Source organism: Bos indicus x Bos taurus, chromosome 5 (genome assembly GCF_003369695.1).
Source record: "Bos indicus x Bos taurus breed Angus x Brahman F1 hybrid chromosome 5, Bos_hybrid_MaternalHap_v2.0, whole genome shotgun sequence".
In the NCBI taxonomy this organism is placed as follows: Eukaryota; Metazoa; Chordata; class Mammalia; order Artiodactyla; family Bovidae; genus Bos; species Bos indicus x Bos taurus.
This window is the reverse complement of record NC_040080.1, coordinates 18,637,708-18,709,336: the sequence shown is the minus strand read 5'-3', so window position 1 is coordinate 18,709,336 and position 71,629 is coordinate 18,637,708. Positions and strand designations below refer to the sequence as shown.

At 44.1% G+C, this 71,629-nt stretch overlaps 2 protein-coding genes and 1 pseudogene across 2 annotated transcripts; 1 reads left to right on the top strand and 2 right to left on the bottom strand.

Annotated features, from left to right (window-relative positions):
* Positions 1-29,058: 29,058 nt before the first annotated feature.
* Positions 29,059-31,751, bottom strand: LOC113893618 (annotated as a pseudogene).
* A 6,098-nt stretch (positions 31,752-37,849) lies between these two features.
* FOXJ2 (forkhead box J2) lies at positions 37,850-59,640 on the top strand. Its single transcript, XM_027541237.1, has 11 exons — positions 37,850-38,940; positions 46,062-46,408; positions 48,515-48,589; positions 49,558-49,626; positions 49,798-49,938; positions 50,413-50,608; positions 51,687-52,055; positions 52,611-52,712; positions 54,503-54,712; positions 55,549-55,650; positions 56,668-59,640. Exons 2-11 carry the CDS (start codon positions 46,076-46,078, stop codon positions 56,754-56,756), a joined length of 1,686 nt encoding a protein of 561 aa, XP_027397038.1. The 5' UTR covers positions 37,850-38,940; positions 46,062-46,075; the 3' UTR covers positions 56,757-59,640.
* A 724-nt stretch (positions 59,641-60,364) lies between these two features.
* On the bottom strand, positions 60,365-69,900 carry C3AR1 (complement C3a receptor 1). The gene is made up of 2 exons (XM_027541238.1): positions 69,652-69,900; positions 60,365-63,765 (listed from the first exon to the last, which is right to left on the bottom strand). The coding sequence occupies exon 2, from the start codon at positions 63,752-63,754 to the stop codon at positions 62,309-62,311; it is 1,446 nt and encodes a 481-aa protein (XP_027397039.1). The 5' UTR covers positions 63,755-63,765; positions 69,652-69,900; the 3' UTR covers positions 60,365-62,308.
* Positions 69,901-71,629: the final 1,729 nt, after the last annotated feature.

Below are 71,629 nucleotides of genomic sequence, written 5' to 3'. Positions count from 1 at the left end.
AAAACTGACCTTTTCCAGTCCTGTGGCTACTGCTGAATTTTCCAAATTTGCTTGCATATTGAGTGCAGCACTTTCACAGCATCATCTTTCAGGATTTGAACTAGCTCAACTGGAATTCCATCACCTCCACTAGCTTTGTTTGTAGTGATGCTTTCTAAGGCTCACTTGACTTCACATTCCAGGATGTCTGGCTCTAGGTGAGTGATCACACCATCATGATTATCTGGGTCGTGAAGATCTTTTTTGTACAGTTCTTCTGTGTATTCTTGCCACCTCTTCTTAATATCTTCTGCTTCTGTTAGATCCCTACCATTTCTGTCCTTTATTGAGCCTATCTTTGCATGAAATATTCCCTTGGTATCTCTAATTTTCTTGAAGAGAACTCTAGTCTTTCCCATTCTACTGTTTTCCTCTGTTTCTTTGCACTGATCATTGAGGAAGACTTTATCTCTCCTTGCTATTCTTTGGAACTCTGCATTCAGATGGATATATCTTTCCTTTTCTCCTTTGCTTTTGGCTTCTCTTATTTTCACAGCTATTTATAAGGCCTTCTCAGACAGCCATTTTGCTTTTTTGCGTTTCTTTTGCTTGGGGATGGTGTTGACCCTTGCCTCCTGTACAGTGTCATGAACCTCGGTCCATAGTTCTTCAGGCATTCTGTCTATCAGATCTAATCCCTTGTATCTATTTCTCATTTCCACTGTATAATTGTAAGGGATTTGATTTAGGTCATACCTGAATGGTCTAGTGGTTTTCCCTACTTTCTTCAATTTAAGTCTGAATTTGGTAATAAGGAGTTCATGATCTGAGTCACAGTCAGCTCCCAGTCTTGTTTTTGTTGACTCTATAGAGCTTCTCCATCTTAGGCTGTAAAGAATATAATCAGTCTGATTTCAGTATTGACCATCTGGTGATGTCCAAGTGGAGAGGTGTCTCTTGTGTTGTTGGAAGCAGGTGTTTGCTATGACCAATCCGTTCTCTTGGCAAAACTCTGTTAGCCTTTGCCCTGCTTCATTCTGTACTCCAAAGCCAAATTTGCCTGTTACTCCAGGTATTTCTTGACTTCCTACTTTTGCATTCCAGTCCCTTATAATGAAAAGGACATCTTTTTGGGGTGTTAGTTCTAGAAGGTCTTGAAGGTCTTCATAGCACCATTCAACTTCAGCTTCTTCAGCATTACGGGTTGGGGCATAGACTTGAATTACTGTAATATTGAATGGTTGGCTTGGAAACAAACAGAGATCATTTTGTTGTTTTTGAGATTGCATCCAAGTACTGCATTTCAGACTCTTTTGTTGACTGTGATGGCTACTCCATTTCTTCTAAGGGATTCTTGCCCACAGTAGTAGATATAATGGTCACATATACTCCCACGGTGACACTACAGAAGACTGTGCTCATGGTGTCTGTAGACCCAGATGACCACTCATATCACAGTTCATGCTATCGTTGCCTCCCCTCCCCCAACCCGGTAGTGCCTGACTTCTGGTCTTGGGTGGAGGACCTGGGGGAGAAATACAAAAGTCAGGCTGGAGGAAGGGGTGTGGTGGTGTCCGGAAGGCTTCCCCTTTGAGAAGGTAGGTTGAGAAAGACCTGAAGACTCCGTGGCAGTTCCCCTGCAAAGTAGGAGGGAGGGAGATAAGAGAATGAGGGTACAGAGTGAGAAAGGGCTGGAGAGTTAGACTATGGTGTGTTTGTGGTCTTGCAAAAATGTCCACATGGCTGAGGTGCAGTGGGCCAAGGGCAGAGAATAAAGTGGAAGTGAGCAGGGATTGTATTACAAATGTCCTGATGCCAGGTGAAGGTGTCTGGACTATGAACTTTATTCTGAGGATCACAGAGAGGCAGTAGGTTAAATACGGTAAGAACGTGAACAAAAATTTTAGAAAGATGATTGCCTGACTGTACTAAAACTAATTAGGAGCCTTCTATAATAGATGACAATGGCTTGAACCGAGGTACTGGTAGGAGACTCAGAATATTAGGCATCAGAAAGACAGAAAAAGTACACTGAATGCAAACCTTTGTTTTCGAGGAAATTTCTTTAAGAGGCAGATCTTTATATCTTTCTATTTGATTTTGCTTTTCCAAAACTACAGATGGGAAAATACAACAAAGAAATAGTTGTAACAAAGCAGGAAAAAATACAGAACCCGACCTTGGGGAAATCATTCAATAAACATCTACTGATCAACCACCATTGATACATACTGCTCCTTGGAACAATTCTCTGTATACCCTAGAAAGTTACAGAAAGGCTTAAATTCTTTGCTAAGCTTCAGGATATGTGCTATCTGATGGAAAAGGGCATTTCTGAGCGCTGGGGGCCCTTCTTATAGGATAAAATCTTTTAGAAAATATTTCAGCTATTTCTCAGTTTGCTTCACCAGAACAGAGGCAAGCTTACATACTCATGAGAGATTGGGAGCTCCTCTTTAACATTCTGGATCTCGAACTGGATTTGGAAGGATAACCTTATGTTTATTCACTGCAAGAAGCCTGAGTGAGTTGACCTTCCCTTCTCTTTCTCCTGTGTTGGAAAGAGCTATTCCTCCTCCAACTTGCCACAGTTTTCACCAAGGGGACTTGTCTGGGGCAGGTTTATTTTCATCTTGAATTGTTCCATGTCACTTTCTCTTTCCTGCTTATCACCGACCCAGTGGAGCCATAGATAACACTTTATAATTTAAGAACAACAACAAAAAAAGAAGAGCAAAAGATATTTGGAATGTTAGGTACTGAGACAAGGAGAGATGTCTGGGATGGATAGTAGGCAAGAAAAAGGGAAAGGTGAGGTAGGCTGACATCTCCTGGCCGTAGGTGCAGGAATCCCTATCTACAAAGTCCTCCTTCTCCTTGCCGGGAGACACTGGTTCTTGCTTAAAGGTCTGGAAACTTTAAGAATTAGATGATCTCTAAGGTCCTTCCCAGTTTAAAAATTTTACAACTCTCGTTGGAAGATTTCAGCAACATACATTTTTACAGGGATGACTTGTAAAGAAAGCTAAATGATTCTTCATTAAAATTAGGCCTGAGGACCTGAGACTCATAGATAAACCTGGAAATAGAAGTTAAATCTCTGGGATCTCCTACAGTCCCTTCAGTCGATTTTTATAAAAGTTACCCCAAACATCAACAACATTTTGCTTCTAAATTTTGGCCTCTCTTACTAAACCAAACACCAGTAGGACAAAAGAGTATGAGGGAAGGGAACTGAAGTTGTGCAATGTGTTTTGAAGAAAGTAAATTATTTTTAATATGTAGGATAAAAGAAACTGGCAGAGCTGTCAGATCTAGCAAAAAAAATAAATGCTATTAAATTTGGATTTCAGATAAACAACGAATACTTCTTTTAGTATAAATGTGCATTTATATTAAGTCACTTTAGTTGTGTCCGACTCTTTGCGATGCTATGGACCGAAACCCACCAAGGCTCTTCTGTCCATGGGATTCTCCAGGCAAAACAAGAATACTGGAGTAGACTGAAACTTCTTTTTCCAATATGTCCCATGAAATGTTTGGAACATATCTATGCACAGAACTTGGAGAAGTATTTTATGTCACAACTCTAAAAAAGTAGCTAAAGTTCTGTTCCATCTCACAGGTTGTTAGAAGGATTAAATCGGATCAAGTGGAAGAAGTGCTTAGCACCATATCAATAATTAAAAGTTCTTTTTGCTTTCTCCTTAAGCTGAGGAATATATTGGTCATTTTCAATTGTCCATGTATAGACTCGCTGTTAAAAAAGTCAAACACCAGTCACCCTGCATACATCTGCTTCATTTTCCCCTGCTGTTCATCTGTCTCAGCTACAGAAATGGAAAAAAAAAAAAAAAATACTAAGCATTGGATGAAACATATTTAGAAAGGGAAATCTGCTAGTGGATATTAAAAAGTCATAAATTATTATAGTTTAGTCACGCAATGGGGCTTCCCTGTGGTTCAGCAGTAAAGAATCTGCCTGCAATGCAGAAGACGCAGGAGACCTGGGTTCAATTCCTGGGTGGGGAAGATCCCCTAGAGGAGGACATGGCAATCCACTCCAGTATTCTTGCCTGGAGGATCCCATGGACAGAGGAGCCTGGAGGGCTACAGTCCATAGGGTCGCAAAGAGTAGGACACAACTGAAGCGACTGAGCACATATGCATGCAATACTTCCACAAAGTATTTCACAAAGCACAAAGAACTGGCTTTATATGGGGGCAGTTTCAGATGTTAAAAACATTTATGGTGTAAAGCAAAAGGCCCATTCCCAACTGCATGACCTTGGCTGATCAGTAGAATGGTGACAGGCATGGAGTTATTGGGAAGATTAAATAATATAGATTCAAGTTCTTTGAAAACTGTAAAGCAGTAAGTTGTCACCGTGCTGAATCCCACACAGTACAGGAAGTCAGGATCCCTTGAACCAGAGGTCATGCAACGACTGATCCCACAGGCAGACTTTCCTCAAAGGCACTTTTCTCTATATGTAGCTTGGGAAGTCAGTCAGCGTCATTTGCCCAGTAAGTAGCATGACTTCATCACTCTATCACTTCCCAGAATAACCTCTTAACTACCACTCTTTACATTAGGCAACCTATCTTTACATCCTGTGAAGACAGTTGTGTCAACTCCAGTTCCTGCTTGTTTTCTGATGACTACCCACCCACCCTTGTTCCCCAGATGGTTGATCGGCAATGCTGGGACCATAAGAAGAAATCTAAATAGGTCACGGGATATACCCACAGCTTCATATTCTTGATCTGGCTGTGAGGCCTTTTTACCTTAAACATTTACCACTGTTCCTTCTAGTCCGTAAATGCTCTTTGTTAAGACATCAGCCTAATAACATGAAATACACAGACTTTTAAAAAAGTTGTAATTAATTTGTCGTATTTCACACACAATTTTACTACAGTAGGCTTCAAACTGGGCTTTTTAAAAAATACATTATCAACACCCCCACCAGAATGGTACACTGCTACAGTGGATAAGCCTGCATAGTTTCCATTAGCGTTTACTCTTGGTGGTGTACAGTCTATGTGCTGGGACAAACGTGGAACGACTCAGATCTAGCATGCTGGTGTCACACAGTGTACTTTCACTGCCTCAAAAATCCTCTATGCTCCACCTAGTCATCGCTCCCTGTCTTCTCCACCCATTTTTGATAAAAATAATTTTCCAAGACTTCAGCTTTCATGAGTTTTCTAAAATTGTTTTTCTTAAGAATATGCCTGGTTGACCCTTTTTTCTTTCTCATCTTCCTTTCCACTGCTTTCTCCTACTTTGTAAAAAAAAATAGGATATCTCTAACCCATCTTAAGTTTTTACTACGGTGCAACAGGCACAATTTAAGAGTGCATAGTTACTGAGAGATAGAGATCTGACAGTCAATATGGTATTGATGGGAATAATTAAAGGGGGAAGAGTCTTCCCAGTGATAGTCAGAGGGTGACCATCCATGGAAGGGTGACATTAGCATCTCCTGGGGGCTTGTTAGATGTGAAAACTGACAGTTCCACTCCAGACTTGCTGGGTCAGACTCTCTGAAAGGTAGGGACCAAAAAACTCGTAGTAACAACACCAAGCCTTCCAAGTGACTCCTAAACATGCCAAAGTTTTAGAAGCATCAACTGGTAAAAAAAAAAAAAAAACCCTCAGCAAAGTTCCGGAACATCTGTCTGAGTTGAGAAGTAAGACGGTTGGTACAGGGACAGAAGTTAACATTTTCATTTGAAATAAGAAAGTCAGAATTTTTCTGACACAAACCAAGTATGATTTGGCTTACTGGCTTGCCCATGGACAATGGCTTTGTCATGCAGTTGATAATTCTACATATGCAATGAGTTATGTTTGTAATCAAAGGTTTTTTAAAAACAAACAAAACTCTACAGGAACCCACGTATATGGTTGTAATTTCTTATTTTTAAAATCTTTATTTTTAAAGGATTATTTTTTATCTAATTTTGTCTCTGCCGGGTCTTCATTGCTGTGCGGGCTTTTCTCTAGTTGCAGCGAGTGGAGGCCACTCTCTAGTTGGTGCACAAGCTCTATGGTTTGTCGGCTTCAGCGGTTGCAGTTTTCTGGCTCTAGAGCACAAGCGTAGTAGTTGTGGCACATCGGGAACTTCAGCATTGGCAGGCTGATTCTTTACCACTGAGCCACCAGGGAAGCTCTTAAAGGTGGTGTTTTTTTGTTTTTTTTTTCCTCTTGGATGTGGACCATTTTTAAAATCGTTACTGAATGTGTTACAATATTGCTTCTATTTTATGTTTTGGTTTTTTGACCACAAGGCATGTGGATCTTCGTTCCCTAACCAGGGATCAAACCCACAGCCCCTACATTGGAAGGTGAAGTCTTAACCACTGGACCACCAGGGAAGTCCCATGTACGGTTGTAGTTTAGGGGCAAGTGGAACCTGAAATGCAGCCGCAATTACAGGCTAGCTCTGCTCCTCAACCAGAGGGAGGGGCACGTTTTCTCTGCACAGAGGGAGGGTCCCTAGAAAACTGTCCATTCCGCTTTTCCCCCGAGGCACCTTTTCCTAATCTGCACAAAGGTACCAGAAAGGCTAACAATAACCCTGAAACCCATCAAGACAGCAGAAACTAATCCCGGAAAGTAATTAAAGCATTTTAGATATCAACTTAAAAATGTGTGTGTGTGTGTGTGTGTGTATGTGTTGGGGGTGGGGGGGGGGGAAGGTGGGGGCGGCGGGGGCAGGTTGCATAGTTTTTCAAAATTATTTTCTGAGTAAACAAGCCAAAAGGGAGATCACTGTATCTGTCTCTCCTTCCATGTTGCTCAGGCACACACACCCCTGCCCAAGTCTCTTCCTTTCTCTGGTTGTTATGCCACATCAAAGCCCATCCTTTCCTTTAACCTTCTGCCTGATCTTTCACCTAAGCGTTCTCAAGTTTATTCTTTTCTTTTGCGGGCGCTGCCAATTCACTTCTAGGACCACACACTCGAGCCTAACTAAATACACCAACCCATCATTAGCTCATCTCGGCTGGATTCTCATTTCCAACTCCTGTAAATCCACAAGAGCAGGGAGGGTGCCCCAAAGGCACACACTGCCGCCTAGCGGCCGACGGTTTACCAGGCGACTGGGGCGACGCCGGGACAGGCCAGCAGGGGCGTTTGGCAGGGGCACCAGCGGGGAACCGCCAGGGTTAGCTCCCTCCGCTAGGGTCATGGCCTTATCTCTGGAAACATCTTTCCAAGTCTATTTCTCTCAAAATTTATTTCATCTTTCAAAGTCCAGCGTAAACGCCATGATTTCTTTTTTCTGATCTTCCAAGGAAGAGGACCCCACTCCTCTACAAGTCTCAGAGTGGGTTCAGCTGTTTCACTGTAAGGCCTGGAGAGCCACACTGCCTAATCCCAACTCTTTCTCCTCCTCTAGTCCCTCAAAGACTCAGGGCCTCTGAAGTACGTGCCATCAGGATATTGCAGTCTGCTGATCCCCTGGGCCACTTCCCTTCATTCCCTGGAAATCTGAAAACCTGACTCATTCTCCTGGTTACACAACTCCTGCTGTCATCATTCCTAGTGGCTTCGTCATCCTTGGAAACAATTCAGCCCTGTATTGGCCTCAGTTCCTTATCCGCTCATTTCCAATCATCCTATTTTCCAGTCCACCTCGCACTCATTTTCATGGTGACACCCTAGCCTGAGTCATTCATAATAAATGCTTTTCTTCCAAAACCTCTGTTTCTTACATCTCACACTGATCACGGCCTCTCCAACAATTTTTTTCTTTTTAATGTGGACCATTTTTAAAGTCTTTATTGAAATTGATAGTGCTTCTGTTGTTTATGTTCTCATTTTTTGGCCATGAGGCATGTGGGATCTCATTAGCTCCCCGATCAAACCCGCACCCCCTGCATTGAAAGGCAGTTTTAACCACTAGATAGTCAGGGAATTCTCCTTTAACCATTTCCTAATAGGAGCAGGATCTCTAAGTTATTAACTCTATTAATTTTCACTTCATCACCCTTCTATTTTTACTTTCCATATCCCCCAACTTAAATGGTTAGATTCATCACTATAAGCACTCCTTTGCAAAAACTTGGAACTCCTTAACACTTCTCTCCTTCCTGTTTCTGGGTAAAACCTCAACCCTTGGTTAAATCCAACTCTAGTTACTCTGCTTGCTTGCATTCACTAGCTAAATAAATATAACTGGAGAAAAACCTGCAACCATGCTAACTGGTATCACATTGAATTAGATGATAATCTCAAGTGAGCTCTCAAACTGCTCTGCAAAGCTTTATTTTCCCAAATCATTCACTCCCTATTGTCTAAGAAAACAATTTCACACCTTTTCCTCTCACCTCAAATTTCCAAGATGTCTTTGTCCTTTTTCACACTGAGTTGATAATCTCATTTCTTATTTCTTTGAAAAACGAAAGAAATTTCTCACCATTCTACTTCACTATCAAATCTACTGAATCAGTATCCACACTCTCAGCTTGCTTCTTGTTAAAATGGATGAACTGTTTCCTGCTCCCCGGGTCAAGAAGATGCCCTGGAGAAGGAAATGGTAACCCACTCCAGTATTCTTGCCTGGAGAATCCCATGGTCAGAGGAGCCTGGTGGGCTACAGTCTGTGGAGTCGCACAGAGTAGGACACGACTGAGCGACTGGACAACAACAACCCATCTGCTAAGGCTGGTCCCTCCACCACAGAACTGGACTCCTTTTCCTCTCACCTTACTCAAGAATTTCGTCTTAAACACATTTCCCTTATATCTTCACATTTCCCTTTCTACTAGATCAATACCATCATATCCCTTAACAACACTCTCCTTTAGATAGACAGACTTCAGAAAAGTAGATGCTTCTGAGAAGGTGAGAAGTTGGCAGGCTATCACAATACATACAAGATTCTATTTCTCAAGCAGGGTGGGTATCAGGGTGTCCATTTTAAAGATTCTTGCCTTTTTCATAAAGATGGTGCTGAAAGTGAAGGAAGTGGTGCTGAAGACATCTACATCTGCCTCTGAAGGCAGCCCAACACCCCTGGAAGAGCACTCCCAGGACGAGCGAGCTTGACCACTGTGCCACCATCAAGGCCTGCTGACCTGGGTGAGCCATGAAGAAGACAGAAGACAACCATATACTTGTGTTCACTGTAAGGGTCAAGGCCAACAAGCACCAGATCAAACAGGCATGTCAGGGCCCTGGTCAACTTTGTCATCAGGTGTGATGGAGAGAAGTCCAACTGGCTCTTGACTGTGATGCTTTGGAGGGTGCTAACAAAATTAGGATCATCTGAACCCGACTCCAGCTGGTTAATTCTCAATATAAATTGACCATATAAAATTCTTATCATACATTCCTTCATAGTAGTGAAAGAAATAATTATTTTCTGGACCTTAAGTTCCTTCTCAAGACAAGCGCCCTGCATCTGTGCTCCCTTTAAAGTAAATTCCACCGATTCCTTAAACCATTTTCTATTAAAAGTGACTTTTATGTAATATTATGTTAGTGATGACTTTTAAAATACTATTATGTGAGTGAAGTCAAAGTGTTAGTTGCTTAGCTGTGTCCAACTCTTTGCGACTCCATAGACTGCAGCCCACCAATTCCTCTGTCCATGGGATTCTCCAGGCAAGAATACTGGAGAGGATTGCCATGCCCTCCTACAGGGGATCTTCCCCACCCAGGTTTCCTGCATTGCAGGCAGATTCTTTACCATCTGAGTCACCAGGGAAGCCCATTCGCCATGTTTTTGTCCCTCCTGCTGTTTGAACTACTCCTGTCAAGGTCATCAGCAAACTCTGTCTTATCAAATCCAAGGCTTAATTCTCTATCCTGACTTGACCGCTCAAAAACATGACAACACTCATCACTCTCTTTTAAAAAAAATTTTGACTGCATCCTGAGGCATGTGGAACCTTAGTGTCCCAACCAGGGATTGAACCCTTGTGCCTTGCATTGGAAAGTGGAGTCTTAACCACTAGAACACCAGAGGTCCTTTAAAAAAAAAAAAAAAATTATCACTCTGTTCTTCTTGGAATAAGTTTCTTCCCTTGGCTTTTCATACACCAATCTGTTCTGGTTTCTCATTTATCTTACTGCCTTTTCTCAGTATTTCTAAATACTGGAATGTTCCCAAGGTTGACTCCTTAAAACTCTTTCCTACACACTCTCACTCCTTGGGTTTTCTCCTCCAGGGCCATGGCTTTAAATAGCATTTACATCAAATCTCAGTCTCCAATTTGGGACCTGGTCTTTAGGCTGCAGACTTGGGTGTTTCCACATGGAGGGCTAACATAAGCCTGCTCTTATTTCTCCCTGGTCAAAACCCTTCAGCGGTGTTTCATCAGATTTAGAAAAAAAGGTGAGAGCTGCCTCCCTAACCTCACTTCCTGCCCCTCTTCTCTCTGATACATCACCCTCCGGCCCGCTGTTCTTTGAAGGCAGCAGGCCAGATGCTGCCTACCCCATTTTTGTTGTTGTTAGTTTCGTTTCCTTAAGCTTTTCAGATAATTGTAGATCCCCATGTAGTTATAAGAAATAACACGGAAACCCCATATGCTCCTTACCCAGTTTCCCTTTCACAGCAACATCTTGCATCATACTCACAATATCACAGCCAGGGAACTGATAAATCTACTCACTTTATTCAGATTTTACCAGTTTTACATACGCTCATGTATGTGTGTGTGTGTTTAGTTTTATGTCACTTTATCACTTGTGTAAATTGTTATGACCACCATCGCAGTCAAGATACAAAATAGTTCTATAAGAAGGATACCCCTGAAGAAGGAGAAGGCGAGGAGGAAGTGGATATTTTGCTTCTTTTTATAGCCAGTATCTCTTCTACAATCCCAATCAGTGGCAAACATTAATCTGTCCTCCATCTCTATAATTTTGTAATTTAAAAATGTAAATGGGACCTCTTTTAGCTTGGGTTGCCATAACAGAGTAGTATAGATGGTGTGACTTAAACAACAATCATTTATTGCCTACAGTTCCAAAGGCTGGAAGTCCAGGCTCTGGGTACTAGTATCGTTGGTTCTAGTTACAGTCCTTTTCCTAGTTTCTAGACAGGCATCTTCTCACCATGTCCTTTCAAAACAGAGGGAGACTGAGCTAGTTCTCTGACTTCTTTTAATCTATGATATTTTTAAAAAATAATTTTTATTGATTTATTTGTGTGTGTGTCTGTGTTTAGGCACAAAGTCACGTCCGACTCTTTTCAACCCCATGGACTGTAGCCCGCCAGGCTCCTCTGTCCATGGGATTTCCCAGGCAGAAATACTGGAGTGGGCTGCCATTTCCTCTTCAGGGGATCTTTCTGATCCAGGGATCGAACTGGCATCTCCTGCACTGGCAGGTGGATCTGCACCGCTGAGCCACCAGGGAAGCCCGTTTATTGACTGACTGATGGCTGTGATGGGTCTTCATTGTTTCACTAGTGGGGGCTACTCTCTATTTGTGGTGTGAGGGCTTCTCAAAATGGTGGCATCTCTTGTTGCAGAGCATAGGCTCGAGGGTGTGCAGGCTCTAGTAGCTGTGGCACACGGGCTTTAGTTCTTCCTCCACATATGAAGGAACACATCTTTTTGGACCAGGGATCAAACCCATGCCCCTTGCACTGGCAGATGGATTCTCATCCACCATACCAGGGAAGTCCTCAGCATATAAATTTTGAGGGAACACAGACATTAAGATCATAACAAGATCATATAACATATAACATTTTGAGGTTGCTTCTTTTCACTTGGCATAATTCCCTGGGATCCATCCAAGTTGCTATATATATCACTAGTTTGTTCCTTTTTATTGCTGAGTAGTATTACATGATATGAATGTACTATAGCTTATTGCTTAATCATTCATCTGTTAAAGGACAATCAGGTTGTTTCTAGTTTTTGGCTATGACAGATAAAGCTGCTGTAAACCCTCAAGTACAGGATTTTTATGATTATGTTTTTATTTCTTTGGGATAAGTGCCCAAGAGAGCAATTGATATGCTAAGAGCACGTTAAGTTTCAGAAGAAACTGTCATATTCCATACCAGAGTCATTGCACCCTTTTACGCTTTCACCAGTAATGTGTGAAGGAGCCAGCTTTTCTGCATGTGCACCAGAAAATGCTGTTATTATTTTTCACTTTAGTCATCCTGAAAGGCATGTGGTTATTTCTTACCGTGGTTTTAATTTGCACTGCCCTAGCTAATGCTGCTGAGTATCTTTTCCACGTGCTTACTCATCATTTGTATGTCTTCTTCACTGAAACATCTGCTGCATGTCTTTTGACCTTTTTTTTAACTGTTGGGGTTTTTTTTTTTTTTAAATAACAGCTTTATTGAGATATAACTCACATACTATGCAATTCACTATTTAAAGCATATAATTTAGTGGTTTCTAGCATATTCACAGGGTTTGCAACCACCACCACAATTAATTGTGGAATACTTTCATCACCCCCATAAAGAAACTCCATACCCATTAGTGGTCTTTCACCGATTTCCACCATCTACTCCCTTACTTTTTCTTCATAGGATTTATCACTTCCTGCACAAGAATAAGATCCATGAGGGGCAGTCTCAGGCTCCAATAGTGCCTGTCATATAATATCACTTAAAGATTTAAATAAACAAATGAGTCACAGAGAACAATGTGGAAATTACATCTCTCCAGGAAAAATAATTCTACTTTTTGCTCTATTACTATTTTGTTAGAGGAACGATACTTAAAAGAACAATAGGTCTTATTCCCCTTGTGAACTGTATAATCATGTCCATGTGTCCTTCTGCCTCCATAGCTTTCCCTGATAATATGGAACTGAAGCACTACATAAGTCTTTACATTTGTTTTTTAACCCTGTACTCCTTCCTGATCTCCTTTTGAGCCTGAACTGAAATTCAACGAGTGGATGATAATTCGAAGTGAAGTGAAAGTCCTCAGTCGTGTCCGACTCTTTGCAACTTCATGGACTGTAGCCTGCAGGCTCCTCTGTCCGTGGAGTTCTCCAGGCAAGAATACTGGAGTGGGTAGCCGTTCCCTTCTCCAGGGGATCTTCCCAAGCCAGGGATCAAACCCAGGTTTCCCACATTGCAGGTGGATCCTTTACAGTCGGAGCCACCAGGGAAGCCCAAGAATACTGGAGTGGGTACCTCATCCTTTCTCCAGGGGATCTTCCTAACACAAAGTTACCTTTTTCACTCTATACTTGATTTCTCTTTTTGGCTCTTGAATTCTGAATCTCTTGATCTGTCTATAGCTTTCCTGGTGGCTCAGATGGTAAAGAATCTGCCTGCAATGCAGGAGACCTGGGTTCGATCCCTGGGTTGGGAAGATCCCCTGGAGGAGGGTATGGCAACTCATTCCAGTATTCTTGCCCAGAGAATCCCCATGGAGACCTGTTTACAGGGGAATAATGTAGATCTGTCTATAGCAGAATAATGTAGAACAGAAGAAAGAGAGTTTTCATGTAAAGATATTGGTCACAGGACACTCTCTTAGTGAAGCTAAGTTGTGTGACCTGAAAAATTTATCTCACGATCTTAAACCTGGTTTTCAGAGTAACATCTGCCTCACAAATCAATGCATGTAAATAATAATAAATTCTCAAGTACTTAACATCTTCTATATGCCAATGTGAGATAACAGAATATGAATATTGGTCTCTGTCCTTGGTTCCTGGCACAGAACTTCTAAAATCTTTGTAATTTCCTAAGCGATAAGAACACTGGGAACATCTGTTTAATCATTGTCTTTGACCAGGTCCCAGGCTCCTAAAAGCCTTGTAAATTCCTCAGTGACAAGAGCACTAGGAGCATCTTTTGTTCTAGTGAAGTGGCTCAGGGTGGGCCCCTGGATAGGGCCAGTCCCCAGCAAGACCAAACCCTGATTAGAAGCTTGGGATTATCAGTTCACCCCTCATCCTCCAGAGAGGGGAGAGGGGCTAGAAACAGGAGTTACTGATTGACGGTGCCTGTGTGGGGAAGCCTCCATAAAACCCCAGTGGTAGGGGCTTTAGAGAGCTTTCAGGTTGGTAAACACATACAAGGGGAGGGAGACACACCTCAACTTCCTGGGGACGAAAGTGCCTACGCTTGCGACTGCTAGAACTTGCCCGAAATATTTCTTTCTCTGGCTGTTCATCCGTGTCCTTTATCTCATTTAATCAACTGGTAAACATAAGTGTTTCTTTGAGTTCTGTGATCCATTTCAGCAAATTAATTGAACCCAAGGAAGCCCTCCCAATCTACAGCTGGTTGGTCAGAAGCACAGGTAATCTTGCAACTAGCATCTGAAGTATGTGTGTGTGTGTATGTGTATGCATACAGGGGAGCAGGGAGGACAGTGTCAGAATTGAGTTACACTGTAGGACATCCAGTTGCAGCCACAGAACATTGCTTGGTATGCGGAAAAACTGAGCTTTTCCCTTTGCAGCGAGATTCTTTGATAAGTGCTTAGACTATAGTATTAATTTAATTGTCAGCAAAGATTGATGTCATCCAAAGAGTAAATTACAGTGTCTGGCTAATAAGTATGAAATGGGACCAACTTTCATAGCTATTTGCATCTGGCTATGTCAAAATGGCCTTGTCAAAACTACAGTTACTTTTGTTGTTGTTGTTGTTGTTGTTGCTGTTGGGGTGGAGCTGACATCAAATCACTGTTTTTAATGCCAGTAACAACAGCAACAACCACCTTAAACCTTTGCCTTTACCATTAATTCCCACTAAAATACAGGGGGCTTTGTCCTTTAATTTCTCTATTATTTGAGATGTTTCACAAGCATGTACTTCTTTTTAAATAAAATAACCACAACAATGATATATCTTAATAATGGTAAGGTTGGCATAATTAGGAAGCCCACAAATAACAGAGATAAACTACTCTTGAGTTTTGAAATGGCAAAAACAGTAGCTCCCAATCTTAAATAGTCATATCTAATTATTAGATTAAATACACATGCAGCAGTGGGGCTTAGTGGGGAGCTGGGGTGGGCAGAAGGCACAGGGGCTTTGCTCACCATTGGCAGAGGAATGAACACATTTTTAAGAAAGAATGGCTCTTTGCTTTCTGTCTCACACCTCGTTCTCACAGTGTTTCCGACCAGTCTTTCCAAAATAGCCTTAATGACTATCATGTAAACGTACCATCCTTAAAAATGTGTTGAGTTTTTAGATTTTCCAAAAGATGCACTTTTTTTTTTTTTTGAAAATGTGCTAAGGAAGAGCAATTACTCCTCCTGTTCTTTCCCCCCAGCTCTGCTTTCCTTGGTCTGGCCATTAAAAAGACTGGAAAAGAATCTGGTCTGAGAAGACTGCCATTCAAGATCCCAGTAAATTCCGTGAGAGCAAAGCTTTTTAAAACCTTTCTAGATAATCACAAGGGGTCAACCCTTGACTTTAGGCAATAGGTCATAGTTTAGCTACCAGATAAGGCCTACCCTGCCCCCATCCCAGTCCAAAGAGTCATAAATTCTTTACTGTCTTTTTGTGAATCTTCATCACAAGGCTTTGTAAGTAATATGACTCAGTTACACTCTAGAGTCTGCTCTGTAAGAAGTCTTCTGTCTATCTGCTCATGGTATATGATTCTTCACCCCTCAAAAGTCATGGCAATTTTCAATGAAATTCCCTCTCATCCAGTTGTGTAGAATTTTACTGAGGCCTGTTTGCAATTACAGTGCTGAACATGGATAGTTTATCATGCAGATACTAATTGTGAATAAAAAGAATATGGGAAGGTACCAAGTCTATTGGCTCCAGTAGTCTCTCCCATCACCACTTATGTGAGTCCACATTAATAAGACAACAAACATTTAAGGAGATGATAGGTACTCAGATTATTAACATATTCATGACAAAACAAGCTGATACTAATCTGACATAAATTCTTAATACTCACATCCTGTTTGCTGCTCTCCATCTCTCTGTTATACTAAGAACTGACTCGCCCTCCAATTCTTCTTCAAGGTACTGCTTCCTGTAAATTGTAATTGGTGAGTTATTTATTCGCTTTATCTACTTAAGCTCCTTAAGGGTGAGGCTGTAACTTAGCTCCCCAACCCACTGGCACACCAATAAAAAATACTTGTGGAAGAAGCTAAGACCTCATATAATTCTAATGTCTTAGATTAACTCAATTCTGGGGTCCTCCACAAAGCTGTTTCCACTTGTTTAGTAGCCAGTGGGAAAAACTTTATCAAGTAAAGGGAGAGAAGGGGGAAAGAGCTGAAGATGGTGAAAATGGGACCTCTGTATTTTGAGTCATGGCTCTGGCACCAACTAGCACAGTCTCGCCATCAGCGAAAAGAGAAGGGATGAAGGGAATTCGCTGTTATAAAATTCTGTGATTTAATGTGGCGTATGCTGCCATATAAGATTATAAAACATTTTGAATAAGCCACCTCTTCAAAGCCTCACCTGAGCCTACACTGCCTCAGTGAGCTTCAGTGCAGTCAGAAATCAGGATTCGCCTTAACCAGTTATCAAGTCTGTGTCCTCCTCCACCAGCGCTCCTGACTTGAGGGCATAGTTCTGGGGCTCAGCTGGATGTATGGTGAAGCACTAGCACTGTTTCCTGAGTTTGTTAGGAGGAAGGGGACAAAGGACAGGCCATTCCTTTGACTGTGCCACAGCTTCCTTATTACACTTTCCTTTTCCCTTCTCTCTGCTGCCTTCCTCCCCACCTCCCAATCTCTCTCTTCCTCTGCTAGTTCTCCTCTTCCAGATCATCCTCATTTGGGGGAAAACACACACACAAAACCTCTACAACACTTCAAACTCAAATAAACATACTTTTTCTTTGTACTTGCACTGAATAAGTGAACCATAATTTCCTAAGGAACTTCCAATTTTCATCTTGCAAAAACCGACAAAGTTATCATTTGCAAGGCACTTAAACTCCTGGTAGCTATCTTTCAAGGTCAGCACAGTTCCCTTCGCCTGGATGGCTTTTTCCTATGACTCTATCACTTTCTTCAGGTGTCTGGTCAAAAGACAGTTCCTCAGACCCACTTCGTCCCCTTTCTCATTTCTTACTGTTTTCTTCCTGAGATTTATCACTGTCTGGTATTTTATTACACATCCACGCATTTTCTTGTCTATCCCTTCCCTAGAATATAAGCTCCAGGAGGGCAGGGCCATTGCCCACCTCGTTCACGCGGGGTCTCCAGCACTTGGAGCAGGATTGGGGTTAGGGGAGGCGCTCAGGAAAGAAAGAATCAGTATTCTCTCTAGTACGCTCAGGCTACTTGCTCGGTTCTCCAGAGCCCCAGGACCCCTTCTCGCTTAGTACCGCCCAATTGCGAGTCCCCACCCACCTGTTTTGGGCTCTCAAATAACTGCAGATGGTGATTGCAGCCATGAAATTAAAGGACACTTACTCCTTGGAAGGAAAGTTATGACCAACCTAGATAGCATATTAAAAAGCAGAGACGTTACTTTGCCAACAAAGGTCCATCTAGTCAAGGCTATGGTTTTTCCAGTGGTCAAGTATGGATATGAGAGTTGGACTGTGAAGAAAGCTGAGAGCCGAAGAATTGATGCTTTTGAACTGTAGTGTTGGAGAAGACTCTTGAGAGTCCCTTGGACTGCAAGGAGATCCAACTAGTCCATCCTAAAGGAGATCAGTCCTGGGTGTTCATTGGAAGGACTGATGCTGAAGCTGAAACTCCAATATTTTGGCCACCTCATGCGAAGAGTTGACTCATTGGAAAAGACCCTGATGCTGGGAGGGATTGGGGGCAGGAGGAGAAGGGGACGACAGAGGATGAGATGGCTGGATGGCATCACCGACTCGATGGACATGAGTTTGGGTAAACTCCGGGAGTTGGTGATGGACAGGGAGGCCTGGCGTGCTGCGATTCATGGGGTCGCAAAGAGTCGGACACGACTGAGCGACTGAACTGAACTGAACCCACCTTCACCGGAGCCCAGCTCGGAGGCTAGTCCTCTCGCCTGTCCGCCACTAGGACAGCGCAGCGCTGCCACCGCGCGGACCGGGCAGCTGCGGTTGGGCCCAGAGGCGCCGCTCAACCGCCCATCTCCGGGCCCAGCCACACCGCTCCGCGGGTCCCAGGCCGCGGCGCCCGGGGGTGACAGCGATGCCGCCACCGCGCTTCCGTCCGCCTGGCTGCGCAGCCGTTAGGAGCCCCGCGCCGCCACGAGATGTCCAGGATTCTGTTCTGAACGATCCGTTGATGCGGGAGGAAAACGGGACTCGTTTGTCAGCGAGACGCAGGCACCCACCCGCGGCGTGGGCAGGGGTAGCGCTCGCGGGTTCCCTCAACCGCGGCACCAGCCTGACCTCACCTTCAAGCCAAACTGACTCGCTGGGCCGCCGCCGCCCACCCGGCTCCCACCCGGCGCCCCTGGCGTCTTCGCCGAGAGCGCAGGGAAGCCTTTACGGGGAAACGGCGCTGGGCCCCACCATCCTCAGCGCCGCCGTTAAGAGAATGCTACCATTTCTGTTTTAAGAGATACGTTTTCCCCCACAACGCCTCTGCGCCCGGGAGGTGGTGTCCCCAGTTAACTGCGGGAAGGGCCAGAGATGGGCTGGGAAGATCGAGGGCAATTTCTAATAGTTCTTTCGGACCGGTAGCTCTTTTCTGATGAAGAGCCCCCAGCTGTCTTTCTCTCCGCCTCCCGGAATGGACTCTTTAAAATTTGGGATTAGGAATAATAAAGGTCATCCTCCATTGCCTCGTGCATGCTGCCCCAGTGGAGAGATTGTTTTTCCTTCTCCCGCCTACCCAATTTGGAATTGTTTGGAAACTCCTAACAGCATGGCCTTGAGCAAGGGTTGAGTCAATAGTGACACAAGTTTTTTAAAAGGTCTACACCACATTTCTCAAAAGGGAATATTCCCAGTGAGCAATAAACTCGTGAAAAGTGTGCAAGTGAATTGGTCATCGGGGACCTTCAATTTATTAAAACCACAGGAAATTCCACTGCACACACACCAGGATGGTTAAATGAAGGAGGAGGAAAAGGAGAGAGAGGTGGTGTTGGTGTTGGCGATGATGGTTGGGCTAAGTTGTGCCTGACTCTTCTTTGACCTCATGGACTATAGCTCTCCAGGCTCTTCTGTCCATGGGATTTCTCAGGCAAGAATACTGGAGTGAGTTGCCATCTCCTTTTCCAGGGGATCTTCCTGACCCAGGGATCGAACCTGCATCTCCTGCATTGGCAAAGGGGTTCTTTACCACTGAGCCACAGGGAAACCCATAGTGGAATATTACTCAGCTGTAAAAAAACAATGAATTAAAGTCATTGCAGCAACATGGATACACCTGGGGATTATCATATTAAGTGAAGTAAATCAGACCCAGAAAGATACAATATCATTTATATGTGGAATCTAGGGAAAACAATGATAGAAGTAAACATTTATGAAACAGAAATAGACTCACAGACATAGAAAACATGGGCTTCCCTGGGAATCCACCTTGCAATGCAGGAGACACAGATTTCATTCCTGGTCTGGAAAGATCCTGCACTCCTTGGAGCATCTAGGCCGGTGAGCCAAATCTAGAGAAGGCCCTCGCTGTACCAACAAAGACTCAGCACAGCCAAACATAGAAAAAAAGAACACATGCCTACCTTATGACCCATGATTCTATCCCTAGATATATACTCAACAGAAATGCATACACATATTCATCAAAAAATAGGTATTAGAATATTAATCTCAGCAGTATTTGTGACAATGCCAGACTGGAAATAATCCAGGGGTCCTGTAACAGGAGAGTGGATAATGACATTGTGGTATATTAACACAATGGAATATTATGCAGAAATGAGAGTGAATGTACTACAGTATATGGATGGACCTCACAAAGTTGAGTGAAGGAAAACTGTCATGCTCCATGCGTGGGCTTGAAAACAATTTCCAGCCATGAGGCGGTATGAGAGGAGAATAGAGTTTATTAGAACAGGAGATGCTGTTAGAACAGTGGGCCAGCTCAAGTGAGAGCTGAAGCTTTCTGTAGGCTAGTAGGCAATTTTTATAGCTTCAAAAAGAAAATTCCTGCTGGAAGAGTGGCATTGGGTGACTGGTTTGGGTGCTATAGGGTGAGTATTTTTACCTAACATGGGGTCAGGGAGCAGGCTGGTTTAGATGGGGGGCTCATGGCAACGGTTGCTGCGGGACACACTCTGTTCCAGAGAAGACCTTGGTACTGGGCTCCACATCTGTGGCCTTGGTACAAGGCTTTATACCTGTCACCTTGGTACAGGGCACCACAGAAACCAGGTCCAAAAGAGGACATGTTGAATAATTCCATTTATATAAAGCTTCAAAAACAGGCAAAACTAATCTATGGTGTCATAGACTTAAATATGTGGTTATACTTTGAGAGGCTGTAACTAGGAAGGGACACCAGGACTTCTGGGATGTCTCCAGTGATTTTGTCTGGGTGCCATTAGCTTTGTAGAAACAAATATCCAACTGAGCATTTTTCCATATGTGTCTCACTTTAAAATTTTTTTCAATTAAAAAAGTCTGAACTATTATTTGTCCAAGTTCTCTTCTACTCAATTCAACCTACCTTCATTTTATTTTTACTGTCACTATTGCCTTATTGCACACGGCACTAGGAGGACTGTCGAGTCCTGGAAAGATATCTCTGGCTCCCAGGAGTTCAGTCTACGAGGTAGTACAAATAAAACGTCATTGCTTGGGAGCAGTCTTTGACATTATACGGTTAGGGAAGTCCCAAATAATTACCTTGGAAGAAAGTTTGGGGAGAGAATATGCATCCAAGAACCTATTTGCAGGGCAGGAATAGAAATGCAGACATAGAGAACAGACTTTGGACACAGTAGGGGAAGGAAAGGGAGGGACAAATTGAGAGAGTAGCATTGAAATACATTATCATATGTAATAGAGATAGCTAATGGGAAGTATTGGAAGAAAAGCTATGACAGACATGGTCCACTGGAGAAGGGAATGGCAAACCACTTCAGTATTCTTGCCTTGAGAACCCCATGAACAGTATGAAAAGGCAAAAAGATATGACACCGAAAGATGAACTCCCTGGGTTGGTAGGTGCCCAATATGCTACTGGAGAAGACTGGAGAAATAATTTCAGAAAGAATAAAGAGATGGAGCCAAAGCACAACATCCAGTTGTGGATGTGACTGGTGATGGAAGTAAGTCCAATGCTGTAAAGAGCAATATTGCATAGGAACCTGGTATGTTAGGTCCATGAATCTCCGTAAATTGGAAGTGCTCAACAGGAGATGGCAAGACTGAACACCAACATTTTAGGAATCAGTGAATTAAAATGGACCAGAATGGGTGAATTTAATTCACATCATCATTATATCTACTACTGTGGGCAAGAATCCCTTAGAAGAACTGGAGTAGCCCTCGTAGTCAAAATAAGAGTCCGAAATGCAGTCCTTAGGTGCAATATAAAAAATGACAGAATGATCTCTGTTCGTTTCCAAGGCAAACCATTCAATATCACAGTAATCCGAGTCTATGCCCCAACCACTAATGCCAAAGAAACAGAAGTTGAATGGTTCTATGAAGACCTACAAGACCGTCTGGAACATAAAAAAAAAAAAAAAGTCCTTCTCATTCACAGGGGACTGGAATGCAAAAGTAGGAAGTCAAGTGATACCTAGAGTAACAGGCAAGTTTGGCCTTGGAGTACAAAATGAAGCATGGAAAAGGCTAACAGAGTTTTACCAAGAGAACGCACTGGTCATAGTAAACACTTTCTTCCAACAACACAAGAGACAACTCTACACATGGACATCACCAGATGGTCAATACCGAAATCAGATTATATTCTTTGCAGCCAAAGATGGAGACGCTCTATACAGTCCGCAAAAACAAGACTGGGAGCTGACTGTGGCTCAGATCATGAACTCCTTATTGCCAAATTCAGACTTAAATTGAAGAAAGTAGGGAAAACCACTAGACCATTCAGGTATGACCTAAATCAAATCCCTTACGATTATACAGTGGATGTGACAAATAAATTCAAGGGATTAGATGTGATAGATGGAGTGCCTGAAGAACCATGGATAAATGTTAGTGACATTGTACAGAAGGCAGTGATCAAGACCATTCCTAAGAAAAAGAAATGCAAAAAGGCAAAATGATTGTCTGAGGAGGCCTTACAAATAGCTGAGAAAAGACAGAAGCTAAAGGCAAAGGAGAAAAGGAAAGCTACACCCATCTGATGTAGAGTTCTAAAGAATAGCAAGGAGAGATAAGAAAGCCTTCCTCAGTGACCAATGCACAGAAATAGAGGAAAACAAAGAATGGGAAAGACTAGAGATCTCTTCAAGAAAATTCATTATAACAAGGGATTATTTCATGCAAAGATGGACACAATAAAGGACAGAAATGGTATGGACCTAACAGAAGCAGAAGGTGTTAAGAAGAGGTGGCAAGAATAACAGAAGAATTACACAAAAAAGATCTTAATGACCCGGATAACCACGATGGTGTGATCACTCACCTAGAGCCAGACATCCTGGAATGTGAAGTCAAGTGGGCCTTAGGAAGCATCACTATGAACAAAACTAGTGGAGGTGATGGAATTCCAGTTGAGCTATTTCAAATCCTGAAAGATGATGCTGTGAAAGTGCTGCACTCAATATGCCAGAAAATTTGGAAAACTCAGCAGTGACCACAGGACTGGAAACGGTCAGTTTTCATTCCAATCCCAAAGAAAGGCAATGCCAAAGAATGTTGAGACTACCACACAATTGCAGTCATCTCACATGCTAGCAAAGTAATGCTCAAAATTCTCCAAGCCAGGCTTCAACAGTATGTGCACCGTGAACTTCCAGATGTTCAAGCTGGGTTTAGAAAAGGCAGAGGAACCAGAGATCAAATTGCCAACATCCGTTGGATCATCAAAAAAACAAGAGAGTTCCAGAAATACATCTACTTTTGCTTTATTGACTATGCCAAAGACTTTGACTGTGTGGATCACAACAAAGTGTGGAAAATTCTTAAAGAGATGGGGATACCGGAGCATCATTCCTGTCTTCTGAGAAGTCTGTGTGCAGGTCAAGAAGCAACAGTTAGAACCTGACATGGGACAATGGACTGGTTCCAAACTGGGAAAGGAATATGTCAAGGTTGTATATTGTCACCCTGCTTATTTAACTTATATACAGAGTACATCATGCAAAATACTGGATTGGATGAAGCACAAGCTGGAATCAAGATTGCTGGGAGGAAATATCAATAACCTCAGATATGCAGATGACACCACTCTTATGGCAGAAAGCAAAAAGGAACTAAAGAGCCTCTTGATGAAAGTTAAAGAGGAGAGTGAAAAAGTTGGCTTAAAGCTCAACATTCAAAAAACTAAGATCACGGTATCTGGTCCCATCACTTTATGGCAAATAGATGGGAAACAATGGAAACAGTGACAGACTTTATTTTCTTGGGCTCCAAAATCACTGCAGATGGTGACTGCAGCCATGAAATTAAAAGATGCTTGCTCCTTGGAAGAAAAGCTATGACCGACCTAGACAGCATATTAAAAAGCAGAGACATTACTTTGCCAACAAAGGTCCGTCTAGTGAAAGCTACGGTTTTTCCAGTAGTCATGTATGGATGTGAAAGTTGGACCATAAAGAAAGCTGAGCACCGAAGAATTGATGCTTTTGAACTGTGGTGTTGGAGAAGACTTTTGAGAGTCCCTTGGACTGCAAGGAAATCAAAGCAGTCAATTTTAAAGGAAATCAGTCCTGAATATTCATTGGAAGAACTAATGCTGAAGCTTCAATACTTTGGCCACCTGGTGGGAAGAGCTGACTCATTTGAAAAGACCCTGATGCTGGGAAAGATTGAAGGCCAGAGGAGAAGGGAATGACAGAGGATGAGATGGTTGGATGGCATCACTGACTTGAAGGACATGAGTTTGAGCAAGCTCCAGGAGTTTGTGATGGGCTGGGAAGCCTGGCGTGCTACAGTGCATAGTGTCGCAGAGTCAGACACGACTAAGCGACTGAACTGAACTGAATGGGAAGTATAACACAGGTAGCGCAACTGGTGCTCTGTGATATCCTAGAGGGTTAGGATGGTGTGGGGTGTGGGGGTGAGGTTCAAGAGGAAGGGGATATATGCATACTTACAACTGATTCACGTTGTTGTGTGGCAGAAACCAGTACAGTATTGTAAAGGAGTTATCCTCCAATTGAAAATAAACTTTAAAAAATAAATGGAAAAAAAAGGAATGTGCATCTACTCAGTTTCTAAGTTAGAAGGGATCTTCGTGTGTGCTCAGTTGTGCAGCACTTTGCAACCCCATGGCCAGGCTCCTCGGTCCATGGGATTTACCAGACAAGAATACTGGAATGTGTTGCCATTTCCTTCTCCAGGGGATATTTCTGACCCAGGCAGGGATCGAACTTGTGTCTCTTGCACCTCCTGCACTGCAGGCAGATTCTTTACCACTGAGCCATCTAGGAAGCCCCAGAAAGGATCTGAAGGACCTCATAATTTCCTGTAGATAGGGACCAGCATGATCAACTGTCTCAGCTTTCCTAGGACTCAGGGGTTTTTCAGGACAGGGGGCTTTTAGCACTAAACCCAAGACTGTCTTGGGCAACCTGGATGGGTGGTCATTCTAGCAGGGGCTGAGCCTGTTTCATTGTTGAATTTGTCAATGTTTCTAACACAAAGTCTAGCACATAGGAGATAATTAATAAGCTCAATGGATATCTGTTGAAATGAGGGAAAATGGTAACGTAAGTAAAGGCACCTACTTTAGGTGATGCTAGTCATTTTGGGGGCAGAAATTGTGGGCAATATGGGTTAGGATCAGGTTGAAGACAATCTTGAAAGTCAAGCTGAATAGCATGTATTATAGCTTACTGATAATTGGTATCCACAGAACGTTTTCAAACAGAGTGACATGAAAAAATCTGTTTTTCCTTATTAAATCTGAATTGCTGAATGGGACCAGTTATAGAGTCTACAAGTTGAAGTTCAGGTAGAAGTTTATTAGGAGTCCAGATAAAAAGTGAAATAATACACCTTCAGAACCATTAAGGGAACTAAGAGCTTCACTGAGACCAAATTGCCAACATCCTCTGGATCGTGGAAAAAGCAAGAGAGTTCCAGAAAAACATCTATTTCTGCTTTACTGACTATGCCAAACCCTTTGACTGTGTGGATCACAATAAACTGTGGAAAATTCTGAAAGAGATGGGAATTCCAGACCACCTGACCTGCCTCTTGAGAAATCTGTATGCAGGTCAGGAAGCAACAGTTAGAACTGGACATGGAACAACAGACTGGTTCCAAATAGGAAAAGGAGTACGTCAAGGCTGTATATTGTCACCCTGCTTATCTAACTTATATGCAGAGTACATCATGAGAAACGCTGGGCTGGAAGAAGCACAAGCTGGAATCAAGATTGCCGGGAGAAATATCAATAATTTCAGATATGCAGATGACATCACCTTTATGGCAGAAAGTAAAGAAGAACTAAAAAGCCTCTTGATAAAAGTGAAAGAGAGTGAAAAAGTTGGCTTAAAACTCAACATTCAGAAAACGAAGATGATGGCATCTGGTCCCATCACTTCTTGGGAAATAGATGGGGAAAGAGTGGAAACTGTGTCAGACTTTATTTTTTTGGGCTCCAAAATCACTGTAGATCGTGACTGCAGCCATGAGATTAAAAGACGCTTACTCCTTGGAAGGAAAGTTATGACCAACCTAGATAGCATATTAAAAAGCAGAGACATTATTTTGCCAACAGAGGTTCATCTAGTCAAGGCTATGGTTTTTCCAGTGGTCAAGTATGGATGTGAGAGTTGGACTGTGAAGAAGGCTGAGCGCCGAAGAATTGATGCTTTTGAACTGTGGTGTTGGAGAAGACTCTTGAGAGTCCCTTGGACTGCAAGGAGATCCAACCAGTCCATCCTAAAGGAGATCAGCCCTGGGATTTCTTTGGAAGGAATGATGCTAAAGCTGAAACTCCAGTACTTTGGCCACCTCATGGGAAGAGTTGACTCATTGGAAAAGACTCTGATGCTGGGAGGGATTGGGGGCAGGAGGAGAAGGGGACGACAGAGGATGAGATGGCTGGCTGGCATCACTGACTCGATGGACGTGAGTCTCAGTGAACTCTGGGAGTTTGTGATGGACAGGGGGGCCTGGTGTGCTGCGATTAATGGGGTCACAAAGAGTCAGACACAACTGAGCGATTGAACTGAACTGAACTGAATCTAATATATCTTATTTTTAAATTGGCATTTTCTTATTACAGCAGTTCCCTCTTATTTATTCATAGGGGATACTTTCCAAGACCCTCAGTGGATTCCTGAAACCACAGATTGTACCGAACCCTATATTTCCTATACATAAATATACACCTATGATACAATTTAATTTATAAATTACACATATGATACATATATGTAATTACATATAAATTACATATGATACATATACACCTATGATAAATTAGACACAGTAAGAAATTAACAATAGTAACTATTAATAAAATAGAACAGTTGTGACAATATACCATAATAAAAGTTATGTGAATGTACTACTGTGACTGCTACTGCTGCTGCTAAGTTACTTCAGTCGTGTCCGACTCTATTCAACCCCATAGATGGCAGCCCACTAGGCTCCGCTGTCCCTGGGATTCTCCAGGCAAGAACACTGGAGTAGGTTGCCATTTCCTTCTCCAAAGCATGAAAGTGAAAAGTGAAAGTGAAGTCGCTCAGTCGTGTCCGACTCCTAGCGACCCCATGGACTCTAGCCCACCAGGCTCCTCTGTCCATGGGAGTTTCCAGGCAAGAGTACTGGAGTGGGGTGCCAGGGCCTTCTCCAACTACTGTGACAATATAGCTGAAAAAACAGCAGCTGCTAAGAGACTAATGGGTGGGCAGAGAATTCAGCATGGATTCATATATACACTGAACAATGGGATGTTTTCTGTCCGGGTGGGATGGCTTGAGATTTCATGATGTTACTTAGAATGGTGTGCAATTTAAAACTTGTGGACTGATTACTTCTGGAATTTTCCATTTAATATATTTTCAGGGAGTGATTGACCATGGGTAAGTGAAATCTCAGCAAGTGAAACTGCCAATAAGAGGTGCTACTGTATATGTTCTTTTTAGAAACTGTTTCTTCCATACCTTTCTTTCCCCTCCTTTCTTAAATGTTAGTATTTATATATAATATTAATTTTAGTTAGCAAGAAATGAAGGCCCAGCAGTAAGGTTCATTCAGCACGTCTTAAGCAGGACTAGGTAAGAAGAGGCTTTGTTTTTTTTTTCCTGGCAAGGGGCAGTGATTTTACACCTGTTGCTGTGTAGTCACTAAATTGTGTCTGACTCTGTGACTCCATGAACCGTAGCAGAGCAGTCTTCCCTGTCCTTCACTATCTTCCAGAGTTTGCTCAAACTCATGTCCATTGAGTCAGTGATACCATCCAACTGTCTCATCCTCTGTTGCCCGCTTCTCCGCTTGTCTTCAGTCTTTCCCAGCATCAGGGTCTTTTCCAATGAATCGGCTCTTTGCATCAGCTGGCCCAAGTATTGGAGCTTCAGCTTCAGTATCAATTCTTCCAGTGAATATTCAGGGTTGAGTTTTTAGGATTGACTAGTTTGATCTCCTTGCTGTCCAAGGGACTCTTTAGTCTTCTCCAGCACCACAGTTCAAAAGCATCAGTTCTTCAGTGCTCAGTCTTCTTTATAGTCCATCTCTCACATCCATACATGACTACTGGAAAAAACCATAGCTTTGACTAGATGGACCCTTGTTGGCAAAGTGATGTCTCTGCCTGTCAATATCTAGGTCTGTCATAGCTTTTCTTCCAAGGACCAAGTGTCTTTTCATTTCATAGATGCAGTCTGTGTCACCTGCATTAGCAGGCAGATTCTTTACCACTGAGCCATCTTATAAGCCCAACCTTACACTACTTCAGTGCTTTCATAGACTGCCACACCCGGACAAGGTGTTCACTGAGAAAGACAACCTACTGTTTTTCTTGAAGTTAAGTTTATCCAGTTCTTAAATTCTGCGAATGTAACCTTCCCACTTTTTTGGTGTAAAAAAGTATTACTTCTCTTATGAAATGATGGTCATAGTAGATCGCAGTTGGTAATGTCTTTCTGCAACAAAAGTCCTCTGCATCCCCTTATTGGTTTGTAAAATGAAAAAATCTTAAACTTCTGCTTCATTCTCATGCTTCTTCTGGCTCAGATTTTACATGTAGATACATATACATTTGTGATGGATATGACTGACCCATATTCTGTCTCCTTTTCATACACCTTCCTGTACTGCAGAGGCTAGAAAACCCACAACTATACATCACAGATTTTTTTGCCACTAGGATTCTGTTTCTAAATTATGATCTATCTGTAGTCTGCAAACCCAAGAGACTTGAAAAGTAGAAGTGAGGTAGGAGCCACCTCCTGGCTGCTTTGGCGCTTGCTGCTGGCCAGCATGATTGTGAGGTGCTGGGCTTTTGGCAGCAGTGTTCCGCATCCAAGCACTAGCTCTTGGCCACTGAAGGCTTTGAGGCAGTGTTAGCAACATTGCCCTCTGGATCACAGCCAGAGCACTGTGTTCTTGAATTCAACAGTTTCAGCAATAAAGCTTTGTTTTTTAAAAATATTTATTTATACAAAGAGTCAGACAGGACTGAGTGACTAACACTTTCACTTTCATTTAGTTATTTGCCTGTGCTAGGTCTTTGATGTGGCATGTGGGATCTAGTTTTCTGACCAGGGGTTGGACCTGGGCCCCCTGAAATGAGTGCAGAGTCTTAGCCACCGGACCACCAGGAAAGTCCCAGCAATAAGTTGTGATTCCTCACCTTTCTTATTTTTTTTTTTTAAAAAGGCTGTGCTGGGTCTTTGCTGCTGCATAGGCTTTTCTCTAGTTGCAGTGAGCGGGGGCTACTCCCTAGTTGCGGCTTCTCTTGTTGTGAAGCACGGGCTCCAGAGTGAGTGGGCTTCAGTAATTGCTGCAGGTGGGCTCAGTAGTTGCAGCTCCCAGGTTCTAGAGTACAGCCTCAGTAGTTGTGGTCCACAGGCTTAGTTGCGCTGGGGCATGCAGGATCCTCCTGGATCAGGGATTGAACCCATGTCTCCTGCATTGGCAGGCAGATTCTTTACCACTGAGCCACTCAGGAAGCCTGATTGCTCAGCTTTCTGAAGCTCCCCTCCCGTGAGTGTGTTTACTAATCCCATTCTAGGAGCCATTTCTGGGAAACAGCAGAGACTCTGCTCCTTCAGTTCTTCAAACGATTTTGTAAGCATGCATGTCCCTGTATTAAGGTATTTTCTGTTTAAAATAAAAGTGGTTTCTGTTTACTGCAAATAACCCTGACATATACAATACCTGACTGAGCAGTAAGTCCACTGTTTCTTCTATACTTCCCCTACTTGCCGCTCCTCATCCTCTGCCTTCCCTTTCCCTCTTCTTTCTATAATACCAAATGCAGTATAACCTGGTGTCTTCATCCTTGGTCTTTTGAGGCCCTGTAGCTGTTTCTTGAGCCTCCAGATAAAAAGAAACCCATGATGGGCTTCCCTGGTGGCTCTGTGGTAAAGAATCACCTGCCAATGCAGGAGACATGGGTTCAGTCCCTGAGTCAGGAAGACCTCACATGTGGAGGAGCAACTAAGCCGGTGTGCCCCAACGACTGAGCCCACGTGTTGCAACTACTGAAGTCCAAGTGTCCTAGAGCCCAGGCTTGGAAACAAAAGAAGCCATCAAAACGAGAAGCCTCCACACCACAATTAGAGAGTAGACCCTGCTCACTGCAACTTGAGAAAAGCTCTGGTAAAAATGAAGAGCCAGCACAGTCAAACATAAATAAATTAATTAATTAAAAAAAAAGAAAGTAACTCATTATCACAATATTTCACAAGGTGGGTGGGAGGTGGGAGCAGCTAGTCTCCTGGAGGTTGAGGTTTTCCCTGATACCCGAGAGGCTATCTGACTCCGTGTCTCAGGTTCTCACTAATCAAGATGCCAGTGGCTTATCTTTACCCACTGGAGGGTTTGGGTCTGTGATGAGGAACAATAGCAGTTTATTCCTTGGATTCTAGGTCCCCTGAGACACAATTTCTAGTTTGACTCATTGGGCATCATCATCGTCAGGAAAGTGACAGTACTCTACATGTATGAATTATTAACCTAAAACTAATATTATATGTTTCCATATTCTTTTAACATTTCTAGGAAAAAATGCTTTTCTCTCATAAACACAATTCTTTTTTTTGAAAGTTGTAATGTGTTTTCATTGATTAGAATTGTTTACAGTGTAATCATTCCATCATACCTATAATATACAGTCATAATCAAATATCTGATACTAAAGTAACTTACTGATAAATTCTAATATTGAACATAGAGTACTTCCATCTCTGTTAACAATAAAAAACAAAACCACTGAGTTTATCTTGGAAAATTTAAATTCTGGCCATTATATTACAAGTTGGGAATCTGAGTAATCCAACTTTGAGATGACTTTCTCACTGTAGAAGTTTGCTCTGTTGGTGAACGTTTGTTTTGGGATTTCCTCTTGTCTCAAGCCATTCTTGCAAACGACGCACTTTGGGGATGGGACCTTTCAATCGCCCTCGCCCTCTGCCTTGGTCAGTGTTCTGGACCTGGCCTCTCAATCCCAGCTTTTTACCCTCTGCCTGAGTATATTTGCAGAAGAACACTCCTTGCGCCTTCCCCAGTGTTTCCTAATCCACTGATACCAGCGTGTCCTCTTCTGCCATGCTGATGCTCACCCCTCCTCATCGTCCTCTCATGCAGCCAGGACTGCCTCTGCAACCACTGTGCCAACGGTTCTCCCACGTGCGCAATCTCTGTGCCCAGAAAGCTTAGACAAACAATTCTCCAAAAAATTTTTAAAATCTCCTTCCTCCCTTGTCCCACCCCTACTGCCACTTTGCTATAAGCAACACATAACAATACCTTATTATGCCAGAATTGTGAATAGCCTATAGTTTTCCCATGGTACTCTTATTATTGCAAATACAGCTGCCTCTTGTTCCTTCTCCTATCTTTAAACTATGGCCATAGTGATACTGAAAGGCCAATATGATAGACTCCCTTGTAAACTATCTGGCCTAGGATATCCTGGACAATCATAAAAAGATGGGATCGCCTTGGACAAACAGAACATACCTGTTACTGAATCTTGACCCAGAGCCCTTGCAGGCTCTGCAGTGGGGATAGTTATAATACTAATGGAAGTCCTCACACTGGTCCCTCAATTTCCAAAGCACAATATTTAGACAATGTTAAAGCATTGCTGAAATTTAGCTCTAAGAAAAAGTCTGGACTAGGGAAAAAAATAAAAAAGGTCTATTAATGCTGGGAAGCAAAGGAATTGCATAATTTACAGTATAGATGACATCTCTCAATTCAAATAGTTCTTCCTACCCTGGAATTGCTGATTGTAGGTTAAACACCTTATTTTTCATTCACTGGATGTAGAGATATCTTTTCACTAATGCCATCTATCTTTTCAATATTTTTAAGAAGTTACCTTAAGGGGAAATCTGCTTCCAAATTTTAAATGCCTCAGGGTGTTAAGGAGAAAATGGCAGCATTTTCACTGGTAGCTTTTCACAGGTAGGTAGCTTCTCCCAGGTAGATTCAGGGAGCAGACTTATCTTTCAATTTATGGCTGGAACAATCCAGGTGGTAAACGTGAAACATTTTTCCAGGATCATAAAACTGCCGTCACTTCAGTTCAGTCACTCAGTTGTGTTTGATTCTTTGCAATCCCATGGACTGCACCACACTAGGCTTCCCTGTCCATCACCAATTCCCAGAGCTTGCTCAAACTCATGTCCATCGAGTCTGTGATGCCATCCAACCATCTCATCCTCTGTCATTCCCTTCTCCTCCTGCCTTCAATCTTTCCCAGAATTAGGGTCTTTTTCAATGAGTCAGTTCTTCTCATCAGGTGGTCAATGTATTGGAGTTTCAGCTTCAGCATTAGTCCTTCCAATGAATATTCTGGACTGATTGGCATAGATACCTTTAAAAACATATTTCAATGTCTGCAATATTTAGAATGTGTGCCACATACTTTTTAAACGTCTTATTTTCTTTGGGTTCACAACCTGCTGTGTATGAGATACTGCTAGGCACCGGATATGCAACGATGCATAAAATACATTCCATATCCTAGAAGGGGACAGAGGATGAGATGGTTGGGTGGCATCACCAACTCGATGGATGGGAGTTTGAGCAGGCTCCGGGGGTTGGTGATAGCCAGGAAAGCCTGGCGTGCTGTAGTCCATGGGGACGCAACGAGTCGGACATAACTGAGCGACTGTACTGATCCAAGTAGGTTTCTGTAATTTGATCAATGTCCTTCCTTCATACAAACTTTTATAGTTTCCTTCACCTCCACCCAGCCTCTCCAATTATTTTGTGAATGGTTTCTTTAGGAACCCACCTGCTTGGATCCTGTCATCCAGTCAGTCCTTAGCTTTCTATACAAGAACCTCGGTTTCCCCATCCTTCCCTAAAGGCATGGTTAAACTCCACGTTTTTCCTTTCCTCCGTCTCATTCATCCTTTTGGGTAATACAAGTAAATGGGAAGTCTGGGACCAGAGGCTCATACGAATTTAACTATTACGTGTATTCCAGAAAACCACGGTACCCGCTGACTTCGCTGAGTAAACAGGAAACTATCGATCCCACGCAGGAAATGACCTTGTTTGAGGGCAAGGAAGGTTTCGCAGATGTCCCTTTCCCTTCAGCTCCCTACTAAACTCATTTCCGGGTTTCAATCCATTTGGTCCTTCACCACAACAGCCGACTCAGTCTAACTCTTCCCAGTCCCAGCCTAGACAGCGTCCCTCAGAGAGTGGCCAATTGGCCTTTCCCTTTAGTGGACATTCTTACGCCTTGTTTTACATCACTACGAATCTCAACCAATCAGTAGTTGGGATGGGAGGTACCAAAATAAACCACTTCCTTCCTAAACAGCCGCCCCGCGCCTGCGTCATCCTGATAGATTACTTGTGCAGCCAACCAGCAAGCAACCTTGGGCCCGGCCTACCTTAAACCCAATCAATTAAAATGAAGACGGGGAATTGGGCGGAGAATGGAAAACTTGCCCCCACTTTTGGAAATGGTTTGACGGAGACGCGTACGGACCTCTTAAACTTAGAATTTGCGGCCAATTTTGCCTACTGTATGTCTCAGACGCCCCAGTTCTGTCCCCCCTCAGCCGCACCCCAAGATGAGCCTCCCACCCCATATATCTCCCCCCAGCCCCCATCTCAGTAGAACACGTTCCCATCCCGAGTCTTCAGGAAAAGGACCAAACCCCAAAGGGCCGAGCTGTCCTTGCTCCTCCCCGCGCCGCAGAGCAGGGGGAAGGAGAGACCCCGCAGACTCCCGCGCCAATCTTTCCATTCAGTGCGTCTCTCCTCCCAACCCCACGTTCCGGGGTCGGAGCTGACACGGGAGTGGGAGGAGCCGAAGGCCAGCAGGGCCGGCGGAGATGCTAACGCTTCTTAAGGTGGCGCCGAGCTGTGAGGTGCCTGGGCCTCCAAGCGACTGGGATGTGACGTTCTCCTGCCTCCCAACTTCGCTTCCCATGCAGTTTCTCATCTCTGGTCCCCTCACCTTACGCCTGATTTTATTTTCAGAAAGAATAAACAGGTTAGGTAGAGAATACAAACGAATTAAACTTACAACAATAAAGTTACGTAAAAGAAAACCAAACCATGGAGAGAACTTTTACGAGTAATCTCATCTTCTGTGTTCTTTTCTCCCTGAGAGTTCCTTTTAAAGTAGTGGGTAGATGTGCAAATGTGGGCTCCAATTTTGTCTGATAAATATTTCTAAGTGAATCATTTGTGTGTTTGCTTTTTGTCTCCCCACTAGATCTGACGGCAGTCCCTAAAGGAAGCAAGAGCCGGTTGCTTAGTGGCTGTGGGTTACCGCCTACTACTCTTACGGAGGGTCCCCTGGAAACTGGAAGAGCGGAGGTGGTATATTGGGCCTCCTGCCAGTCTTGCCTCTAATTCAGTCTTATCATTTGTAAAATGGGAATAATAATAGCTACCATATACGTTCAGTGTGAGTACTAAAATACTTCGTGTAAATAAAAACACATTGTGATCTGAAAGGTGTAAACAAACATCAGATAACATTACAAATATAAAGCATACAGTAAATATTTACAAGGGCTTCCCTAGTGGCTCAGTCGGTAAAAGAATCCCCCTGCAATGCGGGAGGCCTGGGTTGGGAAGATCCCCTGGAGGAGGTCATGGCAACTTACTCTAGTGTTCTTGCCCGAAGAATCCCATTGACAGAGGAGCCTGGCGGGCTGCAGTCCATGGGGTCGCAAAGAGTTGGACACGACTGAGCTACTAATACTAAGTACACGCAAATATTGACAGTCGTTCGATAGCTTTTTAAACAGTATTAAAAAACTATCTTGTAAAATTTCAAACACATGCAGAAGTAGAATAGTATTAAAAACAGAGGCTTGAAAAAAAGCCCATGTTGTCATAAGCAACATTTGGCTAGTTTCTTATTATCTATACCTCTTTCCTTTATCACTTGATTATTTTGAAGCAAATTTCAGGCATTCCATGACTAAATTCTTTAGTATGAATCTTAAAAAGATAAAGATCTTTAAAAAATAATAGCATAATTCTTTAACATATCTAAAATATAGCAATAATTCTTTTATATCATCAAAGTCAGGATTGAAATTTTGATTGAGAAACTGGTGTCTTTCCCAGTTCCTCTGTTCAAATCAGGATCCCCTGAAATGTCCATATATTGTATTTGACAGGTGTGTCGTGTCTCTTGATCTGTATACATTGCATTTGGTTGCTATGTCTTTTAAGACTCTTCCAACTTCTAGGTTCCTCTTCCTCCATGCATGTATCTAAGTGCATTCTGTGCGTGGAACCACAGTCCCTCCCCAGCACTATGAAGTAGGTGATATTATTATCCCCATTTTACTGATGAGGAAAACTGACTACCAGAGCAGTTAAATGACTTAAGTTCTGTTATTGAGTGTCAAAGCTGGGATTTGAATACATGAATTCTATCTACTTTACCATGTTTCATGTAACACGCAAGTGTTTCATAAATGCTTCCAAAATATGTATTGTGGTATATTGGTCACCAATATTAGAAGCATTTTGCTCAAGGTAGAATAGCACACATGAATAATTAGATACTAGATTCTATTATTGAGAAGGGTGGATCCTTTACATTTTGATTCTGTTCCATATCACCTTCCTTAATAGAAAGTAAATGGAGAATGAATGCAAGTGCTTCTTCCTGTCTCAGGGGAAAAACAAAACAAAACTAGCTTTTCAGGTTCTTTTTTAATCAAACAAAACAAAACAAAACAAAACACATAAGCAAAAACCATACAAATAGTAATTATAGATATAGTGAAAATGAGAAATTATAATAATCTTTAAGCTTACATTTTTGGTGTATATCCATCTATGTGTGTGTGTATGTGTACATACACAAATATATACATACAGATATCAATACATATATATTACAAAAATCACCTACATAATCATATTATACAAACTGTTTTTTAACATGATATTCTCACTGGAAAATATTTAGATGTATGAAAAAAATTAGTTCTTTAAAATAATAACATGACTATTGCAAAATAGCTAAATGGTAAAGTCATAAGAATTAAAACAATTACTCACTAATTCTACATTCCAGAGTGAAATATATTTACTCATTTAAAAGCTAAGTAGTATTCTATTACGGAGAAGGCAATGGCACCCTACTCCAGTACTCTTGCCTGGAAAATCCCATGGACAGAGGAGCCTGGTAGGCTGCAGTTCATGGGGTTGCTAAGAGTCAGACATGACTGAGCTACTTCCCTTTCACTTTTCACTTTCATGCATTGGAGAAGGAAATGGCAACCCACTCCAGTGTTCTTGCCTGGAGAATCCCAGGGACGGGGGAGCCCAGTGGGCTGCCATCTATGGGGTCGCACAGAGTCGGACACAACTGAAGCGACTTAGCAGCAGCAGCAGCAGCAGCAGCATTCTATAATATAGCAGTACCATAAGGTATTTAACAGTTGCCTTATTATAGATGTTTAGCTAATTCCCTACAGCTATATATAGTGCTGCAGCAAATATCTTGTATAGGTCAAATAATTTCTTGACCTTTTTACTTCTCTCAATTTCTAGAAGAAGAGATTCTAAGCCTTCCCTAACTTTCTCACTTTTAGTACTTTGACCTCTCTACCCCTGATCCTCAAATTTCATATACATAAAAAAAGTCAAAAAGGATTGAAGAAAGAAATGTAACAAAACCTGTAACACAAAGTAAGAAACATCTGATGCCAAATTATCTGTGTGTGGGCGAATGAATCAATGTTTCAAAGAGGAGAGAAAAATACGATTTTAATTCTGGATGTTGTAAGAGAGGAAAGGAAGAGAAGGCTCAGCTGGAATTGACTGCCTTTAATTACAATTAAAGGAATGACTTTTAGTTTTGACAGCTCAGGAAAATGGGATAGAAGAATCATTTGGATTTTGAATTTGTTAATTTCAGTCCTGATTTTGCATTTTACTAATAATTTGAACTCAGACACAATCTATGGCTCTATTTCAGCTTTCTCATCTGTAAAATAGGCTTAATAATAGTGCCTTATGGGATTGGGAAGAATTAAATGTGATAATACATGCATAGCTCAGTCAATGCCTGGCACATTGTAAATATAAAATACAGTATTATATATTTAACCAGAAGAGGAAAAAAACTTTAATATATAAATATGAAATGTAGTGATCAAGCTGTAATCCTGAGTATTCTGCCTTTTTATTTTTTGAGCAATTAAAATATTTCACGGATAATATTGTTTTCTTATTTAACAGAAAGTAGAGTAGTTTGAGAAAAGTTCAAGAGGCCAGATGATGAAACACATAAGAATTTGCAGAAGAATTTGCAGCATAATATGAGTTCAAGAGGAAAAATGGAGGTAGTCATCTGGTGGTGTTTTCTGTCTTTGGGTGGGGATTATTCTGTTAAGGGCAGAGGATATGAACATTCTATACTGTGACCCGGATAAGATATGTTATAGAATTGCCAAGTGAATTGAACAGTATTCTTTACACATTTATGTACAGTGGTTTAAAAAGCATTTCCACATAAATGAGATCATTAGATTCTTGCAGGAGCCTTATTGGGTGGGTAAGGCGAGTATAAGGACCTCTTCTTCGCCGCCCTGGATGCCGTAGAACTTGGCCTTGCACAAGTTTAGATTCTCCTAGATTTTCTGATGTTTGGTCCAGAGTTTTCTCGGTTGCACGGTCATTGATCACCTTCTACATTCAGTCGTTCAACAAGCATTTACTGAACTCTGGGATGGTATCAGTGTAATATACTAACTTCGGCCCAATCCCATACCCCTTTAAAAGCTATTCAGGGAAAAAAGGAAACCTATCAAAGGCATTCCTGGGAAAACCTATGTTCATCTATGTATGGAAGACAATGAACTAAAAAAAAAAAAAAAAAAAGTATGGCAGAATTAGCGTGGAACTGAAATTGACAGTTCCTGCGGCGCAAACGAGGGACTCTCCCGACAGACAGCAGTGGGTGTCGTCTCTGGCGGATGGCGAGCTGCAAGGGAACCAGTGGCGACCGGAGGGGAGCGCGGGGGGGGGGGGGGGGGGGGCGCGTCCCCAGGGCCGCGGGCGGCGCGCGTCGGTCCCCCCGGGAGGTCGGGGGGCGGGGGGCGGCGGCGCGGCTCACCGGGCGCAGCGCACCCAAGGCTCTGCGCCGCCCGCTCCTCCTTAACCCGCGCGGGGAGGCGGTGGCGGCGGCCCGGCGGGCGGGGGCGGGGGAGGGGCGCCGAGCGCGGCGCGGAGGCCGGGGAGGAGCCGGGGCCTGCAGCGGAGCCGCGCCGAGCCCGAGCCCCGGCCGAGCCCTGACACCTTCCGTCCGCCGCCTGGCTCCCTGGGGGAGTCCGGACTGGCCGGAGCCCGAGCGGCGGCGGCGCGGGGAGCCCCACGCGCCGGCGGGAGCGGAGCGGACGCGAACGGGACGAGAGGAGGCGCGGCCGCCGCAGGGACGCGCGTCCGGAGCCGCGGCCTCCCGGCCCCGGCTGCCCAGGCCAGCTCCCGGAGAGCGGGGAGCAAGCAAACCCCACCCTCGGGGGCGCCCCGGGAGCGGAGGCGGGAGGGGGACGGGAAAAGACCCTTCGCACCCGGGCGAGGGACCGAGGAGACCCCGCTAGGGGGCGAGTCTCTCCTTCTTAGAGGCGAGGAGGATCCCCGCACCGTCCCGGGAATGGAGCCTCCAAAGTAGAGGGGTGATCCTTACCGAGGAAGCGAGTGAGCAGCCCCGCGTGCCTCCACTCCTGCAAGCACACTCTCCTCAGTTCTGGACTTTTGGGGGCCGGAGAGAACGGGGTATGCCTCTGGAGTAGGCACCCTGCCGCCCAGCCCGTGCTCACGGGGGCGAGGACTGCTCACGTTCAGAAGCAGAGGACACCCCAGGGAGAGAAGACGACTCGGCTTCCAGCCTTCCAGGAGAGGGGAAGAAGTCCCCCCAACTTCCCTGTACCCGGACGGTGGAACAGGGCAGAGCCCCTCCGCTCCGATCTCCAGCCGACAGAAAGAGCCCTCCACTCCCGACAGATTCAGTTTGGGGGGGAGGGGGACTCCCCCAAGGGGGAGGAGACAACTCCGGGTTGGACGAGGCTCCTCCCCTCCTCCCCAGGGTCGCCGGCCGAGTGTGGGGGGTGTGCCATCTTCCCCAGGTGGGACCTCCTTCTCCCCCTCGCCCTCCCTCCACTCCTCATCCTCGCGGGACCCAGTTCCCCTCCCCAGCTTGGGAGGCTCAGCCAAGAACGGGAAGAGCCACTGAGGATGAGGCTCCGCATCTGCCTTTGAAGAGAGGGGTCCCTCCAACCCCAGACTCCAGTACCAGGTGGTCCCCGCCCTCTGCTGCGGCTGACGTGGAGACAGGTTAGTGCTTTCTTTCATCTTCTGTCTTCTTTAGACACTAGTGGGTGTAGGGGGCCTGAGATGGTGCCTCTTGAGATGGGTTTCGTTACTGGGATGGTAGAGCAACAACTCAGAGACTCTTCTGGGAAATGTGTTCCGAAGCTATTGGATTCAAACCCTCATCTTGCTGCAGAGGCTATGAGAAATGGGTTTCTTAGTGTTGGGGGGACTGATGGGATGGGGTTCATTGGAGGTCCCTAGGAAAATGTTTGTTTTCATGCCAAGGGCAAGGGACATCAGAAAACCTCTGCATCTCTAGCACTCCATCCGTACAGTGTCATGATGAGACACACCCCAACCGGACTGCCACACCACCCTCTATCCTTGGGCCTTGTCACACCGAGAATGGGCTCTCACTGAAGTCATGGTGGCATCTTGTGGCCTGGCCTTGTCTGGGGCTTCCATTGGTATTACATTTTCTTACCTGTAACCCTAGGTCATTTAATGTCCACCAGAGTTGTTCTCTGGAGAAGGCAATGGCAACCCACTCCAGTACTCTTGCCTGGAAAATCCCATGGACAGAGGAGCCTGGTAGGCTGCAGTCCATGGGGTCGAGAAGAGTCGGACATGACTGAGTGACTTCACTTTCACTTTTCACTTTCATGCATTGGAGAAGGAAATGGCAACCCACTCCAGTGTTCTTGCCTGGAGAATCCCAGGGGTGGTGGAGCCTGGTGGGCTGCCGTCTATGGGGTCGCACAGAGTTGGACATGACTGAAGTGACTTAGCAGTTGCAGCAGCAGCAGCAGAGCTGTTCTCTCCAGCCCATGGTGATTACTGCTCCCTTTATAAGAAAAGTGGTCTGTCTCCACTCACTGTGCTTCCCAGCCTCCCCTCATGACATCTCCACTCCGGGCTGGAAGCATAACATCCACAGGGAAAATGGAGATCCCATGTCCCAAGGCAAGAAAAAAGTCTGCAGGGAATGCCAGCTCCTGGGTTGAAGTTTGTCCCTAAAGCTGGCCGGCTCCCACTGTCCCAGTGCCCGACACTGCTCCTGTCCTTTGCTGACAGTTCCTCAGGAAAAGGCAGACCCTGGAGAGAAGGAGGGGAGGGGTGATGCTCAGCCTACTTCCAGTCTTCAATGGAAATAAGCTGACTGCCAGGGAGATTTGACCCCCGAGGAATTTCTTTTCAGAAAATCACCTGATAGCTTCATCCTATCTCTTCCTGTTTTGTGTGCAAGTTCTGGGTGTCTGGAACCTTGAATGTATGTTATCTTTCATAGGAAAATAGCAAGAACCATCAAAGCCCAGGATCTTCAGAAAAGGCAAGAAAAAGGTGCCAGGACATCCTTCTGGCGGAGCCTGGGCTATGGGTTTAGTAGCGCTCTGCCTGTCAACCTGGGGTCCCCAGCTAGGTGCCTGTGTTCCTGCCTCACCGCTAGGAAATACTTTGTCTTCTGTAAGGAGCATTAGACCCCACAGCGAATCCAAGTGAGAGGCTTCATCTTTCTTTCTTTCTCTCTCTCTCATTTTTATATATTTATTTGGCTGCTCTGGGGCTTAGTTGCAGCATGTGGGATCTAGTTCCCAGACCAGGGATTCAACCGAGGCCCTCTGTGTAGAGAGCACAAAGTCTTAGCCATGGGACCACCAGGGAAGTCCCGGGATGCTTCATCCTATTTGGGTTTTTATGTTTCCTCCTTTGGCCATTGGGTGAACTGCCTGAATGTCTAAGTACATTCACTGTGTCCTGGAAGCTACCTGTTGGTTGTGGTCCATGAGAGGGCTGTAATCTGGGTTTGTGGGGCTGCGCTGTAAAATAACGTGCGTCTGTTTCTTACTTCACATGGATGTGGCTCTGTCCCCATCATGCACCAAGGCCAAGTCTGTGTGTGCTTTTCAGACTAGGCTCCAATTACCTAGAATTGTGTGTTTCTGGTAGGCCGCTTAAAACAGGTGCGCCAGTGCAGGGAAGTGAGGAGAATGCTGGTAATGATGCCCAGCTGGGAGGACAGGGTTGGCCTGTCCCAGCCAATGGGAGCCCTCATGAGTGGCTGCAGCCCGATCTCTGGCTGGGACCACTTCTGCTAGGACTGATAGAGAGCGTCAGCTCTGACATCTCTGGTCTAATAAGCATGAGGATCCTCGGCTGTTTACTCTAGAACTCCCTTCCCCATTTTTGTTTGAAAAGAGCTGGCTCTGGAGAACAGCAGCCTATTTCCCAGAAAGCACTTTACCAGATGCTGGAGGGCTACTTGTTGAATGGCCCAGAGCCAACGGGACCAGAGCATGTCCAGATGACCCACTGCCACACAGCCTAAGCGGCTGTGCTGGGACTGAGTCTCCCTGATTCTCCTCGCCTCCGTGGAATCAGTTAGGGGCAGACAGCTATTGGGTTGGATTAACTATGACTTGGTGCTATTTTCCAGATCACATCTTATGACTCGACCTAGTCCCCTGTGGAAAATAAGAGATGATATTCCCCCATTTCTTTATCCTTGGGAGTTTACTAGTCGTGGCCCTGGTCAGTCCTTAGTGGGGTGACACTCACCGCAAAGGAAAGTTTGAGATTCTGACATCCTGAAAACTATTGTGAACTCATTGTAGGTTTGCTACTTCTTCCAGGCCTACCTGTATGGTCTGTCCATTTTTCTAATTTTCAATGTCTATTATTCTCTTTTTTTTTTCTCATTCAAAAACAGTCATTGCTACACGTATATAACACTCACTAAGTGCTTTAAAAATTTTAACTCAAGGTAATCCTCCCAACAACCCTATGTATATACAAGTTATCATTTCCATTTTCCAGTGAAGAAACTACAACACAGGTCAAGTAACTTGCCTGAGGTTGCACAGCCAGTAGGTAGGCTGTGGTGCCAGGACTGAAACCCAGACATCCGGGCTGGTAATCAGCAAGGTGGCAAACTTAGCCACTGCTCTATTAGTTTCTGCATTAGGTACAGAGCAGGAAGTTATCATTCCTTAATGCCTGACCTTGGCACTGTACAGAGAACAATTACTGGCCTTTCAGAGAAAATGGGGAGAAAACTGTGCCTGTTATCTGGGGTCTTACACGTCTCACCTGGGATCAGTCTTCCCCTCTACCAGAATGTCTTTCTGTTTTTCTCTTTCTCCCAGTAGTGAAGTCTTCATTAGACGTTCCATGGATGTGATGGAGCCTGCCCTTTGGCTGCCTTTCCCAGTTTCTATGGGTATTTCCTTTCAGTCTTCCAGCTTGCAGAGAAGAATGTAGCCTGACTCAGGTTCTGCCCCAGCCCTGTGGCACAAGGCCCCCCTGGAGAGAGAGGTCTGGGTAACTGGGTTGGTTGGACTGAGAATGGAAGTACCTTTTATGTACCTTTCTAATAATAGCCCCGAACACTAGCCTGGTGCCATTATTTTGGGGGAATGTGGAATGTGTGGCAGCCACCAGCTCTTTAAGCTTCATTCATGTCCCTCTAGGAATGAAGCTTTGACAGTGTTTGTGATGGCATCCTTTTATTGAAGAAGGAAACTGAGGCAGGAAGGCTTCAGGGAGGCAAGGGGTGTTTAGGGAGACTCAGCGTGTAGGTGTCAAGGTTCATAATAGAACCAGGGAACCTCATTCTCTGAGGTTCTACACGCTGGGCTGCCCTTCAAGAATGGGGAAGTGCCGGAGGCAAGGAAGTGGGATGGGTTTAGGGAGAATGGTGCTGAGAAATCAGGATCTTTTGCTGTAAGTGGCTTGTAGCTGGTAAGATTGGAAGATATTTTGAGTGCTGGGGTGGTAGCTGGAGGGCTGGCTGGGAGGGTGCTGGCGAAAGGTTAAATTTAACCTCCGTGTCCTAACCTGGTGCTGGGGAAATGCTAGGGAAGGGCACAGAACCAGCAAAAGGCTGAGGGCACTTCCGTTTATGGAATTCACAGTGATTGGCACCTGCCAAGTGGGTTCTGTAAACTGCTTTGATTGTATTCTCCTGTCCCTCCCTATCCAGTGTTGGGAGGGTTGCAAATGAAATGTCCCCTGAAGACTTCTGTGTTCTTTCCTTCTTTTATTATTTTTATTTCTGGCTGGGCAGGGTCTTCAGTGCTTTGCGTGGGCTTTCTCTCCAGTTGCACTGAGTGGAGGCTACTCTGGGCTACCGGCCTCACACTGCAGTGGCCCCTCCTGTTGCGGAGCACTGGCTGCTGTAGTTGAGGCTCACAGGCTCTAGAATGAGGGCTCAGTAGTTGTGGTTCATGGACCCAGCTGCTCTGTGGCATGTGGAATCTGTTCACAGATCAGGGATGGAACCTGTGTCCCCAGTGGTGGCAGGCAGACTCTTATCCACTGTGCTTCCAGGGAAGCCCCTGCTATGTTCTTAAAGTGAAACTTCCCAGGATCTTTAGCAGGAGATAATAGGGTAAAATTTCCTTAGAAACCCAGGAGAACCCTGGTCATTGTGAACCTGCTCATTGCTGTGTTCCCATTCAGCTGGGCTAACGTAGCTCCAGAACCAGATGGCTGCGGAATGCACGTTACCCCAGTAGCTGCTCTGCTCTGCCTTAGTAAATTGCCAGGAGCTGAGGCTTCCTGGAATGATTCAGTGTCCCTGTTAGTCTCCAGGTTTCCACGGTTTTAGGGCAAAATGGTGGTGGTGGGATGGGAAAGGATGGTGGGGAAAGGAGCTCAGCATAAAGGGGAATCCCCTTTGCGATGCTATTTATAAAACCAACCTGGGCTGCTGTTGGGTCTCACGCTGCCCAGGCCCCCGAGGCACTAAGGTGTTTCCTTGAGTACAGAGTGGGCGGAGTTGATGTGTTGCTGGTGAGGAGCTCCAGAACGTGCACACGCATGCAGAGACTGTGTGGGTGGGGAACTGAGAGATTAGGGGATGAGTGAGCTTGCTGACCCTTGGGAGAAAGTCTCCAGGCTAGAGGAGTTAAGAACTAGGAGAGTGAGCCCAGAGATGGAGGCAGGAGACTGGGCCCATGCCTGCGACTGAGCTTCTAACTACAGTGTGTGGATTTGCGTGTAGTTGTATGTAATGCTGGTGCACATTATGTGAGTGGATTTAGGCATTACACACCCAATGTGTTTTCTGTCCAGGATTCTGAGACTTGTTAGCCTTGGCTCCTCAAGAGTGATTACCCCTTCAGCAGGGGTCGGAGGAAGAAACCCTAGCTGGAACCTGGCCAACAGTGCAGGCACAAGGTGGTTCGGCAGCAATCATGGATTGGGGGTGGGGTGGCGGGGTGGGGAGGGGCAGGGCGCTTCCCTGGAGGGCTTCCCTGGTGGCTCAGTGGTAAAGCATCTGCCTGCCAGTGCAGGAGAGGCGGTTGGATCCCTGCGTCGGGAGGTTCCCTGGTGGAGGAAATGGCAACCCACTCCAGTATTCTTGCCAGGAAAATCCCATGGACAGAGGACCCTGGTGGGCTATACAGTCCATGGGGTCGCAAAGAGTCAGACACGACTTAGCGATTGAGCATGCAGGCACAATTAATGTATGTTTGTGTGTCTGGGCGGGGTTGGGAGGGGTAAAGGAATGGGGTAGGGGGGTGAGGGGGTAGGGGAAGGGGGGTGGGACAGAGTCGGGGTGGTGGTGGAGTGGGGTGGGGTGGTGCTGGCTTCCACCCTAGGGGAGTGCCAATGGCTACCACGTGGATCATGCCACTCTTTCCAGCCCCTGCAATGCAAATCTCACCTACTGTCCTTCACCTTCCCCCACCCAGACGTCACTCCGGCTGCACCCCTCCGTCTGAGAGAGTGCCCAGGCCGCGTGGGTGGCGGCAGGGTGTGCAGACAGCCGGCGTGGGAGGGTTGGCAGCGCCAGGAGTTTGCATGGAGGTGCCGCGAGCGTGCGTGCCTGGCCGGGAAGGCAAGAGAGAGGAGGAGGAGGCGGCAGAAGGGGAGCCAACCCTGAGCCCCAGAATGGCTATTTTTAGCTGCCTATCTGATTGTTACCGGTGCGCGCACAGCTGGGTGTCTCCCTGGCTCAGTGCAGCCAGGCAGGCCGAGCGGTGGGAGGGCCTCTGCAGTGACTTCTTCCTGGTGTCGCCGTCTGTGGGCGGGAACTCGCGAGGGGGCGGTGCTTTAAAGGTGCGAGGGCAGCCGTGCTCCGGCTCCTGCCCTCTGTGTTGTGAGTCTGTGCCCCGTGGGTAACGTATGCCGTGTATCTCCTTGTGGTTTCTGGTCACGGGCTGCTGTCTGTGTGCCATCCTTGTTTGGCTGGTTGTCACACTTATGTACCTAATACTCCTCGTATGCACATGGATGTGGGATCCTAGGGCGAGCACTGGGGATGGAACTAATGTGAAATACCTTTGGAAGTGTTGATGCGTGCTTCTTTAGGGTATACTTGTGTTTACTCTGATTGTTTTTCTTCACACGTTTGCTCGTGCTGTCTCTCTGTGGATGTTGAATGTAAATATAACATGTGACACATAATTGGAGAATAGACTTTGGCAGGTTTTACCTGCTGTCTAAGTGTTTTTTTTTTTTTAAGTGGTTTTTTAAGAAATCGATTAGACACAGGTGTTTTTGTTTTTTTAAGATTTATTTATTTTATTTTTTGACTGTGCTGGGTCTTCGTTTCTGCACTCAGGCTTTCTCTAGTTTCGGTGCACGAGCTGCCGAGCACTGGCTCTAGCTTCAGTAATTGCAGCGTGTGTGCGCAGTTGTTGTGACTCCAGGGTTCCAGAGTGCAGGCTTAATAGTTGTGGTGCATGGGCTTAGTTGCTCTGCTGCCTGTGGGATCTTCCCAGATCAGGGATTGAACCGGTCTCCCTTGCATTGCAAAGCCGATTCTTAACCACTGGACCACCAGCAAAGCCCTCCACGAAGCTTTAAAATATTGTGTTGTAGGGCTTTAAGAAAGGAGAATTGAGGAACAGCTCGACTTGCTGGGTGGTTTGATCTCCCTTTTCGTCCTGCATGAAGCAAGAGGCCTCTGCCATGTTCCATGTGAAGTTGCAGGATAAGTGCCAGTCTGTCATCTGGCAGGTGATTGACGTATGCATTTGAGGGTTCTGGGAACCTGGTTATCTCATGAGTGGAGTCTTCTATAGGAATTAGAGTGAGAAGAAACTCTCCTTCCCCTAAAGCCCTAAGATTTGGTATTACTTGCCACAAGTGACCACAGGTAACACTTGTCTATTTTATTTTCCTCTTCTCTGCAGAATCCAAAAATACCATGGCTTCTGACCTAGAGAGCAGCCTCACCTCCATAGACTGGCTCCCCCAGCTGACCCTCCGGGCCACCATCGAAAAGCTGGGAAGCGCCTCTCAGGCTGGGCCTCCTGGTGGGAGCCGAAAATGTCCACCAGGCTCCCCCACAGATCCGAACGCCACCCTGAGTAAAGACGAGGCTGCCGTTCACCAGGATGGTAAACCCCGGTACAGCTATGCCACCCTCATCACCTATGCCATCAACTCCTCTCCAGCCAAGAAGATGACCCTCAGTGAGATTTACCGCTGGATCTGTGACAACTTCCCCTATTACAAGAATGCAGGCATTGGTTGGAAGGTGGGACAGCTTCTATGCCCTGAGATGGTTCTTAGCCTTGACAACATTTTCCTCTACTTTTGTGTCTTCCTGTAACCTGGTCCACTTCACTCTGAGCTGTCTCAGAGATGTGTGAACTTAAAAATCTCAAATCTCCCATCCCTTACTTTTTTTTTTCAGAGTTGAACAACTTTCATAAGGTGTATCTGGGAAATACCAGTGACACCAAACCTCTGAGTATAGTTACGGTATGGCAGGATGCTGATGCTCACCATACTCTCTTTGAAAAAAAAAATTGTTTATTTATTTGGCTGTGCCAGGTCTTAGTTGCGCCATGTGAACACTTAGTGATGGTATGCAACATCTAGTTCCCTGACCAGGGATTGAACCCAGGCCCCCTGCATTGGGAGCACAGAGTCTTAGCCACTGGGCCACCAGGGAAGTCCCTCATCCTACCCTCTTGTCCCTTGGTTTATTTCACAGGTATTTATTGCCATTCTGCTCTGTTGAAGTCACATGCAAGGCATGGCATCTCTCCATCCTACCTAGAGATCAAACCTCACACAGTCATTATCTTTTTAAAAACTATGTACCAAAGAAAAAATAATAATGTAATTAGGTCCTTCCCCAGCAGCTCATCCACCAAGCAAGGAAGGAGAGGATAAGTGGTTTGGCTGGAGATGAAGGAAAAAGGGGCCTTCTCTTCCACGCATGGAAGGAAGGCTGATGTTCTCAGTCCTTGGGAGCAATCACTCACTTGCCAGTTGTTGAGTAGAAACTGGGATTTAGTGTAGCTGTGTCACTCTGTAAATAATCAGCTCACATACAAGCCAGATGATGAGCTGGGGACTGTTGAAAGCATTCAGTTTTCCCTTTATAAATATGTTCCTGCTAGCTGCCACAGCCCCCACCAACTTCACCCAAGGCATGTATGCAACAATATTTCTTTCCTCCAAATGTGACCATTCCCTGGGCTCTTGAGAAGACAAAAAGGTGAATTGTACCTAGTTTCACTTATAATTTATATTTTGTTATCATTTACATCATTACATCATCAGTTTTGTATTTTTTTTCATGGCTGTGCCACTGTGGCTTGTGTGATCTCAGTTCCTCAGCTAGAGATCGAACCTGTGCCCTTGGCAGTGAAAGCTCGGAGTCCTAACCCCTGGACCTCTGGGGAATTCCCACATCATTAGTTTTAAAATGTTCTTTCACTATTGATAGAATTAATTAAGGAGCTGAGCAGATGTGATTCTTTTTTAATTGACGTATAGTTGCTATACAATATTATTAAGTTAAGGTGTACAGTATAGTGATTCACAGTTTTAAAGGTTATACTTTAATTTATAGTTAATATAAAATCTGTATTTATTCTCCATATCGTATCAATACAATATATCCTTGCAGCCAATTTTATATATAATAGTTTGTACCTCTTAATCCCCTACCCGTGTATTGCCTCTACTTCCTTCGCTCTCCTCACTGGTAACCAATGGTTTGTTCTCTATATCTGTTAGTCTGCTTCTTTTTTGTTGTATTTACTAGTTTGTTCTATTTTTTAGATAGCATGGGTAAATGATATCATGTAATGTTTGTCTTTCTCTGTCTGACTTATTTCACTAAGCATAATGCCCTCCAAATCGGTCCATATTGCTGCAAATGGCAAAATTTCACTCTTTTTAATGGCTGAGCAGTATTCCATTGTGTGTATATGTGTATATATGTATATGCCATATATCTATATGCCACATCTTCTTTATCCATTCATCTGTGGATGGGCACTTAGGTTTGTGCAAATGTGATTTTGAGGCATTTATATACCGTCATCAGTTGGGTGTGATTTGGGTGGAAAGATTGAAAAAACTATATATAATCAGCTCTCTAGAAGCACCAGGTAGTCAAATTTACAGCAGTTAATCTCTCATCAATTTACTTGCTTTTTCTTATCTCATTGCTCTTGCTATCTGATAGGCGATTTCCTCCATCAGTATGGTTATGAGGTGCTCAGTTTACCCTGACACTTGCACTTTAGCGTGTGTTATTTCCCTTTGTGTCCTTTTGTGAACTATTGGAAAATTTCCTGCTTTGCATGATACTCAAATCTAACTTGCTTCTGTGCTTCCTCAGAATTCAATTCGGCACAATCTTTCTCTCAACAAGTGTTTCCGGAAGGTGCCCAGACCACGGGATGACCCTGGAAAGGTGAGATTCAGCTGTAATTGGAGAGGGGAGGACCAGGAAGGAAAGGAGAGTAGTTGACAGCTCAGAGTCCTGTGGCTGTTTTAATTACCCAGAAGAGGAAATCGTATTAATTAGAGAAGCAGCTTTATTTTTCTCTCAGAGGAAGAGCTTGGTTATCAAACTTATGGGTCCTCACAAGAATGAATGACTAAGGAAAGCTGTGAAATTTTTTCTTAATAGAAATATTTATGAAAAAATTGACTTCGATGCCCTCTTTTGGTGTATCGGGCTCTTTCTAGATGTAAAATAAGCTTTGGAGGCATTTTTCTATAGAAAAATCTCGTGGTTTTTATCTTCGAAGGGGAGAAGTGATAGATCATCCTCTTTGTTGGACAGCCATGGATGCTAAAGTCTCAGAGAGTTTTGCCTTAGATCACATGGAAGGGGTAGGTTGGTTTGGGCATTTGCAGCTCTTTGAGGTGGATGCTGTGTTCTGCATCCTCATTATGATCGAGACCTGTGTTTGGACCACAGTGGGTACCTCTGACATACTCTGTGATTTAGTACAGATTTAGTACTCAAAAATAGCTGTTACTCTCAGGATTCTATGTGAATTGCCAGTCATTTTTCTTAATATAGCTCTTATCTTATATGAAGAAGTGACAGTCGCTCAGTCGTGTCTGACTATTTGTGACCCCATGGACTCTTTGCAAGCACACCAAGTTTCTCTGTCTATGGAGTTCTCCAGGCAAGAATACTGGAATGGGTAGCCATTCCCTTCTCCAGGAGATCTTGCCAACTTGGGGATCAAAACTATGCCTCCTGCATTGCAGGTGGATTTGTTATCATTTTATGGTAGGGCCTATTTTATATGAAGCCAGGGAAGCCCTATTTTATATGAAAATCCTCTCAAATGTCTACTTTTCCAGTGGGCGGTATTTCCATATATAATGATTTTTTTTTTTCTCTCTGGCGATGGGTTCTTCTAGGGTTCTTATTGGACAATTGATACTTGCCCTGACATCTCCCGGAAGAGACGACACCCTCCAGATGATGATGTAAGTCTCTACCTCAATGAGATGCCATTTCTGAGCCCGCTGCTCCTCCCGCATCTCCCAGTCATTTCCTAAACATGGGGCAAAGGTCAGACACCAGCAAGGATGGAACCATGAATCATGTGGGGAGGTTTAGCATCTGCTTATAGATTGCTCTTTTTTCACAACCCTCAGCTGTCTCAGGATTCACCAGAACAGGACGCCAGCAAGAGTCCACGGGGAGGGGTTCCAGGGAGTGGAGAAGCCTCACTGCCTCCTGAGGGGAACCCTCAGATACCACTTCAGAGCCCCACATCGATTGCCAGCTATAGCCAGGTAGGAGGTGGAGGTGGCAGGAGGCATAAGGGATGGATGGACGGGTGGATGGGTGGGTGATTGAATAGATTGATATGTCTGTCAGTTCAAAATTATGTATTGATTGTCTGTGCTATAGCAGGCAGATAAATTGGGAAAGAAGGAGAAAGCAAAAGAAAGAAGCAGAGAGAGGGAGAGAGCAAAAGGCAGAGAGAAACAACGTTTTAAGAAAGATCAGAAAAATAAAAAGGGTGAGAAGACAAGAAAGGGATCAAAAAAGTTTCTGAGAAAGGAAAGACGAGCATGGATGCAACACAGGGAAAGGGCAAGAGACTATATCAAGATAGGAATGAGAAAAGGAGAAAAATGATGCTCATTCATTGAAAGGATGGGAGAGGATGAAAAGGATAGGCAAGAGAGCTTGGTGTCCACTAAAGTGTCGTATGGGTCCCTCACATAGGACATGGACCAAGTCTTTCTTGCCTCTTCCTCTAGGGCACAGGGTCTGTGGACGGCGGAGCGGTGGCAGCGGCAGGTCCAGGTCGAGAGAGCACCGAGGGGCCCCCTCCCCTGTACAACACCAACCATGACTTCAAATTCTCCTACTCGGAGATCAATTTTCAGGATCTAAGCTGGTCCTTCCGCAACCTCTACAAGTCCATGCTGGAGAAGTCCTCCTCGTCTCAGCATGGTGAGTCTGGGCTGGGGAGGGGAGCTGGGATGTCCTTGTATTTTCTTTTTTTAATATTTATTTGGCTGTACCAGGTCTTAGTTGTGGCATGTAAGCTCTTGTGGCATATGGGATCTAGTTCCCTGACCAGGCACTGAACCCAGGTCCCCTGCACTGGGAGCGGGGAGTCTTAGCCCATGGACCACCAGGGAAGTCCCTGTCCTTGTATTTTTGAACAGATGGTGACATTCTCTTCTCTCCCTTTTTCCTACGTGTAACACGAGGAGAGGGCGATCACTGGTCAGGGAAGAAAGTGGGTCATGAGCCAAAACTGTCTGGAGTCAGATCTCTTCTGACTTAGTACTGAAGGACAGCTGTCTCAAGAGGCAGTGGGCTGGCTCCTTAGCTGCAGTGAGCTGGAGGAATCCCCCTTCTAGAACCAAGGGCTGTGATTTAATGGCTGCTTCAAGTCATTATGAGGATGGCCACTAGGGGACAGCAGTTTCTTTTTTTTAAGAATCTCTGTGTTTGTGAGAACAACTTAATTAAAAAAAATTTTTTTTAATTAAAATTTTAAATTTTAATTTTGGGGCTTTCTAGATGGCTCAGTGGTAAAGAAACTGTCTGCTGAGCAGGAGACTTGGGTTCAATCCCTGGGTTGGGAAGATCCCCTGGAAAAGGAAATGGCAACCCACTCCAGTATTCTTGCCTGGAGAATCCTCATGGACAGAGGAGCCTGGCAGGCTGCAGTCCAGGGGGTCGCAAAGTGTCAGACACGACTGACCGACTAAGCACAGCACATGTTTGGAACTCTATCTGATGTCTGATGTCTTTGGAAACTATGATTCCTACATCAATATCCTTGAAAAATAGCATAAAAAGGTGCATGTTGACATTTGGCTAAAATTCCAGTAGTTGTCCTGCTGTTAAGACCCTTGTCTGTCTGTCAGTTATACCTGCCCAGGGGCTGGAGGGGACCAGGGCTGGAGGGGACCCTGCTGTCCAGATTGCCCTTACCCTTCGTCGGCTGCCTTTTCTGGGTCTCAACCCCGTGGAAATCCTGACCCACTTTGCCTGACCCACCCCCACCCCCCCGCAGGCTTCTCGTCTCTCCTGGGGGACCTGCCGCCCTCCAACAACTACTACGTGTATCAGCAGCAGCAGCAGCCGCCGCAGCCACAGCCGCCGCCCCCGCAGTCACAGCCGCAGGCACCCGCCCAGGGCACCTCTGCTGTCGGGGGTGCGCCGCCATTGCACACCCCCAGCCCCGACGGCTGTACCCCACCCGGGGGTAAGCCAACGGGATCCGAGGGCTACGGGCCACCCCCGGTGATGGCCATGCACCCGCCCCCGCTGCAGCACGGAGGCTACCACGCCCATCAGCACCACCCCCATTCCCACCCCGCCCAGCAGCCGCCGCCACAGCAACAGGCACAAGGCCAGGCACCCATCAACAGCACTGGCTTTGGTGAGTAAGCGAGGTACGCGGAGCCCCGGAAGGACTGCCAGCTGACCTTCCTGTTCTGACTCTGGAAGGAGAGGGGATTGGTTAGGAAATTAACAGCGGGTCTTTTATTTATTTGTTTCCGTGCCTACTGGTATTTGGGATCTTCGTTCCCCCAGGAGGAATCAAACCTGCCCGGCCCTGCATTGGAAGGGCAGTCTTAACCTCTGGACTCCCAGGAAAGTCCCAATAGTGGCTCTTTTAGCCTTACTCTCCCCCCAGAGCTCCTGTGGGCAACAGAAGTTGCAAATTGGAGCTCTATATTAAGAGAATTTTTAGACAAATTTGGATTGTTTTACTTATTCTCTTGTCTGTGAGCTGGGCTGTTTGTAATTACAGCATCAATAGCTCGGTTTGTCCTAAATCTCCAGGGAGGGAAAGTCCAAAGTTATCTTGGTAATGTAACTTGCATCTTGTAGATGCAAGAATCTTGCATTCATAACTCAGACTGCTGTCAGCTGGTGGCTGTCTCATCACCCCTCACTCTGTCTTATTCCCCAATCCCCTTCCTCTTCACAGCCTTTCCTCCAGACTGGTGCTCCAATATCGATTCCTTAAAGGAAAGCTTTAAGATGGTGAACCGGCTCAACTGGTCCAGCATTGAGCAGTCACAGTTCTCAGGTTGGTGACTGAGTGATGGTGCCTGAAATAAGAAAAAACAAATAGAACGGAAGAACCGGTGGTGCCTGGTGGTGGGGGTGGGTGGGTGGGTGGGTGTTGAGGGATGTAAGTGGAAAAACCCAATGGAAACTGGAACCAGAGGGGATGGTTAAGTGAAGCTTGTGTGCTTGGTCATGTCCGACTCTTTGTGACCACTTGGACTATAGCCCGCCAGGCTCTTCTGTTCATGTAATTTTCCAGGCAAGAATACTGGAGTGGGTTGCCATTTCCTTCTCCAAGTAAAGCTTGAGGATGGAGGATTTCATGTTACACAGGTGGATAATATTGATACCTTCTTCAAGTTAATCTTTAGTTCAGTCTCTCAGTTGTGTTCCACTCTTTGCGACCCCATGGACTGCAGCACAGCAGCTTCCCTGTCTCAAACTTATGTCTGTCCAGTCGGTGATGCCTCCAACCATCTCATCCTCCTGCCTTCAGTCTTTCCCAGCATCAGGGTCTTTTCCAATGAGTCAGTTCTTTGCATCAGGTGGCCAAAGTATTGAAATTTCAACGTCAGCATCAGTCCTTCCAATGAATATTCAGGACTGATTTTCTTTAGGACTGACTGGTTTGATCTCCTTGCAGTCCAAGGGACTCTCAAGAGTCTTCTCCAACACCACAGTTCTAAACCATCAATTCTTCAGTACTCAGCTTTCTTTATGGACTAATTCTTACATCCATACATGACTACTGGAAAAACCATAGCTTTGACTAGACGGACCTTTGTCAGCAAAGTAATATCTCAGCTTTTTAGTATGCTGTCTAGGTTGGTCATGGCTTTTCTTCCAAGGACCAAGCGTCTTTTAATTTCATGGCTGCAGTTACCATCTGCAGTGATTTTGGAGCCCAAGAAAATAAAGCCTGTCACTGTTTCCATTGTTTCCCCATCTATTTGCCATGAAGTGATGGGACCAGGTGCCATGATCTTTGTTTTTTGAATGTTGAATTTTAAGCCAGATTTTTATCTTGATTAATTTTTGCCTTTATTCAAAATGACAGTGGTTTATTCTACTCAGTTTTATCTTTGGGAGAAGGAGGACTCTTTATTCAGAAGCCCTGGATCACCATTTTATAGTTTTGCCACCATTTATTGACAGTATGGGGGCTTCCCAGGTGGCACCTGGTAAAGCATCTACCTACCAATGCAGGAGATGCAGGGGACATGGGGTTCGATCCCTGGGTTGTGAAGATCCCCTGGAGGAGGAAATGGCAAGCCACTCCAGTATTCTTCCCAGGAAAATTCGTGACTGACAATATGACCACGGCTAATTCACTCAGTTACTTTGAAACTTTTATTCACCAGTAATATGGAAATTATATGAGTTTGGTAAGGAAGAAATAGAATGAGAGTTTGAAAATGTAGATGTCAATTATTGGGGGTTGTTGTTTAGTTGCCAAGTTGTGTCTGACTCTTTGCAACCATATGGACTGTAGATCTTACCAGACTCCTCTATCTTTGGGGTTTTCCAGGTAAGAATACCAGAGTGGGTTGCCATTTCCTTGGTAACACGTATAATCAGTGGTGTTGATTGACAGTGTGACTGGAGCAGTGACTTAGGTATAGAACCACTAGGGATGTTGGGGCTCTGGCAAGGTTAGCATTTCTTTTTTTTTTAATAGACTACACAGTTTATTTTTCATAATGCCTGTCAAGCAATAGATAAATTCAGAAAGCAAAAATTAAAATTTGAAATCTCATCATTCATTGCAAAAATAACAGGAGTTAGCATTTCTTGCTTCTTTACTGGCAGAGCTGATGGAGAGCCTGCGGCAGGCAGAGCAGAAGAACTGGAGCCTGGACCAGCATCACATTGCCAATCTGTGTGACTCCCTCAATCACTTCCTCACTCAGACTGGTCATGTGCCCCCCCAGGGAGGCTCCCACCGGCCACCCGCCCCCTCCCGCATCGCGGACTCCTGTGCTCTCACCAGTGGCAAGCAGGAGCCAGCCATGAACCAAGGTACCACACGAAGCCGGTTGCCAAGGAGGTGGAGACTGGATGATGCGAAGGAAGGGGGATGAGAAGGGTGGAAGAGAACTGAGAAACATCAGCTTATGGGCACTGATCCAAAGGCCAAAAAAATAGACTGTATCTCCTTTTAGGTTTTTTTTTTTTTCTTTTTGGTTGCTCTGAGTCTTGGTTGGTGCGCACAGAGTTTTCTCTAGTTGCAGTGAGTGGGCGCTGCTTTCAAGTAAAGGTGGGTGGGCTTCTCACTGTGGTGGCTTCTGCTGATGTGGAGTGCAGGCTCTAGGACTCACAGGCTTCAGTAGCTGTGACACATGGGCATAGTTGCCCCATGGCTTGTGGGATCTTCCCAGAGAAGGGATCGAACCCGTGTTCCCTGCATTGACACGTGAATTCTTAGCCACTGGATTCCAAGGGAAGTTTTCCTTTTAGATCTTGATCTGGGAGGTCAGGGTTACTTAAGAAAAGGGAAGAGAAAGTCCCTATTCTAAATCTGTGTCTCAGGAAACTCCTCCCTGGATCGTATCACATAGGGTCATGATCGGCAAACCATTGAAGTGAGGGAGAGTCAGTGATGAAGGTTCTGTGTTTATCACCCTGCTGATAGCTGTAATATTGCAGGGGCTAGTATTGGGTGCCTTTGCCTTTGTACCCTAAGTGACTAGGACTGAGAGCTTCTACAGAAAGCACTGATGCCCACAGGAGCTACAGAACAGAGCGGGTAAGGGAGAAGAGCTGAAGGTGATGGGGAGTATGTCACCCTCTCTATCAGACTCTGCTTCCTTGAGTACAGGGGTCCCACTCACTTAACTCTTGTCTTGCTTTCACAGCAGTGAACTCTTATGTGCACCCTCAAGCCCCCCATCTCTACCCTGGCCCATCACCAATGTACCCACTCCCCACCCAGGACTCAGCAGGATACAGTCGCCCAGGTAAGAGCCAGGAGACTTGTTTTAAGCACCAGCGAGTTTGTTTGGCTTTCCTGTGGCTCTGAGCCTGCATTATCAGCCCTTTTGACTGCACCTGCCAGAGCGGGTGAGCCCTCCTGGTTCCTGAGACTGAGGGTGGGCCACCTGTTGGGAGCTGTATGTCATGGGAGACAAGAGAAGATCAACAAGCTTTAAAATTAGCCCGTGCCTACCATGATGACAGAAAGTAGAAGCATGATTATAAACAAAAGATAGACAAGTAGAACATATATGCTTCACTTCGGAATCTGGATGGAAGATGCACTCAGACAAATGAAATGAACATGTTATATACATGTACCTGCTTTGTGCCCATGTCACCTGACCTCTAGTATCAGGGGTCTGGGATTGAACTATCTCTGTTGGTGTGAGTAGGCGTGGATACCCTAAATTGTCATGAATAGTGCAAAATGAACAGATCCTTCACCTTTAAATGCATTTTAGAAAAACCACTGTTATCATCCTGCCTAACCACAGTGTTTTCAATTTAGGAGGTCTTTGTCCATGTATTCCTTCTTATATACAAATCTCTGTATTGCTATTTCAAATAGTAATATTGCTATTTCTGTATGTTTTTTGATGTTATTATATGATCTTTGAAAATATAATTTTTTTTTTTTGACTACTCTACGTGGCTTGTGGGATCTTAGTTCCCTGACCAGGGATTGAACCCCGGGCCCTAGGCAGTGAAAACAAGGAGTCCTAACCCCTGGACAACCAGGGCATTCCCCATAAGTATAATTTTTAATGGCTGTTACATTTTACTGCTGTTACATTGTCATATGGCGCAGTTTACTCTAGTTTCTTTCCTGGGACCTCACTGAAGTGGTAGCTGGCAGCAAAAATAACTCTGGGCTGATAAGGATGGTAGTTTCCCCAAACCTTCCCCCTGGGGGTGCTTGGGGTTGATCACCGTCCATCGAGATGGACAGAATGGCCTCCCATGCCCTCTCCTCTTAATCTCCTTTTCTCTTTCCACAGCACACCACATGGTCCCTCGGCCACCAGTCCCACCTCCTGGGGCCAGTGAGGAGATCCCAGATGACTTCGATTGGGACTTGATTACCTAGTGCATTTGAGAGCCCGGCCATCAGCCCAGGGCTGGGTGGTGACATAGGGCAATGGGGGAAGCCCAGCCCCCGCCCACTCTTCCGCCCTTGCCTGTATATAGATATATATCCTTTTTTTTTCTTTCTCTGCCAGAGAAGCCACCGCAAGATGCTGCCGAAGATAACCCCCTCTTTCCTGCCTCATTCTTCCTCTTCCTTCTAGTTTTTTTCCCTATTCTTTTATTATTATTCTTATTATATTATTATTATTATTATTGGTTATATGCTGTCTCCAGTCTCCTGTCCCCACACCATTGTCCATGTCCACCTCTTGCTAATTTAAAGTCACCTGGCTGGAAGGTGAAGCCATGAGAGCCACAGTGAAAGGTCTCAAATTTTGATTTACCTTTCTCTTTGGGCAATTCAGTGCTAATCCCACCTTTCAGCCCTATGTTGTTTTCCGTGGATATCAGTTCAATCCAGGGCTGAAGAGGCCACATTATTAAGTAGAAGGGATTTAAAATGCTGCTTGGCAGCCATGAATTTGCAGGTTTTACTTAATGGTGCTAATTTTGTCCTCTGAGCTCTTCCTTGTCCCTTTATATCTCCAATCCTACTTCTGCTGGTCCTCATTCCCCATCAAGGGTAAGAGTGATGGTGGTGGAGATAAAATCCTAGTGGAATAAGAGGTCTGGGTTGGGTAGAGTAGAACGCTGTAGAGGGGTGATGAAATATAAAACAGTCAGAAATTGGGTCTCTGCCACTCTTGTCAAATAAACTGCCATTGACTTATTCCTGGCCTGTTCTCTATAGGACATAGAGTCAGTCCTAGCCAGAACTCTCCTTCTCTTCAGGGCTTCCCAGGTGGCACAAGGTGGTAAAGAACCCGCCTGCCAAGGCAGGAGACGTGAGTTCCATCCCTGGGCTGGGAAGATCCCCTGGAGGAGGGCATGGCAACCCACTCCAGTATTCTTGCCTGGAGAATTGCATGGACAGAGGAGCCTGGTGGGCTACAGTCTATAGGGTTACAGAGTTGGACACGACTGAAGCAACTTAGCACGGATGTGCTGCGTCTCTGGTGGAAATGAGGACAACCCTTCAGCATAGGGTCAGCTTTTTGGAGAGGGTTTCTATTGAACCATTCTGGCTTTTTAAACATCATGTTCTCTGGAAATTAACTGGCTTTTATTTGCATTTACTAGTTTTCCTTTCATCCCCTTATCTCATTTGGCAAATATTATTTCATCCTCTTTCAGTTGTCTGCCCAGCTCTTCCACCCATCAAATTTTCTTCTCCCGTTTTCTGGGATTCTCAAGAAAGAAGAGTAACCCATGATTCCTTTTAGTCTCACCATGTCCTCGGGCAAGACTGGAATCTGTTTCCCATGGATCAAAGCAGAACCAAACCTACAGTACGGGTGGCAGGAGGGTGAGAGAGGAAAGGGGAAGTGGTGTAGACATGCATAGGGAATATTTCAGTTATTTACCTATGTAGGCAAATGCTTCTCTTGGAATCCAGATCACTGGGGCTGAAGCTTTTGCAATCAGGTTTTTTGAAGGATGAAGGAACTTGGGAGAGGGTAATAAATAACTGAATACAAAGAGCTGCATGAGGGCCAAAGAAGGACCCCCCCCTGCCCCCTCCCCCCAAAAAAAGGTACAGGGGAAACTTATCTCCTTTATCAAGGAGTGGCCATGGTTTATGGCTGCAAAGTACTTAGCATATATTGGATATTAATTGTTGAATTCTAGTTCTGAGAAGGAAGAACAGTTTTATTTCCGTTTTTACTTTACTGAATGGTCACTTTCTTAAAGCTGTAGGACAAAATGTGCGAAATGGACAAGGCCATTTTCTCTGTGATTTCTGGTTTTTTCCCTGTCCTTTTATTTACCCATGCTTTCCGCTCTCTTGCTTTTCCCCTCATCCTCCCCTTCCTTTCTTCGTAAAGGGTTCTATACTGAGAGTTTGTTGAAGTGAGGCTGAAGTCAGGGGGGCAAAAAAGGGCAGTTAACTAAACAGCACTTTATTTCTTTGAAGTTCTTAGTAAGACATGGGGGTGTGAGTAGCTTGAACCCCCTGTCGTGTTGGAGGGCAGTTTGTGGGGTTGAAGTATGGCGTAAGATTTCCCATTGGGGAAAGGAGAATTCCTCTTCCAGGGTGGTGACACGCCTTAGCCCAGTGTCCCCCATCTGAGGCGTGTCTTCCTTATCCTTCCAGTCAGGGTGCCTCCTACACACAGCGTCCCATCTGTTCTTCCTAAGATCTCCTCTCTTACAAATCATCACGTTTCTCAACCCCTCTTCTACCCAGATCCACACAAGATTTGCCAGGGTAGACTAAATCAGACATGGAAATGTCTCCTGTGTATAGTTCATCTGTGTCTTCTGAAAACGAGAACTCTGGCGGGCAGCCAGTCACTGAAGTTTAGGGCTTGGGCTGGAGATGGGCCGTCAGGCCTTCGGGGCCTTTAGCCCCCCTCTCCGCTAAAACCAGCCTCGCTAAATGGCACAGGACAAACCCAACTCTCTTTGGGCCTCAGTTTCCCCTCCCCTCCCTGAAAGGGAGAGAATACTCCTTTTTCTTGTCGATCCAGCATTGCCAGCCTTGAAAGTTTAGTCATTGTTGTCGTCTTGGGTGATGTGTGCAGAACTACAGGAGCTCACTGCCAAAAGAGGAAATAGAGGAGAGCGTAGGGGAGAGGGACGGAAGGAGCAATTCTCTGGTATCCATCCACCCATCCCTGCCTTTCTCTCTTCAACCCCCATGTTTATGGTTTGGTGAGTCCTTCATACCACCCATAATGCTTTGCATTGGCGCAGGCTGGGAAGGGGGGGTGTATGGGCTCACAAGTTGTTGTTGTTGTTTTTTGCATGCTTTCTTAATAAAAAAAAAAAAAAAGAATGTTTATGGTTTTATCTTCCTGGTGCTGGTGTCGAATTTCTTTTTTGCCAGAGTAGGGAAAAGGGAAATGTGAAATCATTTGTTTTCTACTTCCCCTCCTCCTCGTTCCCCCACAGGATCTGACTGATGTTTTTGGTAATATTGATAAGAAAGGAAGATTAAAAGCATGGCTCTAGCATTTTTTTTTTAATGCTGTTAATTATTGCAAAATATTGTTGGGAGAGGCAGTCCGTCCCACCTTGCAGCTTGATGTGTGGACTAAACTGCCTTGCTTGCATTCTGGGGTATTTTAAAGATTAAAAATACTACAATTTGAGAAGGACTTGGCTCTCCCTCTGGGACTTTGGGCAAAGCTTACAGGTACTCACCAGAGTTTTACATTGAAAATGAGGGGATTCCAATTCTAGTGATTTCTTCAGAATACATTTCCAAGGGAAACACAACTCTCAAAAGGAGCCCAGAAATGTCAACTATTGAATAGGTATGCCAACTTGGGATAATTATGCCAAGATCATTCACCCTGGTATCCTGTACACTAGCCCTAAGAGTTTGAGACTTCTATCCAGGGTCCCATGAGAATGTTGGGGTTTCCAGAAAACTAGCTAATCATCATTACAGCAAGCCTACAGCTACCCACTATGAGGTTTATTTGCTGTATGTTTAGAGATTATGATATATCCTGAATGTCAGTTAAAAGGATCCATGAATCTCTGAGCCTTGCAAGGAACTGTGGAGAAAGAAAGCATTTATTCACATCAAATATATGAGCAGATTAAATTGGAAAGTAGCATGACAAATCACATCATCTTGGATATCATTATTGCACAAGTGAGAGCATTCCTAATGATTTGAAAATTTTCCACATAGCACTTTATACCTCATTTGTAGTCCAGACCCTCCCCTCCACCACTTAACAAGGAACAGTGCTTTGCAAGTCTAAAACATCTCATTTTCTATGTTTCAGGTTAAATCACTGGGCTCAGATGAGGTTAAGTTGTAGTACAAACAAACCTGAAAATGTAGAGGCTTAATATCCATACATAAAACTTCATATACAGAAAAAAACGAGAAGGTGATGGGGTTGGAGAATGCTTTTTTAAAAATGAAAGAAGCGTGGTTGGAATGGATCAGCAAAGTAGCAGAAAATGTGTGCTTGTGAACAAATTAAAGGATGATGGTTAATGAATATTGGGATGCTGCATAAACACAAAATATGAAGGAGTTTAGAAAAAATTCTTCCTCTTCCAAAACAAAAAGACATTTATCATGTACAAAAACTAGCATCATAAGGTCATGACTTAGAAATATGATGGGAAATTTCAGAAAGAATATCTCAGATTGTGGTTTCAAGGGTTATCTCTGGGAAGTGGGAGTAGGAGGAAGGAGAAGCTGGCCAGAGTGGGGCAGGAAACCTCTTAGATTTCATTATGAGCATTGGTTTCTCTTTAAAAAACTGTGTGCATGTATTACATTGGTAAAGATAAAGATTAATTAAACCCCAGATACATCTGATAATTTTAGTGTGAAAAATACACATCTACAGTCATGTTTTTAGGAGTTGGATGGGTAACAAGCCCAGAGGGTACTCAGCTATTTTGCAGTGAATTCAAGAATAGTTGCCTCATCTTCTACTCTTTGTCCTTTTGTTTTAAATAAGTTTCTTGGGAAGTAGTGAGAGCAAATGAGTCATTTGTGTGTTATGAAAGTATTGGTTATTAGAGGCAAAAAGCCTGGAAGGAGATTTCAAGGCAGGAGAGAAGTAAGGGAATTAAGGAGCTTAAGAAAAAGAATGAAAGACAGATGCTTCTATCAATAAGCAGTTAGAGCAAACAAACGGAGGAGCCATCTGCCCAAACTGTGACTTACATACCATTTCATGAGAAAGTTCTTAGGTGCCCTAAGTAGTCTTTACACAATAGATGCTTATTCAGCTGAAATGAAGGCAACTCAGAATTCCTGTGTCCTGTATCCAGAAAATTCCAAGTAGCAGGCATCTGGCATTGTACTCTGCTCCCAACTTAGTCTCATAACTCCTTGTTTGTTTGTGTTTCACATGTTGCACCAACTTTATTCAGAAACAGTCCTTTTAGAGCTGTTCCTTGTTTTTATAGACTTTTTCTTTTTGCACCTTTTTTTTTTTTTCATTTAAAACCATCACCACTGCCATCACCCCAACAAAGCCATTGAATAAAAGATTATCTTTCACTCAGGGAGCACAGGAAGAAATGGTTTTAAATTGAATCTGGAAGGAAATTTAGAAAATATTTGACATTGGAAATATTATTATTTTCTTTTGAAACATCATTTTTAAGCAGACTGCATTCTCATTTATCTCACGTGCTTTTGTTTGGGATTGAAATAAGCTATCTTTACAGTGATTCCCAAGTTTAGCATTCATCAGAAATAAGAGAGCTTGTGCAAACACTCTTGGGACCCCACTCCCAGAGATTCAGGTTCAGCCAGCCTGCAGGGGGAAGGGCTGGAGAGTTTGTACTTCTGACAACTTTCAAGGTGATGCTCATGCCCCTTGTCTGGGACCACGCTTTGAGAACCTCCAGATGGATTCTTTGACGGTCTCTGCAAGAACCCCGCTGCTCCCCATCTCGCCTGTCTTTTAAGAAACACGTTGCATTTGCCTAAGAACCTCTGCTTAGGTCAATGGCTCCATGTTTTCATACAACTGTACTGATACTGTTTCTTTCGAAAGAGGTTTTGTTTTGGGGGCAGCTGGTAGAGTGTGTCACGTCCTCACTGAAAGCTGCCTCCAGAATTCCCTGCATGGACTGTCTTGCTTTTCTCCTAAAGTCCTTTCCCAGGAGAGCATAGAGGAATGGATTGAAGCAACTATTGGCAGATGCTAGAGCAAGAGACACATGGTCCCAGGACAACAGAGATTCCCCAGAGGGAGTGTCTGGGTCAGTAAACAATAAGAGGACTCCAACAATGTGGTACGGAGCCCAGCAGACAAGGAAGACAACCACCACCACCATAGCCACTCTCAAGAGTTTGCTCCGAGACTTGGTGAAGCGGCTCCGACGCATTTTTAAGATAATGAGGCTGTAACAGGCCACCATGATGATAAAGGGCAACAGGAAACCCACCACTAGCCTACTGATGGTTATGGCTACCTGGGGTGTTGGCACTTGATGATCATATGCAAATTGGCCGAAATAATCATCCTGGAAACCTTGTGATAGCTCAGATGTGTATAACGAATCACTGGAGGCATTAGAAAAAAACTCTAAATCAGCAGGGAGAAAAGAATTTGAGTTCTCCAGGGGGTGAGTTCTGTGATCTTCAATGGGAAAGTCACTGGAGAGTGTAGCTGAGACTTTATCAGCAGACTGAAACAAATCATAATGTGGTTGTTGAACAGATAATCTAGCTGAATTCATAGGGAGTGAGTCTCTAGAAGTTCTTTGAAATTCTTGGGAATGGAGGCCAGTGGTGGCTGCCCAAGGCCGATCCTTGGTTTGCGAAGAGAAGGAATCTAACCTGTCATCCATTTCTCCAGGGGGATAGTTGTCAAAAGACCCATTTTCCAGTAGATCATAGGTGAAGTCTGGATAATCTAATGAGCCATAGTGACCAAAATTGTAGCTACACATACTCTGGTTGTCTATAGTGAACGTTTCCCGATATACAAACACAGGTATGCACATTACCAAAGCCACCACCCAGATACAACCACAGATAGTGCAGGCTGTTCCCACGTTGCGATGATTCTGGCACCAGATTGGCCTGAGTACCAACAGACAGCGGTCCAGGCTAATGGTGGTCAGCAAGAAGACGCTGGCAAACATGTTGAGGATGATGATGGAGGGGATGAGCTTGCATAGGAACCAGCCGTAGGGCCAGTGTCCTTGGAGAACCAAGTGGACCAGGGAGAAGGGCAGGGAGAGGCAGCAGATGAAGTCAGCCAAGGTGAGATGGAGAAACCAAACTGTGTTCACTGTCCGTTGCATCTTTAGGCCAGCCACCCACAGAACCAGCCCATTGCCTGGCAACCCCAGTAGGAAAGTGATGCTGAGGATGACCATGGAGAGAATTATGTGGGGTTCATCCCAGGGCTGTGAGTGTAGGTCAGTTGAATTGGTCTCAGCAGAGAAAGACTCCATTGCTCCAACTTCTGTAAAAATATAAACAAAAATATTAAAACTAAAAAAAAAAAAAAAGCATATTCATAGAATTCTAACTTAAAGATGGAGAGCCACAAAGACCCTAACACTGGTTTATTTTATATTCCTTAACTTCACACTGGATTACTCAAAAACATACTCTGAAAGACAATGTAAAATCTACTGTACTGACATAGAGAACAGACTGTGGTTGCTGAGGAAAAGGGGAGTATTGGGAGTTTGGGATTAGCAGATGCAAACCAGTATATATAGGATAGTTAAACAACAAGGTCCTACTGTATAGCACATGGAACTGTATCCAACATCCTGAGATAAACCATAATGGAACAGAATATGAAAAATTCTGAATTTTTCAGAATATGTATGCAGAATATGTATAACTGAGTCACTTTGCTTTACAGCAGAAATTAACACAATATGGTAAATCAACTATGTGCTGTGCTAAGTCGCTTCAGTTGTGCCCGACTCTTTGCGACCCTATGGACTGTTAGCCCTCCAGGCATCGTCCGTCCATGGGATTCTCCATCGAAGAATAGTGGAGTGGACTGTCATGCCCTCCAGATTGTCATGCCCTTCTCCCAGGAATCTTCCCTACCCAGGAATCAAACCCATATCCTTAAGTCTCCTGCATAGGCAGGTGGTTCTTTACCACTAGCACCACCTGGGAAGCCCTTGATTTCCTTACGACCTATCATTGCTTTCTTATTTGTTTTTTATGAATATACCTTGGGTAAAATAGCTTGATTATTATAGAAACAGAAATAATTCATGAAGAAAATTGGAAAACATAAACAAGCAAAAATAAGAAAATAAAAACATACCACTAGTCAGTGATTACTCTTAAATATCTTTTTTAAAAAATATTTTTATTTATTTGGCTATGTCAGGTCTTAGTTGCATGTGGGATCTTTAGTTGCAGCATGTGGGATTTAGTTCCCTGACCAGGAGTTGAACCCGGGCCTCCTGCATTGGGAGAGCAAAGTTGTATCCACTGGATACTACTGGTGGGCTGGTGGGCCCTGGTGCCTGGTGGGCTGCACTGGTGGGCTGCCTGGTGGGCTGCCTGGTGGGCCCTGGTGCCTGGTGGGCTGCTCCAGGGAATTCCCACACTTTTAGTACCTTAATTTACATTTTTCTGGATCTTTATTCACATTCATATGTGTGTACTATATGTATATATATTTTTTATTAAGAAAAATTTAATGAAATTAGATTACACTGTGCATACTGGTATTTAAATTGTTCTAATTGTGGTGAAATACAGTGGCTCAGTTGGTAAAGAATCCATCTGCAATGCAGGGGATGTGAATTTGATCACTGGGTGAGGAAGGTTCCCCTGGAGAAGGGAATGGCAACCCACTCCCGTATTCTTGCCTGGAAAATCCCATGGACAGAGGAGCCTGGAGGGCTACAGTTGGCTTGCAGTGAGTCAAACATGACTGAGCGACTAAACCACCACCACCACATGTAACAAAATTTACCATCTTAACCATTTTTAAGGGTACAGCTCAGTAGTGTTGGGTTTTTTACATTATTGTACAATTTCTAGAACTTTCTCATCTTGTAAAGCTGAAATTCTCTATCTTTTAAAAAACAGTTCCTCACTTCCCTTTCCCTGAAGTCCATGGCAATCACCAGCCTACTTTTGGTTTCTGTGCGTTTAACTACTCTTAGTTGTTCAGTCGCTCAGTCCTGTGCAACTCTTTGCAACCCCATGGACTACAGCACACCAGGCTTCCCTGTCCTTCACCATCTCCCAGAGCCTGCTCAAACTCATGTCCATTGAGTTGGTAATGCCATCCAACCTTCTCATTCCCTATCATCCCCTTCTCCTCTTGCCTTCAATTTTTCCCAGCATCAGAGTCTTTTCCAATGAATCAGATCTTTGCATCAGGTGGCCAAAGGATTGGAGTTTCAGCTTCAGCATCAGTCCTTCCAATGAATATTCAGGATTGATTTCATTTAGGATTGACTGGTTTGATCTCCTTGCAGTCCAAGTGATTCTCAAGAGTCTTCTCCAACACCACAGTTCAAAAGCATCAATTCTTCGGTGCTCAGCTTTCTTTATGGTCCAACTCTCACATCCATACAATGACTACTGGAAAAACCATAGCTTTGACTAGATGGACCTTTGTCAGCAAAGTAATGTCTCTGCTTTTTAACATTCTGTCTAGGTTGGTCATAGCAAGCGTCTTTTAATTTCATGGCTGCAGTCATTGTCCGAAGTGATTTTGAAACCCAAGAAAATAAAGTCTGTAACTGTTTCCATTATTTCCCCATCTATTTGCCAAGAAGTGATGGAATCGGATGCCATAATCTTCATTTTTTTGAATGTTGAGTTTTAAGCCAGCTTTTTCACTTTCCTCTTTCACTTTCATTAAGAGGTGCTTTAGTTCCTCTTTGTTTTCTGCCATAAGGGTGATATCATCTTCATATCTGGGGTTATTGATATTTCTCCCAGCAATTCTGATTCCAGCTTGTGCTTCACCCAGCCCAGCTTTTCGCATAATGTACTCTGCATATAAGTTAAATAAGCAGGGTGACAATACACAGCCTTGATGTACTCCTTTTCCTATTTGGAACCAGTCTGTTGTTCCATGTCCAGTTCTAACTGCTGCTTCTTGACCTGCATACAGGATGCAGGTAATGTGTCTGGTAGTTCCATCTCTTGAATTTTCCACAGTTTCTTGTGATCCACACAGTCAAAGGCTTTGGCATAAAGCAGAAGTAGATGTTTTTCTGGAATTCTCTTGCTTTTTCTATGATCTAACGGATGTTGGCAATTTGATCTCTGCTTCCTCTGCCTTTTATAAATCCAGCTTGAACATCTGGAAGTTCTCGGTTCACATACTGTTGAAGCCTAGCTTGAAGGATTTTGAACATAAATTTGCAAGCATGTGAAATGAGTGCAATTGTGCTGTAGCCTGAACATTCTTTGGCATTGCCCTTGTTTGAAATTGGAATGAAAACTGACCTTTTCCAGTCCTGTGGCCACTGCTGAGTTTTCCAAATTTACTGGCATATTGAGTGCAGCACTTTCACAGCATAATCTTTTAGGATTGATTACTCTAGATCCCTTGTATAGATGGAATCCTACAGCATTTGTCTTTTTGTGACTGGCTTATTTCACTTGGCAAAATGTCGTCAAGGTTCATCCATGTTGTAGTGTGTGTCAGAATTCTCTTCTTTTTTAAGACAATAATATTCCACTCTATGTGTGTACCACATTTTATTTATCCATTCATCTGTCAATGGACATTGGAGTTACTTCCACATTTTAGCTATTGCAGATGCTATTGCTATGAACGTGGGTGTAAATGCATATTGTTTTATATAAACTGCTTTCTTTGATCACTTTTATCACTTAGCAGTCCCCATATTTACAGTAAGACTTACCTTGATGAATATTCAGACTTTATCCTTTTTTTCCCCGCTATCCCCAAAATATCCCTTATAGCTGGTTTGTCAACAATTGTATCCAGTTAAGGATCACACTTTGCATCAGGATATTTCTTAAGCCTTTTAATTTAGCAGCTTCTCTTTTTCAAGGATACTGGTTTGTTTTGGGGTCTGTGTTCTCACCAGTTACTTCTTAACCCTTTGTAATTAGTCTTCTATCCCATTACTCTGCTAAAACTACCTCTAGAGAGTAAATACAAGCATCTTTTTCTCTATCTTTATCCTCCACAATATCTCTATTACTTTACATTGGCTTCTTATCACTCTCTTTCTCTTGGCCTCTGTGACATAACTCTTCCCTAATTTTCTTTTCTTTTTTTTGGTTGTGCTGGGTCTTCGCTGAATAATGTGGGCTCTGTGGTTGTGGCTCATGGGCTTAGCTGCCCTGTGGCACGTGGGATCTTAATTTTGCGACCAAGGATTAAACCCACCTACCCTGCATTGGAAGGCAGATTATTAATCACTGGACTGCCAGCGAAATTCCTGTAATTTTTGACATTCCTGTAAACATACCTTACTTTATAGCTTTCCTGAACAACTCACTATTCCAAGTCAATGCCATTTTCTTACCTTGGCGACTGCTGTTCACTTCTGTCTGGAATGATGTTCTCTACCTTAACCTCCTCTTTCCTCCATTCTTAATCACTATCTGTTGAAATCCTAGTTATGCTGAAATCCTAGTCATTCTTCAAGATCAAGCTCAAGTATATTTTCCTTGAAACCTCTCTTATAATCCCAATCATAATTTACTTCTTCAGCCTCCTAAATTTTGTGTGTGTATGTGGGGTTTGAACCACTTTTTGTATTCTCTGTGCAATGTGCCTTTTGTTCTGCATTACAATTATTTTCATGGCTGTCTTGTCTATTATTCTAGCCTTAAGTTTCATAATGGTAAAAAATATCTTATTTCTAAATGCTTGCTCCACAGAATTTAGCACAATGCTTTGTAAGACGTAAGGATTAAAGATTACTTGAATGGATGGATGCTCATACTTGGGGTTTCTTTTCTTTTTCTATTAAATAAAAATTTTAATTCTTATTTGTTTGATTCGATAAGGATGCTATTTCTTCTAACTTCCTTTTTTTTTGTTTTCCAGTTCCCAATTCTTGTTGGCTATAACAGCATTTTATGTTTCCTTTGGTAGAAACCCAGAATACCATATGACTTGTTCTGCTGAGTTGACTAAATGCTAGCATAGGGATTAGCAGAAGTTAAAATAACAAAACAAAATAACAAAAAAGAAGAAGTGCTTCCCATTCTCCATTCTGTAGCCTTGCTTATTCTAATATTCGAGGCCTGTCAGGTTCACTTCCTTTGCTTTTGTGCATGGCAGCTACCTTGACCACCTGTCCTACACACATATTCACGCATCGATTCATAAAATATAGAGAGATGGAGAGAGTTCAAGGGCTGAAAAGAAAGTTAGCAATTATTTCTTCTTATTTCTATTTTTATAGTTTTGGACACTGAAACTCAACAAATTAGGGGACTTTTACATAGTCACAACTAGGAGTGATCTCAAATCCTAGGTCCAATTACTATCAGGCCAAAACTCTTTTTACTACAAATAATCACATAACAGAAAAGCCTTTGGTATTGCTAATAGAGAAAGGCATCAAGAGCAGCACAGTAATAAAGAATAATAAGTAAATAATAAAGATTGAAAAGAGAAAAATTCTAATGCAAAGAAACTGAATCATCTGGCATACTATACTTTAAATATCATATTTTGAAATGAAAGTGTATCTGAATCAGAATCTTAAAAATCTTTCAGTTCAAGGTAACTTTTTATATTTCTCCAAGTGTTTGGTTGAAAGGTACCTCTCTTTCTATTTTTTTTAAGTTTTCAATACGAAATTGGTTTTGGTTGAAAAGTAACTCTCTCTATATACATATTTTAAATTTTCAATACTGAATTGACCAATCAGAATTAAAAAGATAAGTAAAATCCTGAAACTAAAATTCAGCTATAATAGGGAAAGAAAAGTAGATACCAGAATCAAATACTAATAACAGGATGACAGAATCAGTAGCAATAAAGAATGTGGAAAAAAATAAAAGAGAAAAAGAGCGAAATGAAATAGAAAAAATATATATATTAAGAAAAATACATAATCACTGATTTGGAAAATGGAATTATTGGGAAAAGCTGGAATCAAAGATCAGAAGGAGAAACAGCCAATTTAAGAGCAGGGAAAATGATGTAAAAATTCAATATTAGTTCCGGAATGAAATGTAAACAGCAAAGATAAATAGAACATGGAATAGTTAGAAAAAGAAAAAGGTGGACATGGGAATAAAGCAAAAGAAATAACAGTTGGGGAAAGAAGGGGGAATAGAAAATAATGACCTTCAAACCATTATCTAAAGAGAACAAGCTGGGCATAAATCATCAGGTGCATCTAGATTTCCTTACCAAAAACTCGAGATAATAGCTGAAGGCTTCTGCATAGGTCTGGAGGTCCCCACTTGTCCCGTCTGGTCCCCGCCCTTGACCACAGTCAAGTCCTGAAGTACAGTTAGGAACTTTGATGAGCGCCTCCTCTTTCCTCTCTCCGTTTCTGATGATAAACCAAACCCAACACTTTCCACTACCATCTGACTCCACAGGAAGAGTTTCAAAGTGAGTCATTTCTGAATGTCTCAGATAAGAAAAGTTACAAAACAGAAGTGGAAGAGCATGGTTCTCAGACGTTTTCAGCAGTACAGAGCATGGTTAGAGAAAGCACTTTCATACATGAGCTTCCCACTTGATAGGGTTTTGCTTTTTTGTTTTGTTTTAGAAAATGGTCCAGTGGTATATGAATGTGGGTGAGGAGTAACTAAGGGGAATGACCCTCAAAACCCCATGTAATAAATCTCAACCAACATCTCTTATACGCTTAGTATGTGTCAAGGAATGTATCATGCAAAAATCAGAGTTTTTTGTATCATGCAAAAAACTATATTCTTATTTCTAGAGAGTCACAATCTGGTGTGAATATGCACCTATACAACAACAACAAAAAATGCTGTAATACAATCCAGACCATAATGATAGAAGTAGCAGCAGAAGTAAAATACTGAATAGTAGAAAATAACAGGGGTGTATTTAGCCAGGGGCAATCTAGGAACGTAGAATTAAGATCTGGGCAGGTCCTTCAAGAATTATGGGATTTCTCTCAAAAGAGGTGACAAACTATTTTACTTATTTATTTATTTGACTGAGCTGTGGCATGTGAGCTCTTAGTACCCCAACCAGGAATCGAACCTGTGACCCCTGTAGTGGAACCTCCAGGGAATTCCTAGTGACAAGCTGTTTAGAATGTTTAAATGGCACACAGTGGCATCTGGCCCCATCACTTCACGGCAAATAGATGGGGGAACAGTGGAAACAGTGGCTGACTTTATCTTTTTGGGCTCCAAAATCACTGCAGATGGTGACTACAGCCATGAAATTAAATGGTGCTTACTCCTTGGAAGGAAAGTTATGACCAACCTAGACAGCATATTAAAAAGCAGAGACGTTATTTTGCCAACAAAGGTCCGTCTAGTCAAGGCTATGGTTTTTCCAGTAGTCATGTATGGATGTGCTGCTGCTGCTAAGTTGCTTCAGTCCTGTCCGACTCTGCAACCCTACAGACGGCAGCCCACCAGGCTCCCCCGCCCCTGGGATTCTCCAGGGAAGAACACTGGAGTGGGTTGCCATTTCCTCCTCCAATGCATGAAAGTGAAAAGTGAAAGTGAAGTCATTCAGTCGTGCCCGACTCTTAGCGACCCCATGGACTGCAGCCCACCAGGCTCCTCTGTCCATAAAGAAAGCTGAGCACTGAAGAGTTGATGCTTTTGAAATGTGGTGTTGGAGAAGACTCTTGAGAGTCCCTTGGACTGCAAGGAGATCCAACTAGTCCATCCTAAAGGAGATCAGTCCTGGGTGTTCATTGGAAGGATTGATGTTGAAGCTGAAACTCCAAAACTTTGGCCACCTGATGCGAAGAGCTGACTCATTTGAAAAGACCCTGAAGCTGGGAAAGATAGAGGGCAGGAGGATAAGTGGACGACAGAGAATGAGATGGTTGGATGGCATCACTGACTCAATGGACATGAGTTTGGGTAAACTCTGGGAGCTGGTGATGGACAGGGAGTCCTGGTATGCTGTAGTCCATGGGGTCACAAAGAGTCGGACACGACTGAGCAACTGAACTGAACTGAACTGAGTCACCTTGCTATGAAAATTTGAGGTAATTAGAATTATATTCTCCCTCCACATATCAACTTCAAATGTTTATGTGTATAAGTGACATTGTTGTGATTTATGAAATTGTCATTCTTGATTGTTTTTCAGTCCCTAAATTGTGTCTGCTTCTGAGACGCCATGGACTGCAGCCTGCTAGGCTTCCCTGTCCTCTATCTCT

Coding starts and splice junctions, on each gene's coding strand:
- C3AR1 (XM_027541238.1), bottom strand. CDS start 63,754: ATGGAGTCTTTCTCTGCTGAGACCAATTCAACTGACCTACACTCACAG.
- FOXJ2 (XM_027541237.1), top strand. CDS start 46,076: ATGGCTTCTGACCTAGAGAGCAGCCTCACCTCCATAGACTGGCTCCCC. Junction 48,590..49,557: donor CACGGGATGACCCTGGAAAG/GTGAGATTCAGC, acceptor GGGTTCTTCTAG/GGTTCTTATTGGACAATTGA. Junction 52,056..52,610: donor CATCAACAGCACTGGCTTTG/GTGAGTAAGCGA, acceptor TCCTCTTCACAG/CCTTTCCTCCAGACTGGTGC.